The sequence below is a fragment of the Stegostoma tigrinum genome, unplaced genomic scaffold (genome assembly GCF_030684315.1).
Source record: "Stegostoma tigrinum isolate sSteTig4 unplaced genomic scaffold, sSteTig4.hap1 scaffold_50, whole genome shotgun sequence".
Lineage (NCBI taxonomy): Eukaryota > Metazoa > Chordata > Chondrichthyes > Orectolobiformes > Stegostomatidae > Stegostoma > Stegostoma tigrinum.
In genome coordinates this window covers 4,307,668-4,379,756 of record NW_026728430.1, presented here as the reverse complement: position 1 = coordinate 4,379,756, position 72,089 = coordinate 4,307,668, and the positions used below count along the sequence as shown (strand labels likewise).

The window sequence follows — 72,089 nt, the reverse complement described above, 5'->3', positions numbered from 1 at the left end:
TTTGGGTTTCTAAATTAATTCCCTCAATGTGTCAAATGTCTTAAATGCTTGCTCACAAGGTCTTCGTATCTGCTATTTAAATAGTGCACTGTGAACACTTCAATCATCCATTTTATATGAAACAAGCACACAGTAACTGAACCGTCTTCACGCAAAAATACAAAAATGTATTTCCTTTCTCATCTTTTAAGCCCGTTTGGTTTTTTGTACCATTTAATATGAAGTCTTACAACTGCACCAGAAACCTCTGGTTAAAAAGATTCTGAAAATGTAGTCCGTAACATGAGAATTGGCAAAAGTTGTTGACACACAGAAGAAAGAAAATGTTGTGTGAGATTCAGCAAATAAAGGAACATTTCTTAGACTGTAGCTGAAAAAAATTGGTTTATTGAAACAGACTTTTTCACCATTCGACCGAGTGACTGGAGTTATACAGGGCACTTAAAGATGAGGGCAACAACATCACGAAATTAATTTTGAATGTTAAATCCTGGAGCAAGTACTGAAAATGGATTGCAATGTGAATGAGAAGAATACATTGGAACCTTGGGATTTTCTAAAGCAGTTACCTTTTACTTCCTTGGACTGCAGCGGCGTCAGTGAAAAACCCATTTGTCACCTTATAAAGCAGGATTTGAACATTGACTGTGGAAGGCCAAGTTAACTCAGTTGTTGGAACATACGCTGTTTAAGTGCAGAGTTGTGAGTATGAGCCCAACACTGGGCACCACCTGTTTATTTAGTATTTTCCCTTTGCAAATTCCCTTCCTCCAGCTATTCTTGATGACCCTTACATCCCATGAATCAGCTTAGCGAATCTCTTTTGCACCGCATTCAACGCCAGCATATCCTTTCTTAAATACGAGTAGCTAAACCAATATGCTTCACCAACATCCAATACAGTTGTTACAAGATGTCCCGATCCTCAAAACACTAACACCTCGCAGTTAAGGCCAAAATTCCATTTACTTTCTTCATAACTTCAGCATCAGTTTAGGACTTTAGACCCATCCTTGTCCTTTTCCATACAAATCCTGAATCGAATAGTTATAATAACTACCTGCAAAATGCTATCCCACTGAAACTTCAACCACTTGCTCAACTTTGTAACCTAAAGTCAAGTCCAGGGCCTTCCCCTTCCTTGTTGGGACTTCTACTTAGTGGCTGAAAAAATGCTCTCCTGGATGTATTTTAAAAATTCTGATAAATCCTTCACATTATGACGACTCCATTAATGTTGAGGAAGTTGAAAGTCTCTGCTACCATAATCCTGCTACTTCTACACTTTCTCAAAATCTGTCTCCTTATTTATTTAAAGGGGTTTTCAAAAATGTCACCTGTCCTTATTGCTATATAGATTCCCGAAGCAAAATAACAATATTTCCTCCTCCTTTACCACCTCCACTGCCTTGCATGAAGGCCCTGTATCCTGGAATACTGAGCTGCTAACCATGTCCAAGTGACAGCAATGGCTTTATGACCCCACTAATTTGTATCCTCAAATCATCTGCCTTATTCATCTGACTCCAAGCATTAAATACCATTCACCCGTGGCAAACTCGCTTATATCTTAATTGCCCAATGACAATGCCTTCCAGACTCTCTTGTTTCTTCTCTTTTTGGCCATTATTATTTTTGAACATTCTCTGGATTTCAGCCCACTGCTAAACTTTTTACATGACCCCCAACAGTACTGGAAACCCATCCCCAGCTCCCACAAGGATGCAGTTCCCATTCCAGTTTAGGTGTAACCGCTGTGTGTAATTCTACTCTTCCTGCTGAAGGACGGATGTTGTAAAACTTCAAAAGGTTCAGAAAAGAATTGTAATGGTTATTATTGTAATAGTGTACCATTAGTACACTAAGTTTCAAGCATTTTGGGATGACTCGGTTCCCAGTTGCTCATATGAAATGTACTGACTGTCATTGAGTGAAAAATAAAAACCACAGGTTCCTCGCACTTGTTGGAGGTGAGGATAGAGGAGATAGGCTCTCCATCTCCCCTTTCAAAATAAATTAGTCTGCTTTTGAGATAAAGATCCAATGCACAGTAGTTTTAATAAAATTTATATCATTTTTTCTCCCAACAAGGTAACCAGACATGTGGTGTTTTCAAACATCATGAGAAACAAGCCCAGATAACATGACTTGAATACAGATAATACGAGCAACAAAAATTCCTACAGATTCTTGGGAACTCATTGGTGTTTAACCACAGTGGCTCAGCGGTTAGCACTGCTGCCTCACAGTGCCAGGGACCTGGATTTGATTCCACCCTTGGGCAACCGAGTGTGTGGTTGTTGGCATATTCTCCCTGTGGCTGCGTGGGTTTCCTCTAGGTGCTCTGGTTTCCTCCCACGTGCTGGTTAGTGGATTCGCCAAGCTAAATTGCCCAGAGTGTTCAGTGATGCGTACATTAGGTGGGCTACGGGGAGATGTGTCTGGGTGGGATGCTCTGAGGTTTTGTGTGGAATTCTTGGGCCGAAGGGCCTGTTTCCATACTGTAGGAATACTCCGAATTCTATGAAAACCCGTCCTAATGAACTAGGGAATCCCTTTTCACACACTGCGGGTGGATTGTCTTTACCCAGTGTGAATGTGTTGATCTACAGCAATAAAACGTTATCATTTTCAAAACCTACTCTACAGTTACGTATTTGTTATTGAGATTAATGCGAAAGGACTAATAAATTAAACGCCATTTATTTCAATGCCAGAGGCCTAACAGCTAAGGCAGAGGAACTCAGGGCAAGATTGGAAACATGAAACTGGGTTATCATTGCAATTACAGAGGCAAGGCTCAGAGGTGGACAGGGCTGCCAGCTTAATGTTCTAAGATATAGTTCCTATAGAAAGGATAGAAAGTCGAAGGGGGAGGGGGAAGCAAAGCAAGAGAGGAGGGAAAAGTGGCATTTTTGAGCAAGGATAACATTACGGCGTTACTTAGGCAGGATATATCTGAGAATACATCCAGGGAAGTTATTTGGGTGGAACTGAGAAATAAGAAAGGGATGATCACCTTATTGGGATTATACTATAGCCACCCCCATTAGTCAGCAGGAATCTGACAAATAATTTTGAAAGAAGTTATCTGGAAGAATAACAGGGTGGTGATGGAAGGGATTTTAACTTTCCAAACAGACTGGGAATTCCATGGTCTAAAAGGCTTGGATGGAGCGGAGTTTGCTGAGAGTGTAGAGGAAAATGTTCTGATTCAGTATGTGATGTACCGACTACAGAAGGTGCAAAACTTGACCTGCTGTTGGCAAATAAAGCAGGACAGGTGACTAGGGTATCAGCAGGGGAGGACTTTGGGGCCAGTGACCATAATTCTATTAGTTTTAAAATAGTGATGGAAAAGAGTAGACCGGATCTGAAAGTTAAAGCTCTATATTGGAGGAAGGCCAATTTTAATGGTATTACACAAGAGCTTTCAAAAGTTGATTGGGGCAGATGTTCGCAGGTAAAACAGAAAGTTAGAAAGTGGGAAGCCTTCAAAAAAAAGAGATAACGAGAGTTCAGGGACAGTATACTCCTGTTCGGGTGAAGGACAATGCTGGTAGGTATAGGGAATTCTGGATGACTAGAGAAATCAAGGTTTTGGTCAAGAAAAACGAGGAAGGACATGTCAGGTATAGACAGCAGAGATCGAGTGAATGCTTACAAGAGTATAATGACAATAGTATACTTAAGAGGGAAATTAGTAGGGCAAAAAGGGAACATGAGGTAACTTAGGCAAATAGTATTAAGGAAAATCCAGTGGGATTCTACAAATAGATTAAGAACAAAAAGGATAACGATGGAGAGATAGGGCCCCTTAAAAAGCAGCAATGCCTCCTATGTGTGGAATTGCAAGAAATGGGGAATATAATAAAACAAGTATTATGCATCAGTATTTACTACAGAAAAGGATATGGAAGATATGGACTGTGGGGAAATAAATAGCAACATCTTGAAAATTATCCATATTACAGAGGTAGTGATGCTTAAAACGTATAAAAGTGGATAAATTCCTGGGACCTGATCAGGTGTATCCGAGAACTCGGAGGGAAGCTAGGCAAGTGATTGCTGGGCCCCTTGCTGAGATATTTGTATCATCGATAGTCACAGGTGAGGGACCAGAAGTTGGCTAATGTGGTGCCACTATTTAAGAAAGGTGGTAAGGAAAAGCCAGGGAACTATAGGCCAGTGAGCCTGATATTAGTGGTGGGAAAGTCGTTCTAGGAATCCTGAGGGATAGTACTTGAAATATTTGGAAAGGGAAGGACTGATTAGGGATAATCAACATGGCTGTGTGTGTGGGAAATCATGTCTCACTGACTTGATTTTTTTTGATGGAGGAACAAAGAGGATTGAGTAGCGCAAAGAGGTGGATGTGTTCTATATGGATGTCACTAAGGCGTTTGACAAGGTTCCTCATAGTAGACTGATTAGCAAGGTCAGATCAGATGGAATACAGAGAGAACCAGTCATTTGGAAACAGATCTGACTTGAAGGTAGAAGACGGAGTGCTGGTGGAGGGTTGCTTTGTCGACTGGAGGCCTGTGACCAGTGGTGTGTCATTTATAAAGATGATTTGGATGTGAATGTAGGAGTTATAGTTACTAAGTACCAATCCTTGCAGCATACTGCAGGTCAAAGGCCTTTCCAAATGGCCAGCTCTCCCTGGATTCCATGTGATCTAACCTTGTTAATCAGTCGACCATGAGGAATATCGAAAACATCCACCGCTCTGCCATCAATCTTGTTTCTAACTTCTTCAAAAAAACTCAATCAAGTTAGTAAGGCATAATTTCCTATGGACAAAGCCATGTCAACTATTCCCCATTCAGTCCACGCTTTCCAAATATATGTAAATCCTATCCCTCAGAATTCCCTCCAACAACTTACCCACAACTGACATCAGGCTCACTAAAAATTTATTGTTCCCTGGTTTTATGTTACCACCTTTCTTAAACAATGGCACCAGATTAGCCAACCTCCAGTGTAACAGCTCACCTATGACTGTCAATGGTGCAAATATCTGAGCAAGGGGCCCAATCGCAAGCCTAGCTTCCCGCAAAGTTCGAGAATACACCTGAAGAGGTCCTGGGGATTTATCCACCTTTATGCTCTGTATGGCATCCAGCACCACCTCCTCTACAACATGGAACTTTTCAAGATACACATTCATTTCTCTAAGTTCTTTAGCTTTTGTATCCTTTATCACAGTAAATACTGATGTAAAATACTTTTTTGTATCTCACCCATCTCGTGCATTCCCACACATAGGCGGTCTTACTGTGCTTTTAAGAAGCATAGTAGTGTCAAAATTGGCCTCATTTAAAACTTTGACTCTTCGACCAAAGTCTATCCTTTTCCATAATTATTTTAAAACTAATAGAGATATAATCATAGGCCCCAAAATATTGTTCCCCCTGCTGACCCCTCAGTCACCTGCCCTACCTTATTTCCCAAGAGAAGATCAAGTTTTGAGCAGGGACTAATGACACCAGTACAAACAGCCCAAAGATCAAAGTTCATTCCTTGATTTAAGGGCAAAATCCTTCAAATGTGGTTGTGGTGAACTTGCTGGTGTGTTAACAGTTGGGATGATTGAGTGAATCCCTTTCCACACATAGAACAAGTGAATGGTCTGTCCCCAGAGTGAACTCGCTGGTGTCTCAGCAGGTTGGTTGAGTGAGCAAATCCCTTCCCATACTCGGAACATGTGAACAGTCTGTCCCCACTGTGAACTCGTTGGTGTTTCAGCAGGTTGCTTGACTGAGTGAATCCCAGCCCACAATCAGAGCAAATGAACAGTTTCTCCCCAGTGTGACTGCGTTGGTGCATTTCCAGCTGGGATGGGTAAATAAATCCCTTCCCACAATCCCCACATTACCACAGTCTCTCCCCAGTGTGACCGTGCTGGTGTTTGGGCATTTCAGATGAATCTTCACAGAATCTTCGACACACAGACAATACGCATTTCTCCCTGGTGTGAACAGTGCTTCTTCCTTTAATGTTCAAAATCCTGAGATAATTAGGTTACGACAAACAGATTGAGTGTCAGATCTGGATGTGGTTTTGTTTGATTTCTCTGAATGCAATCACAATTTCAAACTGAAGAAAAAAAAAAGTAGAGAGAGAGAGAGAGAAACCAGAAGAACACACACAAAGATTGTCAAACTCAGAAATTAATCTGATCAATTGTGGATGCAACACTGAGGGGCACTGCTGGATTATCAGTAAAACTGAACTGGTTCATTAAATGTCCTTCAGGGAAGGGAAACAGTCAGCGTTTGTCCAAAACTACAAAAAGAGATAGAGTTTGGACAGACATGAAGGGCAGGCATTTTATTCATCTGAAAATGAATCCAATTCCTGTTTTCTCTCCATACCCTCTGATCCTTCTGAAGGACTAAGATGCAGAAAAATACCTGAAATCTGAAATAAAAACAGAAAATGATAGAGATACTCAGCAGATCTGGCAGCATCTGAAATGGTGATAGATGCAGGAACCATTGCAATCTTGAAGAAGTGTTGAGATGATCATCCACTGCACCAAAATACAGGTTACACACCGAGTGCCAGAAAACGGGCCTAGCTTCAATAGGTGCTTGATGGCCAGCACCGCTACAATGGGGACATTGTTGAACACAATGTTACCCGAGTGTCTGACCCCATTTAGTTCCGTGTTTCTCTCCTATTCTCTTTTAGGAAACAGGCAGCAGCAAGTAGTGAAGAATGCAAATGATATTTCGGCCTTCATTGTGAGAGGATTCGAGTACAGGAAGAGGGATATCTTTCTATAAGGGCCTTGGTGAGACCACACCTGGAGTCGTGTGCACCTTTGTTCTCCTTTCCAGAGGAAGGATGGCCTGGCTACTGAATGATCGTAAAGAAGGTTCACCAGACCAATTCCTGGGATCACAGGACTGATGTATGAAAAGAGATTTGATCTTGATTAATCCTTCTTTCTATTAATCTTTCAGCCACCGACAACATCATGAACTAATTTCAAATCCCATTTGCTGATTTGAGTCTTTTACTGCTAAAGCTATACTTTGGTTCCCATTCCCCTGTCATACGAGTTTAAATCCTCACCAGTGGAACTAGCAAAAGCATCAACAAGAATATCTGTCCCAGCTCTGCCCTGGACAATTGTTCAAGCTTGTGCATGTCCCACCTTCCCCAGAAACAAACAAACAGTCTCAATGCCTCAGGAATCCAAACCTTTTAAGTTATAGCTCCAGCCATGCACTCATCTCATCTGTCCTCTTATGCTTTTACTAGCACGTGCATTGTAGCAGCTCACACTGTTACGGGATTAGATCACAAAAGGTCCTGTGGGGGGTATAAAAGAGTCCTGTTGAGAAGGAACATTAGGGAATTTACTTGGGTTTCTGTAAACAGACAGTTCAAAACACATAAGCATTTTAACAAGAGGCAGTTTTTAAAGGCCTGGTTCAGCCACAATCACAAGTTTGTTACTTAATAAAAAGTAGAAGCAAAAGTCTGATCCTACAGCATTCTGAACTGTTTAGGTAATTGTAACCAGAAATGCAAACAACCAATTAACGTGAAAGGGTTAGCTGAATTCCTAGAGCAAATGTTTGTCAGCAATAAAAGCAGCTCACTGTATCATTATGGAAGGAAAAGCAATAAATGGTGTAAACACAACCTCGAAAAGACCAACAACATAGGAAGGGGCAAAGGAAGATTATAAAGAGAGAAGTCAGGGCTGCAGAGAGATAAAACAATTGAAATGTAGATACGGATAATTTGAATAAATTCTTACATCCAAAGATCAAGGGAAGAGTGACAAAGATAGATTACAAAATCCGAAATGAAGATATGGTTAGTGCCTTAGTTATTTGTGAAATCTGAACAAATTTTGTTTCATGGCTTGGTAAAGCTCTAAAGTGACTGAATTTCACACTCAGTGGAACTGGAATAGATGCTTTTTATTAAAACAAGAAAGTAATAATGGAAAGCGCTTAGAGTAGAAAATGAAACTTCAGTTTAAAAATCATTTACAGAATGCAAATCGTTGGGATTGTAAACTGCAGCAGCAAGTCAGAAACACTGTTTGATCTTTTAAGCTGAAGTAAGAGAGGGATTTTTCCACAATTTGTCAACTGTATTACAAATTGTAGTCACTTTATATCAGAGTTGAGTTTAAAAGACTTAATCACAATTCCTAACAATCCACACTACAGTTAGTAGAGAATTTGGAAAAGTTCTTAGTGATAAGATACCATTTTGGTTTTTGGCAAAAAAATGTGGTGCAGCTGGCAAATGTCTGAGGAGGAATATAACTGTCAAAAGCATTGTAAGGTCCCAAAGACAGACGAAGTAGTTTTCGAGCTAACCTCAGGAGATTATAGAAGGGTTTAGGACTGAACATAGTGTTGTCCACGATTGTTTGAACATACGACATAGAACATTACAGCACAGTACAGGCCCTTCGGCCCTTGATGTTGTGCCGACCTGTCATACCGATCTCAAGCCCGTCTAACCTACACTATTCCATGTACGTCCATATGCTTGTCCAATGACACCCTAAATGTACCTAAAGTTGGCAAATCTACTACCGTTGCAGGCAAAGCGTTCCATTCCCTTACTACTCTCTGAGTAAAGAAACTACCTCTGGCATCTGTCCTATATCTTTCACCCCTCAATTTAAAGCTATGCCCCCTCGTACTCGCCGTCACCATCCTAGGAAAATGGTTTGCTTACTGGATTGGGTATATTGATTTGGGGTGTGTGGCTAACAATGACAACAATATTGCATGTAAATAACACCTAGCGAATGGAATAAAAATATCACAATCAGCCAGGGAAAGTTTGAGTGTCACTGTCCACTCTTCCAATCTGAGCTGTATTTAAGAGGGGAATTAGGCCTCATGTGAAAGCCAGGTTTGGAGTGGACTCTGGCCTCTCCCACACATGCGGTAACAGAGCTCTGAATAAAGGTCACTTGTACAACTGAACACAACACAAACTTCTCCCGACAACAATGTGGCACTGGGTGTAAGCTTGACAATGCTACATTTGAGATCTCGTATTTTAGTGTATCTCTTAACTTCCTATCTTCAGCTTTCAGGTCCTCCTCCCTTGGTTTTCCTATGTCACTGGTACAATCGGATGTTCACCCTCCCACTCCAGAATGTCCTGAAGCTGCTCCGTGTCATCGCTAATCCTGGCACCAGGGAGGCAACATACCATCCTGGATTCATGTCTCTCTCTATCCCTTACTATTGAATCCCCTGTCTCTACAGTCATATTTATCGTTTCCCTCCCCTTCTATGCAGCGGAGTTACTCCGAGTGCCATGAACCCGACTGATGCTGCTTCCCGAGTGGCCACCCCAACATCCCCCACCTCTCTCCCCCACCCCCGACCCCCCAACTGAACAGTACCCAAAACAGTATATCTATTTGAGGGAGATGACTCCAGCACTTCCTTTCTGAGCCTTTTACTTGTCTGATAGTCACCCATTCCCTTGCTGTCTGTGTAATCTTCACCTGCTGCGTGACCAGTCTGTTGAGAATGCGACCACAACCTTCTCAGTTACCATGGATGCTCCATACTGACTGCACCCACAGCTCAAGCTCTGAAAAGCAGTTAACCAGTAGCTGCAGATGGACACACTTCCTGCACAAATAGCCAATAGGGACACTGGTAATGTCCCAGAGTTTAATGCGGAAAACTGTGAGGTGATTCACATTGGAAGGAGTAACAGGAATACAGAGTACTGGGCTAATGGTAAGATTCTTGATAGTGTGGATGAGCAAAGAGATCTCGGTGTCCATGTACATAGATCCCTGAAAGTTTCCACAAGTTGATAGGGTTGTTAAGAAGGTGTACAATGTGTTCGTTTTTACTGATAGAGGGATTGCGTTTCAGAACCATGAGGTCATATTGCAGCGGTACGAAACTCTGGTGCGGCCGCACTCGGAGTTCTGGTCACCGCATTGCACGAAGGATATGCAAGCATTGGAAAGGGTGCACAGGAGATTTACCAGAATGTTGCCTGGTATCGAGGGAAGGTCTTATGAGGAAAGGTTGAGGGACTTTAGGCTGTTTTCGTCAGAGAGAAGAAGGTTCAGAGGTGACCTAATAGAGACATACAAGATGATATGAGGATTAGATAGGGTGGACACTGAGGTCCTTTTTCCTCAGATGGAGCTGGCTAGCACGAGGGGATATAGCTTTAGATTGACGGGTCATAGATATCGGACAGATGTCAGAGGTAGGTTCTTTACTCAGGGTAATAAGGGCGTGCAATGCCCTGCCTGCAACAGTAGTAGACTCGCCAAGTTTAAGGGCATTTAAGTGGTCTTTGGATAAACATATGGATGATAATGGAATAGTGTGGGTTAAATGGGCTTCAGTGTGGTTTCACAGGTCGACACAACATCAAGAGCCTATGTTCTATTGTGCAAGAGGAGCACATCACAGGTGTGATGTCTTCTGTTTTGACTTCTCTCCAGATTAAGCCAGTTTCTGCCTTAAAAAGAATTTAATTAAGCTAGGTCCTCCCCCTTCATTTCAAACATTACTATTATAAACCTAAAGCCCCTAACTTTATTTAAGCTAATATATACTTTAAAAACTGTAAGAAAATTCTTTACAGTATCAAATATCAATTGGCTGTTTCCATTAGGACTGAGAGACTTTCTGAACTGCCCAAACTGAGACTGAGCATCACACTCAATCTTTCAGTTTCACTTTCTGTTTCACCCAACTCCAAAGCACTCTCATTTAGCCAAGCAGCACTCACAGTGCAGCCTTTTCATTTTCATTGTATGCTCACACCCACTCTGATCTCAGCCTCCCATACTGTTTCAATGCAGCTCAATGGAAGCTCAGGGAACAGCATCTTCACGTTAAATGCAGTAATTTATAAACCTCAGGAATCAACACAGACTTCAGCAGTTTCAGGATCAATGGAGTTGTCAGGAAATGGAAGATTCCACCTGGAGGGGTGCTGGAATTTGTGCCCATCAGGAATTTTAAAAGGAAGTTTGCAGGTATTCAAGAATGAAAAATGTATAGACTAAAATCATGAAGTGGGCGATTGGGACTAAATATGACAGTTCTTTCAAAGAGACGAGGTGTTGTTTGGACAAATCTACCCCTCTCAGGCCAATATCTCCTTTCTCAGCTGCAGGGTATAGAACTGAACACTTATCCCAGAGGTGATCAAACCAAAAATTTGAATATCCTGCTTTCAAGTTACAAACTTACCAGGAGTATTCTCCCATGCATAGAATGGTTAAACCTCTTTCCTTTCACTGTTAAGTGTCAATGATACTCAGATCCTGATCACTCCGCTTAATGGAGAACTTGCATTGGGATCCTGGTTTGCAAATTATTCTCAATAAATATCCTGTAAAGCAAATCCACAAGAGACAAATAACGGTCAGGCCTGGACAGAAATCCAGAAAACACAAGATTGTCTGGAAAAGGCAAACATTTCTCTTGGTTTCTGTTAGTTATGTATAAATCCTCCTCTTAAAAGCACCCTGCTCCCCCACACAGAAAGATGCAGAGGTAAAATACACCCATTATTACAGACTGAGGAAGTCAGACATTAATAAATTTGACGAGGGAGCACAAGGGGACTCAGAGCACTTTCAGTGATTTGATCCCAATCATATGAATACTGGGCAAACGGATATGCTTTAATAGATCATAATATTTAAAGCAGGACTTCCTACAGTGAGAGTGCAACAGGTAACATGAAGTTCTAAGCAAGGATTAGCGGATCCGAAACGTTATTTTTTTTCCTTTCACAGATGCTACCAAACCTACTGAGCTTTTCCAGCAACTTTGTTTTTGAACATGCAGTTCTGAACACGTTTTCGGCATTTCTCCTCCATTAAATATCTAACGGATAACTTGCAGCAATTTATACTGCCTGAAGCCAGTACTCCGCCAGCGTCAAAGGTCCTTCCCAGGAAATACACGCCGTGTCTCACAGTCTGGGAAAGAAGTCCAGAAAAACAAAAACAAAAACAAACATTTCTCTTGTCTTAATCTCCCCTCCCAAGCAAGAAAGGCTGCGCTTGCGTTCCACTGCAGGTTGCCACCTATAAATATGGCGATCCGGCATGAGTCCCGAAGATCACTGCCCCTAATAAAGATGGTGGCAATTACCTCTGCCTATCGCAGCCTCAGGTCCGTAGCAGTTTTTCCGTTTGCTGCAAAACACGGGACCGGCATGTTAAAATTTGTTTTCTGACATGCATCAACGGCTAATAAAGCCTCTCAGTCAATACCGAAAGTATTTCCCTCCCGTTTTTTTGCAGCTTTCCTTTTTATCCCGTGTACTGTACCTTCCGAAAGCAGCTAACCCTCATTCGCAGAGATATTGCGCCCGCGGACAGAGGCGATCACATGATTTTCACACAGACAAACATCTCACTCGCTCTGATTGGCTGGAGGGTAGGCCGCTTCCATTGGCCCCGCCCCGTGCTCCGATTGAACCAAAGCTGACATCGCTCACAGGGAGATAGCAATAGCTGCAGGTGTTGGAGTCACAGATGACACAGTGTGGAGCTGGAGGAACACAGCGAGCCAGGCACCATCAGAGGAGCAGGAAAGTTGATGGTTCAGGACCCTTCTTCAGAAATGGGGGAGGGGACGGGAACTGAAACATAAACAGAGTGGGGGCTGGGGAAGGTAGGTGGGAAGGTGATAGGTGAGTGCAGGTCGTCAGTGGTGAAGATTTTTCCTGCTGTTCATTAGCTCTGTGAGTGATGGTGAGGGTTCATCCCGAGATGGGGAAAAAAAGGGCCATTCCTGATTCTCCTAATGTACGGCAAAACAGCTTGTATTTTATGGAAACTTTTACTCTGTCATTTTCCTCGATGTTTTGGCTGTTTCAGAGACTTGGATAGAGCAGGGTCAGGAATGGATGTTGCAAGTTCCAGGGTTTAGATCTTTCATTAAGGTCAGGGAAGATGGTAAAAGAGGGTGAGGTGTGGCTTTGTTAGCCAAGGACAGTACAACGGTGGCTGAAAGAACTTTTGATGAGGTGGTATGGGCTGAGAGCAGAAACAGGAGAGGAGAGGTCGCACTGCTGGGAGTTTTTTATAGGCCCCTGCAAAGTTCCAGGGATGTGGAAGAGTGGATTGGCAAAATGATTCTGGGCAGGAGTGAAAAGAACAGGGTGGTCATTATGGCAGCTATTAACTTCCCTAACATTGAATGGAAATGCTATAACTCTAGTATGTCGGATGCATCAGTTTTTGTCCAATGTGTGCAGGAGGGTTTCCTGACTCGGTATGTCGAAGGGCCGACGAGAGGGGAGGCCACACTGGATCTGGTACTTGGTAATGAACCAGGCCAGGTGTTTGATTTAGTGGTAGGTGAGCACTTTGGACAGAGTGACCATAATTTGGTTATGTTTACTGTAGCAATGGAAAGGGTTAGGAATATGCCACAGGGCAAGAGTTATAGATGGGGGAAGGGCAATTATAATGTGATTAGGCAAGATTTAGGAGGCATAGAATGGGTTAGCAAAATGCAAGGGATGGGGACAATCAAAATGTGGAGCTGGTTTATGGAACAGATATTGCTGTCCTTAATAAGTATGTCCCTGTCAGGCAGGGAGGGAGCGATAAGGTAAGGGAACTGTGGTTTACAAAAGAAATTGTATCTCTTGTTAAGCAGAAGAGGGAGGCATATGTGACGATGAGACAAGATGATTCAGATGAGGCGATGGAGAGTTACAGATGAGCTCGTAAGGATTTAAAGAGAGAGTTAAGAAGAGCAAGGAAGGGACATGAGCAGACATTGGCAGGTAGAATAAAGGAGAACCCTAAAGCGTTCTATAGGTATGTGAAGAATAATACGATGTCTCGGGTAGGAATAGGGCCAGTCAAAGACAGAAGTGGGAAGTTGTGTGTGGACCCTGTGGAGATTGGAGAGGTGCTAAATGCTTATTTCTCATCTGTTTTCACTGAGGAACAGGAGAATATTGTAGAGGAGGTGACTGAGTTACGGGCTACTAGAATTGAAAGGATTAAGGTTAGTAAGGAGGAGGTGTGATCAATTCTAGAAGGTGTGAAGTTCGTAAATCCCCTGGGCCAGATGGGATTTTTCCGAGGATTGTCTGGGAAGCCAGATAGGAGGTGGCAGAGTCTTTGGCCTTGATCTTTGAGTCCTCATTATCTACAGGTTCAGTACCAGAGGTCTGGAGGATTGCAAATGTTGTGCCCTTGTTCAAGAAGGGCAGTGGGGCTGACCCAGGTAATTATAGACGTGTGAGCCTTACATCTGTTGTAGGAAACATTTTGGGAAGGATTATAAGAGATAGGATTTATTATCATCTAGCAAGCAACAATTTGATTGGAGATAGTCAGCATGGATTCGTCAAGGGCAGGTTGTGACTCCCAAAACTCATTGAGTTTTTTGAGAAGGTGACCAAGCATGTGGCTGAGGGAAGGGCAGTTGACGTGGTGTACATGGACTTCAGTAAAGCCTTTGATAAGGTTCCACATGGTAGGCTATTGAAGAGAATACAGAGACACGGGATTGAGGGAGAATTAGCAGTTTGGATTAGAAACTGGCGTTCCGTAAGAAGGCAACGAGTGGTGGTTGATGGAAAATATTCAGCCTGGAGTCCAGTTACTAGTGGTGTGCCTCAAGGATTTGTTTTGGGACCACTGCTGTTTGTCATTTTTATAGATGACTTGGACGCAGGCATAGGTGGATGGGTTAGTAAATTTGCAGATGACACTAAAGTCAGTGGAGTGGTGGACAGTGTGGAAGAATGTTGCAGGTTGCAGGGAGACTTGGATAAACTGCAGAATTGGGCTGGAAGGTGGCAAATGGAGTTTAATATGGATTAAATGTGAGGTGATTCACTTTGGCAAGAATAATAGGAAGGCAGAATACCGGGTCAATGGAAAGATTCTTGGTAGTGTGGCTGTGCAGAAGGATCTTGGTGCCCATGTACTAAGATCCCTGAAAGTTGCCACCCAGGTTGATAGTGCTGTTAAGAAGGCTTACGGTGTGTTAGGTTTTATTGGTAGAGGGACTGAGGTCCGGAGCCATGATGTCATGCTGCAACTGTAGAAAATGCTAGTGTGGCCTCGTTTTGAATATTGCGTGCAATTCTGGTCGCCCCATTACAGGAAGAATGTGGAAGCATTGGAAAAGGTGCAGAGGAGATTTACCAGGATGTTGCCTGGTCTGGAGCGTAGGCCCTATGAAGAAAGGCTGAGGGACTTGGGTCTGTTCTCTCATTGGAGAGAAGGAGGCTAAGAGGGGATTTAATAGAGACATACAAGATGTTCAGAGGATTAAATAGGGTGGACAGTGAGAGCCTTTTTCCAAGGATGATGACTTCAGCTTGTACAAGGGGACATAGCTACAAATTGAGGGGTGTTAGATTTAAGACAGATGTCAGAGGCAGGTTCTTTACTCAGAGAGTGGTAAGGGCATGGAACACCCTGCCTGCCAGTGTAGTTAACTCAGCCACATTAGGGACATTCAAACAGTCCTTGGATAAGCATATGGATAATGATGGGGTAGTATAGGGCAAGGGGCTTAGATTAGTTCACAAGTCGGCGCAACATCGAGGGCCGAAAGGTCTGTTCTGTGCTGCATTGTTCTACGTTCTATGTTCGAGGTGCTTCACAGATGAGCAAAACATCGATTAAAGATATCAATTTTACGATGTATCATAAAGAATAAGAGAGAGGTTCAGGGAGGAAATTCCATAGTTTGGGTTGTCAGCAGCTCTAACCCTGGAGTGTTGTAAGTGGGGTGGGTCAGAAAAATATCTGGAAAGGGGAATTGCAGGAGTGCAAAAAACACATATGGCCTTCATGACGGCAAAGGTTTCAGAGACTGTCATTAGAGAGTACGGATGTCGCATGGAGCTTAAGGCATTACTCTGCACTCAATCCATTACAAGTCATGACCACAAAGGTACAGAAGATTTCTGATGCCTTAATCAGGCTGATCAATATTTGTATCGATGGGCTTGCAAAATGTCAGTAATCGCCTCTACCTCAGAGTCATGGTATTGTTGGGATGCTGCTACAGAAGAGGAGACAGGGAGCAAGGAATGTCACATAAAACGCTCTCCTCTTCTCACTATTTTCACTGCAAAACCAAGGGAGCACCTAACATACCACCTCTATCTCCCATCACAACACTTTGCCCCACAATAACTCTGTCTGCCCCTGCACAAGGAGAAGTGGGATTCTTTTCCAGGACCATGTGGTGCCCTGAAACTCTGAGTGAAGACCAAAAGCATCTGAGCGATGAGAGCAAAGATTTGAGAAGACTGTCTGCACCTTTGCTGAAACTTACAGGAGCACCAGGTCAAAGCAATAGGCAGCATGTGGAGTACAAACTGGAATTGAGTAAGTGTGCGTCTGTACAAATTTGGACAGGCCGGGGGTTTGGGACACTTGACAAAATTTTCAGTTTACTTTTTGAATAGTCACCTGAAATGCCTTTTTAGAACCACTTCTAACCCTTATCCATGCTCAGATCTGGAGGGCCAGGTCACTCTTGCACTGGTTTCATCCTGCAATTTTATGAAGTCAGCAACAAGATGAGTTTCAACATTGACTTTGAAGATTATTGAAAGCTATCATCGATTGCCATTAGAATGTTTTGATTTTGATTTATGTTGTCTCGTGTACTGAAGTACAGTGAAGTGTTTTTGAGAGTGGTGCAGGCAGATCATAGCAAACAATGATTTACAGATCAAAGTGTGTGCTTAGACAGAGCAAGGCATGCAAGGTTATGCCTGCATAGGAGGTGTGCAAAGCAAGATCAACACTATTTGGAGTTACAGAGTCCATTCATCAGTCGAATAATGGCAGAGAAGAAGCTGTTCTTGAACCCCTTGATGGGTGTGTTCAATCTTCTGCCCAATGGAAGAAGTTGGATGAGAGCATTACCGAGATGGGACGGGTCATTGATGATGTTGGCAGCCTTTCTGCGGCAAAGAGAAGTGTAAATGAAGTCCATGGATAGGAGGCTGTTGCCGTTGTGGCCTCCTCTACATTGGGGAAACCAAGCGGAGGCTTAGGGACTGTTTTGCAGAACACTTACGCTTGGTTCGCACTTTACAACTGCACCTTCCAGTTGCAAACCATTTTAACTCCCCCTCCCATTCCTCAGACGACATGTCCATCCTGGGCCTCCCGCAGTGCCACAACGATGCCACCCGAAGGTTGCAGGAACAGCAACTCATATTCCGCTTGGGAACCCTGCAGCCCAAAACGTATCAATGTGGACTTCACCAGCTTCAAAATCTCCCCACCCTCCACTGCATCCCAAAACCAGCCCAGCTCGTCCCTGCCTCCCTAACCTGTCCTTCCTCCCACCTATCCCCTCCTCCCACCTCAAGCCCCACCCCCATCTCCTCCATACTAACCTCATCCTGCCCCCTTGCCCTGTCCATCCTCCCTGGACTGACTTATCTCCTCCCTATCTCCCCACCTATACTCACCTTTACAGGCTCCATCCCCACCTCTTTGACCTGTCTCCTCTCCACCTATCATCTCCTCTATCCATCTTCAATCCGCCTCCCCCTCTCTCCCTATTTATTTCAGAACGCCCTTTCCCTCCCCCATTTCTGAAGAAGGGTCTAGACCCGAAATGTCAGCTTTCCTGCTCGTATGATGCTGCTTGGCCTGCTGTGTTCATCCAGCTCTACACCTTGTATTCTCTGGATAAGAGTTTGGCTTCTGTGATGATTCGTGCTGTGCACACAACTTTCTGCAGTTTCTTATGGCCTTGGGCTGAGCAGTCGTTGCACCAGGCCATTATGCACCCAGATAGGATGCTTTCTATGGTGCATCTGTAAAGGTTGGTGAGGTCTTCATGGACATGCAGTACAGTAGATAAACAAAACATAAAAAGTAAAAGTTCAAAAAGATGCCAAGTTAGACATGCTGAGACTTTGTCAGATTTGAAACTGTTTTGTGTAGGTAACAGTTAAAGAAAGCTCTTGCAGTTCTTTTGTCAGTGAGTACAGAAGTGCTGGTGAAATAAAGGATTATAGATGTAGCAGCCCTGAGTTAAGAGGAAAACAGCACAGGCATAAATATGCAGAAGATCACGAGGTTGACTAAGGTCAGTGTTGCTTATATGAACTGTGACTGGGCACAGTGGGGAGTTAATCAGATAAGAACAAGGATAAAATAGATCTGTGTCTGTGCAGTGGAGACCAACCAGAGTCAGAAGATGAAGGCCCAAGACAGACACTTTGAAGATCAAGGCTGCAAAAACTATCAGAAGTCCTTTTAACACTGTTGTTTAGCCACTGACAGGAACAGTACAACTGTTTGAGTGTAAGTTGTTGTCTGCATTTATCACTGCAGTTTGCCTGACAGCAGATCACCTTCTACTGACTCTGTCTCAATAAAGTTGATTGTTGCTTCACAGCCCAGCTCTGCTGCCAAGCCTGCTCCTGCCTGACAAGTGTAATCACAAAAGAAGATAATGCTTATTGCCAGTCCAGGCAGGCTGTGATTGTGGATGAGTGGGGAGGATGTTCGACAGAATGGGAAATGTTCATTCTGAAGAGATTGACCTGAAACAGTGACCATTAGTCTACTACTTTGCTGCTATGCCATTTCCCATTTTAATATGCCAATTCAAACTGTGCTGGTTTTGCTGAGTGTTCAGATCACAAGACCATAATGCATCCGAACAGAATTGTGCCATTCTGTCATGACTGAATGGTGTGCAGTTCTGGTCTCACTGCAAGAGGAAGGATGTAGTGAAAGGGCTGAGGATTGACAAGGATGTTGCCAGAGTTGGAGGGTTAGTGACTCGCTTGTCAAATTGACTTTATTTCTGTGTATTACAATTGTTGTTCTGCTCCAGTTCTTATTTTAATCAGATGTTGATAATAATGCCCAGACATACAAGGCAGAAAATGATCTATCTCCATCAGCAGGGTATCAACCCCCTAATATTTTGAATAATTTTTTTTATCTCATCTGCTGTCTGGTTGCATATCTCTTTCTGTTTTCTTTTTGTTTTCTTTTTCGCCACTTTGTCACTTTACAGCCTGGAGGAACATTGAAATCTATAACTAAACTGACCACATGATATCTGTTCTCCTTCTGTCTTCCACCTTCCACGCACCTTCCTTCCATTGATAATAAAATGTGAGGCTGGATGAACACAGCAGGCCAAGCAGCATCTCAGGAGCACAAAAGCTGATGTTTCGGGCCTAGACCCTTCATCAGAGAGGGGGATGGGGTGAGGGTTCTGGAATAAATAGGGAGAGAGGGGGAGGCGGACCAAAGATGGAAAGAAAAGAAGATAGGTGGAGAGGAGAGTATAGGTGGGGAGGTGGGGAGGGGATAGGTCAGTCCAGGGAAGACGGACAGGTCAAGGAGGTGGGATGAGGTTAGTAGGTAGAAAGGGGTGCGGCTTGGGGTGGGAGGAAGGGATGGGTGAGAGGAAGAACAGGTTAGGGAGGCAGAGACAGGTTGGACTGGTTTTGGGATGCAGTGGGTGGAGGGGAAGAGCTGGGCTGGTTGTGTGGTGCAGTGGGGGGAGGGGACGAACTGGGCTGGTTTAGGGATGCGGTGGGGGAAGGGGAGATTTTGAAACTGGTGAAGTCCACATTGATACCATTAGGGTTCCCAGGCTGAATATGAGTTGCTGTTCCTGCAATCTTCAGGTGGCATCATTGTGGCACTGCAGGAGGCCCATGATGGACATGTCATCTGAAGAATGGGAGGGGGAGTGGAAATGGTTTGCGACTGGGAGGTGCAGTTGTTTGTTGCGAACTGAGCGGAGGTATTCTGCAAAGCGGTCCCCAAGCCTCCGCTTGGTTTCCCCAATGTAGAGGTAGCCACACCGGGTACAGTGGATGCAGTATACCACATTGGCAGATGTACAGTGGATGCAGTCCTTCCATTGATGTTTTGTGAGGATTTCATCAGTGCCAGCAGCCGTGATCGAATCGGAGGAACAGGTTACATTGCAATTACATTTAAATCCTCCCCCAACTGAAAAATCCCTCGAAAATTGAACACAATTTCAAGGAAGCTATAAAACACATATGGAGCAACGAATTGAATTGTTAATAATGTTTAATCCGTGTGATAGGATTATAGAACGAAAAAACACTGCTGATGGTTCGAAGCTGAAAGACTAACAGTGAAATGCAAGAGACACTCAGCAAGGCGGGACACAGTCTGACACACACACTACAAGATAACCAGGGGAATGGGGAGGGAATTTGTTGGTTATCCCGGGATACAGGGTCAACAGCGAAAAGTGGGAGACACTGGATTGGGAATCGCGGGATAAAGACACGTAACTGGGTCAGAGAATGGGGACAGCACAGCGAGGCTCCCTGTGGTACTCGCCTTGGACCGCCCCGCTTTTGGGCAGGTCTGAGTTCAGTTTCCGGAAACTGCAAGTTCTGTGAAGTGGGCGGGACTAAATTTGTGATTGACAGGTAGGGGGTGTTTTTCAGTCCAGAAACAGCCTCTGCTCCGCCTTTTCTTGGTGAATGTTTCCCTGCAGTCGAGTTGGTGAGTGTTTAGAACTCTGTCGGTTTCCCGGTAATGTAGGTGAACTGGAGCTCACTGTGTGTTAGATCATATCGCCAACCCTCTCTCATCCCCTTTCTCCCAATCCCCAGTTACACGCTGCTGGCTCAGGGAGTTCTGGCGGATGCGGGGCTGTGGTCAATCTCGGCGCTGGTTTCGGTTCACAGAAGACGGTTTAGTTTTTCAGGTAATGACAGATCATTCTGCCCAGCAGGACAGATTCTAATGTTGTCAGCAGGGACCATACAGCCCTCACAGACTGGGGTTAGTTTCTTTCCAGCAGAACAGACCGAGGAAGGGTCATCGGACCCGAAACGCTATCTCTTCTTCCCAGATGCTGCCAGACCTGCTGAACTTTTCCAGCAACTTCCGTTTTGTTGTCGACTAAGGGGGGGACATGACTGACATGTATAAATTTATGAGGGAAATAGAGAAAACAAGAACAAATCTTTCTGCTTAGTGGTGGAATCAGTATCGGGCGACATGGATTGATGGTAAGCGGCGGGAAGTTTTGATGAGTTGAGCGGATTTTTTTCACTCAGATAATGGGGGGAAACTGAAACTCACTGCCTGGCAGCCTAGTCGAGCTACAAATGTTCATAACACTTCCGGAACTATTGAGATGTATAAAATAAACACGGAAAGAACTGGGATGCTGTAAATCAGAAACAAAAAAGAAATTGTTGACAACATTCTGCAGATCTGGCAGCATCTTGGAGAGAAATCAGAGCTCAAGTTTCGGATCGAGTTTTTGAAGCCAGGATGTAGAACCCCCCAATGAGGAAAGAGGGGACCTAACTTCAGACAACCAACGCGGACAAGTGCTTGAAGTATTAGCGGGGAGAATTTTGCAGGCAGTTATCAGAACTCTTTTGAAAAGATTTGGGATTGTTATGGAAAAGGACAAGGATGGACCTGTAATCAAAGTTCTAACTTGGTTGATTTTAATAAGATATGATTTGGCCATAGTGCACAGGAAGCAGATACTTTCAGGTACATGTGCAAGAGGGAACATAAATGGAGAGATAAGGAGAGCGCTAAGGGAAATATGAATTGATACTGCCAAGTGAAATGAAGCAAAATGCTCTGTTGATTTACAGGTAGACATATGGTTAAAGGATAAGGGGGAATGTGTAAGGCCCATTAAGGACCACAGAGGTATCTGTGCGTAGAACTAGAGAGTGTTGGCCTGGGTCGAAATGAATACTTTGTGTCAGTGCTCACTAGTGAAATAGATGAATCAGGGAGAAGGTCTGTGATAGAATGTAAAGAAACTATCACAGAGAGAGAAAGGAAGTACTAAGTAGTCTGGAAGGTTTAAATGCAGATCAGTATCCAAGGTCAAGTGAAATGTCTCCTGTGATGTTAGGATGAAATAGCAGGGTGCTTGCAAGGTTCTTAATTCCCCACTAACCACAAAGGGACCCTTCTGAAGGGCCACCGGACTCAAAATGTTAACTCTGTTTTCTCCTTCGCGGTTGCTGCCAGAAGTGCTGAGCTTTTCCAGCAACTTTGTTTTTGTTCCCAATACTTTTATTTAATCTCTTTGACATCATCAAGACTTTTGGGAGACTGAAAGCAAAGCTAAGTGCGCATAGAATCCATTGAAATTTGGCAAATTGGATCCACAATTGGCTGAGGTTCAGGAAGCAGAGAGGTGGGTTTTGTTTTGTTTCTAACCGCAAATCTGTGCACATTGGTGTGGCAGAGTGGCCAATGTTGGGCCCTTATTTTTGTTTTAGGTAAATGCCTTAGATTTGAATGTATGAAGGTTGATCAGTTAGTTCAGATGATGCAAAAGTAATAGATGGTAAATAATGAGATGGATAGCCTTAGTTTACAGACCGGCTGATCAGTGGTAAATGGAATTTGATCTAGATTAGTGAATAGCAATACATGGACGAGTTATCCAGTCCTTGAATTCATTTGTTAATCAAACAGTTTGTGATTAGTTGACTAGCCAGGGGAGGAAGGCTATTTCCTTTTCCCATGAACATACACCATGACATAGTCCTGGATTGTAAATGGGGATTTTGGCTGTAAGACAATTTTGCTACATGTTGCTCACTCCATAGTCAGACCTCAAATGAGAGTCTCTAATGTATGGTGCTGCAAATTGTGAGGAACGAAAATCACATTTTGGCTTTTATTGCTAATCAATTTGCTGTCCCCTAAATCTTGATCATCTCTAACAGAAATCATGCAAACATGAACATGAGGAAAGAGGCCACCATTTTAGCAGGAAAACAAATGTGTAAAGCTAAGAGAGCAAATGATGACAGTAAATTTAAGAGACGTACCAGAACCAACATTTGCAGAGTAGGCACCCTCCCTGGATTCAATCCCTCTCCCTTCCTTTGCTGCAAGTGAACAGTTTCCCGACCCTACCACCCAGAAAGACTAAAGAAATGGAAAGGGAGGAGACATTGCTTTGCTCCCAGATGTTGCACAGAGGAGGAGGTTTCACTGGAAAGACAACATCTGCATTGTGAGCCCAGGACTGAAGCAGCCAATAGGAATTGCTGTGCTCCGTGGTGATGCCTCAGGTTTCAGGCACGTGGACACGGGAGCGCCGCCCCCACCTATTGTTCCCCTCCTGCTGCCAGGGTTGCCGGGGCAACCAGCGGGCGGCTCGAATCAGAGCGAGAAGCTGCTCGGGATCTGCCCCTCCCCCTCCCTCCGGCGGCAATTGCTGAATCAGAAGGTGACCATGATCAGCCTCTGACTGTTCTGTCTGTTTATGGTTTGCCTGTTCTGTCTGTGGGGAAAGGTATGGACCATGTGGAAACAAAAAGGAAAGACCATGGAGGAATTTGAAAATAAGGATGGGTCTGAACAGCGGGCCTTAGATTGTTTGTTATGAAATGTTTGTTGGTGAGATGTGGCCAGTGCTGCCTGGAGCAGCATTTATTGCCCATCTCAGGTGCTGTGGAGAACGAGCTGCCATGGGCCATGTCTATAATCTTTGACTGCCTATTATGCTGGGGACCAGGCAAGTCAGCGTTTCGACTGGACCTGAAGCCTGTCAATTTCGGATGGGTAAATCATGTTAGACAAATCTACAAAAGTTTTTTTTTGAAAATGTAACTGATAGAACCCGGTGGATGGGGTCATTTGGATTTTCTCAAAGCTGCTGATCAAGTTCCGCTTAAGAGGTTAGTGTGCAAAATCAAAGTTCATAAGATTGTTGGGAATTTACTGGTGTAGATTGTGAATTGGTTGGCAGACAGGAAACAGTAGAAATAAATGATCTTTTTTCAGTGTCTAAGGCTTTGACAATTGGGACGCCACAAAGACCCTTGGACCTCATGTGTTCAAAGTGTACATCAATGATTTGTATGTGCGAATCCAATGTACTATTTCTAGGTTTGTTGACACAAAAGAAGAGGGATTGTGAGTGAACGGGACATAAAGAGACTTCAGAGTAATTTAGATGATTTGAGTGAGTAGCAAATGCATAGCAGATGCAGTATCAGTGTGAAGTTATCCACTTTGGTACCAAATTCAGAATGGCAGAGTATAATTCAAGTGGTGGTCGATTTGGAAATGTTCATGTACAAAGGGACCTGGGTGTGCTTGTACACCAGTCATTCAATACAAGCTTGTAGGTGCAGCAAGCAGTTAGGAAGGCAAATGGAACTTTCTCCTTCATTTCAAAAAGGTTTGAGTATGGCAGCAAGGTGCTCTTACAGCAGCTGTGTTGGGTTTTGTGAGGCCGCATTGAAATCTATGAGCAAGTTTGGTCTCCAAAACAAAGAAACATTATTCTTGCTGCAGGCAAACAGCAATTTCTTGTGTTGCTGAGTGAGGGACAAAAGTTATCACTGACCATGAATCAAGAAGAAGCTCCAGTTGTTGTCTTGGTTTCAAGTCAGATTTGGAGATGATGTCACTTGTTGACAACACTTTAAAGCATTTCCCAAAGCGGGAAGTGGGTGATGTTCCCTCACTTTTGCTTCATTTCCCTCTTGCAAAACAAGACAGAGTCTGAGGCACTGTTTGGTTTAGGCATACCCACTGCAGGGCCCTGCTCCCCACACCACCACCTCCCCCTGCTACACACACTAAGAAAGGAATGATGTGGATAAAGTAATCCAAAAGGTGTGGTGGGAAATACAAGACAAAATAGAGAGAGGTAGTGTTAGAGGAGCTGGAATCATTGAAAGTGGATGAGTCACCAGGCCCAGATAGATAGTTCCCTGGCGTGTTGAAGGAAATAGCAGATGTTGTGAGGATTAATTTTCAATCTTCACTTGACTCAGGTGAGGTGCCAAGGGGCTGGAGGAATGCAAATGTGCTGTTGTTGTTTAAAACAAGTACAAAGGAAATGCCATACAACTATAGGCCAGTCAATCTTACTTTGGTGGTGGGCAAACTGTAAGAATCAATCCTGAGAGATCAGAGAAAATGTCAATTAGAAATGCATGAACTTGTCCGGGATAGTCAGCATTGCTTTGATGAGGGAAGGTCATACTTAAGCAATTTGACTGAATTCTTTGAGAAATTGGTAAGGAGTCTCAGTGTGGGTAGTGAAGTGGATATTGTTTTCATAGATTTTGTTAGGATATTTGACAAAATCCCACACGGCAAACTGGTCAAAAGTAAAAACCCATGGATAACAGGGTAATGTGTTGAATTAGATCCTCTGTTTACAGTGCTCTGACATATTTCCAGTCGCAAGTTCCAGCAGGAGACTGTAATATAGGAAGCAGTGAAATTGTTTCAGAGCTGAGCATTATGGACTATTCAGCAAATTTTGAGCTGGTACTGCTGTGTTCTGTTATCTGTGAGAGATTGCATGGTCCAGGGCTGATGTGACTCCTTTAATCTGGCTCTGAATTCATGTTCACCATTGCTGTATTTCATCTCTACCCTCCTAGATCTTCTCTCTGCGATTGTATAACTTCTGTCCCTGCATTTTAGCTCTGTTTTGTGTTTTACTGTTACATCTGCTAATTGTGCCTAAATTAGACTTCCACCACTGCCTATCCCCTGACCGTGTGCTTTTGCTTTACCAACTTGATATTCTCACAGAATTGTTAACAGTCAGAAATTGTTTTTAGTGCTCTGCTATCAACTTCTACTCTGCAAATTACAAGATTCATCCAGTTCACATTTTATAACCTACCATTTTGATTTTTTGGTTTCTGTCTCACTCTCCTTGTTTCGTCCAAATCAGCTGAACACGGTTTTCAGAAGAGGAGATTTTGCAGTTAACAAACTGAAACCAACCGTCACTCAGGATCTGAGAGAGTTACCAAACGTATCACAACCTGAATACAACAGAATATTGGACATGGAAGGAGAAAGCACTGTTCCCAGTGGGGAGAAACTGGTTCTGTTTTTGGGTAAGGCTTCAATCAATCAGCTGGCTTATCAGAATGTAAACACACTCATAATGATTAGAAGCCATGGAGATGAGGGGATTGTGGTAAAGACTTCTTTCATCCATCAATACTGAAAAATCATCAGTGTAGTTACACCAGGAAGAGGCCATTCACCTGTTCTGAGTGTGGAGAGAGACTCACTCAAATCATCCACCCTGCTGACACACCAGAGTGTGGCAAGAGGCTGTTCACCCCCACAGAGTGTGGAAAGAGATTTATCAATTCTTCAAACCTGGTGACACACCGGCAAGTTCACACTGATGAGTGACCTTTTAAATGCCCAGTCTGCAGGAAGTGCTATGAAAGGTCTGGGGAACTAATGCTCCATCAATGTGCTCACACTGAAAGAGACTGTTTGGGTGTTCTGACTGTGGGACAGCATTTCAGTGATCATCTCGGCTCACTGTATACCATTATGTTCACATTAGGGAGAAGCCCTTTACCTGCTCTGACCGTGGGAGGGAAGTCAGTCAGTCACCCCATCTGCTGAGGCACCAGCACATTCACACTGTGCAGTGACCATTCACCTGCCCCAGCTGTGGGAAGGGAATCACACAGGTGTCATATCTGCTGAGTGACCAGAGAGTTCACAAGAAACTGCAGTGATTGGGCTTTACTATTAACCGCGTTCAGGAATTAACCAGGTTCATTGTGATCTGTTTCTGCTGATATTAATAACCACCTGTTCAGGTATATGTTAATGTAGATACGTATCAAATAAACCAGTTTTGTGTAAAACACAGTGTTTCATCTTCTTATTGTCTCTAACACAGGGGATTCCCTTTCAATTGCTGTCCCACTCCCCTCCATCCTCACCTTTAACAAGAAGTATGAAAGCTCCATTGTCACTGAGATGAAGACCATCTGATCAGTTGCCTCTGCCCAGACTGGGAAAATTGCTCTGGAAAATGGGTCTGATTTTCGGCCAATGTATTTACTCACAGAGGAAAGACCATTCAGGTGCTCTTATTGCAGGACTGGCCTCAGGCAATCGTCTGTCTCACTGTGCATCAGTGTGTTCACAGAATAGGGAAGCTGTTCACTTGGTCTGAGCATGAGAAGATTCACTCAGACCTTCCACCTTCTGAGGCGCCAGTGAGTTCATTAGTGACTACAGGAGTTGGATTTCCTGTTAATCAGATGCTAGACACGTTCATTTTCTCATTTTGTCTTTTTTCTACTGGTGTTAATAAATTCCAGAAGTTTTAAATGCAAATATTCAGAATAAAAACACACATGAATTAGCTTAGTGTTAAACCCAGTGTGTTGAGTCTTTTTCGTAGCTCAAACACAAGTGAGTCCCTTTTGAAGGCTCTCCCTCTTTCTCCTCATGACGCGGGTAAGATGTTCAAGGAGCTGAGACCCCAGTACATTTGAGACAATCTGATTGCTGCCTCTGCTGCTCCCCTCCCTTCCACGAGCTCATTGGATCAAACTGCTTGTCGAGTGCTTCTAGCTTGACCCCGGATTCCCAGCTTTCTCCAGTTTCTCTCCTGTCAGAGCTTGTCTTGCCCACAAGGCCCATGTTTGTTCCACTGACCTATTCTCACTAAATATATTTGCTAATAATGTTAAAGTTCACTGTCCCTTAAAATTTCATCTTCCCAATTTTTTTTTTGAAAAGCCTGGATTTCATGGTATTTGCAAAGACTTGAACTTGGTGTTCACCAAAGAGCTGTTCTTGGTCCCTCCTATTTCTCACCTACACGCTGCTACTTTTTAACATCATCCAGAAGCATTTTGTTAGTTTTCACATGGTCACTGACAACTACCCGTTCTAACTCATCACCAGCCCTGTCCATTCCTCTATTGTTATTCAATGATCCCATACCTGATACTGGAAAAGCTGAAATGTCCTCCAGGGAAACATTTGGAAGAACAATCCATTGTCTTCAGTTACTGCTACACATTCCATTCTCAAAATCTGAACCTGTAACTCTTTCCTGAGAGTAAGGCTGAACTACACTGCTCATAGTCTCAGTCACAGATTTGACATGAAGATGAATTTTCAATCACAAAACCATCCTTTCACTCACATCAGATATTCTAATTTCCATAAAGTCAGCCATCTCCACCTCAGCCCAGCTCATCTGATCCTGAAATCCTTGTCTGTGCCCATGTTAAACTTGATAATTGCAATGCATTCCTGATCACCTTCTCACGTTCACCCCAGACCCGTGTGGAAATGTGAGGTCTCCCAAAATCTGTGTTCTGCAATTCCTGTTGACATTCCCACTAAACTGTGTGAGTGCAGTCACTCCAACCTTAAGTGGTCTGACTGAGGCATTGACTTCCAGTTTTGGAAGTCATGAGCGTGCACCATCCCTGGAGGCCTGCACAACCAGAATGAAAATGAGAGGGAATTCTGGTCCTGTTCACCCAACGCCCTCTTTGTTCCCTGAGAGTGTTGCTGCTCATTTCCCTTGCTGTGTTGAACTCTCAGGTCTGCATGCAGCAGCAGCAGTGTTTGCTTGTGGGACCTTGGTGCTCTGCTGGATCTTTTTTAAACCTGTTCTTGTAGTGAATCTGTTAATCTTGGCCCTCGTTGGCTGAAATCTAAATATTAGAGCATTTATACAATTTCATTTCTCCACTCCAGTCTCTTCCTTCCCTCTCCCTTGTCTACTTTGAATTCTCCACACATTGTGTGCAGGAACAGACTGAAATCAATGAGATAATGTTTTTAGTGGGGTTATGGGAACTATGAAGAATGTCGAAGAATTAACTGAATTACTGTTCATTTTCAACCTATTTAAAATAACCTTTCTTCAGTTTAAATGTGTTGAATATGGAAGGAACGCTTTAAAGTTTCAAAATTTGTACATGTGAAGGAAGAAAAATTGAATAAGTCCTTTTGCACTCTTGAAATGTCAGAACTGTCTGTCTCCTTGTTTGTTTGTGGTGCTGTGTGACCAAGTTAATCCCATTCTACAATTATTTGGTGGATTTCCTCCCCTGGTTTAATTACACCCATAATAAATAAGAAGAACATAAGTAGATGCAGTAAATTTTACTTATTTTAAATAAAATAATTAGTTTTTAAAGCCCAATCAGGTGGTAGGGAAGGTGATGAGTTGTGACTTCAGGATGTGGGAACTCCTGGAGACTGGTGTGATCCCAGACTGATATATCTTCAATAAGTGTCTGTGGCTAGAGGAACCTCAGCCCATAATCATTGAATTAGATGTTATAATACAAACGCTGCAAAATATCAGGGAGAAAGTTACCTGGACAGTTTGTTCCAGGTGATAGTCACAGCTCATAGGTATTCTCATCTTATTTGGTCCATGGTTAGAGGCATGAAAATACATAAGGCAGGTTTGGGGATTTTCTTACATTTCTAAGAACAGCATTTGAAATCTAAATACAGGTAACTGTGACACTATGGAGAAACTGGGTTTGACTGTAGCAGTATACTGGCAGACCTTCAAGAAGACATTTACCAAATCTTAGCAACAATGTATCCCAGTCAGAAAGTGACTAAATAATGAAGTTAAGAATACTTCCAAATTTAAAGAAACACTGCACCCATTTACAAAGGTCAGTGGTAGGTCAGAAGATTGTACAAATTTGAGTGAACAAAGAATGATACTAAAGAACAGGAAGAAAGAGTGTTATTAAACTAGGGAGGGTTCAGAAGAGATTTACCAGGATGTTGCTAGCATGGAATGTCAGTTACAGAGGAAGACTGGATACGCTGGGACTGCTTTCTCTGGCGCATTGGATGTTGAGGGGTGACCTTATTGGCTTTATAAAATCAGGATTAATGGTAGGTGCCATTTTCCAAGGATGGGGGTTTCAAGACAAGCGGGCATATTTTTAAGGTGAGAGGAGACAAATTTTAAAAAAACACGTTTTCTAACATATGGAATGAACTTTCTGAGGAAGTAGTGGATGTCAGCACAGTTACACTGTTTAAAAGACACTTAGAAATGTATTTCCACAGGATGAGGGTGTCACTGACTAGGCAGCATTTATTGTCCATTCCGAAACAGTTCAGAGTCAACCACATTGCTGTGGGTTTGGAGTCATATGTAGGCCAGACCAGGAAGGATGGCAGTTTCCTTCCTAAAAGGACAGTAGTGAACCAGATGGGTTTTCCTGACAGTTGGCTATGGATTCACTGTCATCATTCGCTTTTTAATTTCAGATATTTATTGAATTCAAATTCCACCATGGGCCACAGTGGGAATCAAACCCAGGCCCCAGAACATTCTCAGAGTCACTGGGTTAACAGTCCAGCGATAATACCACTAGGCCATCACCTCCCCATTTGGGTGGTAGCGCACTGACTCTCAATCCCCAGGATTCCCTGGGTCACCACCGTCTAATCAGAGCACACAATATGCCTGATAGCAAAGTGTGGAGCTGGATGAACACAGCAGGCAAGCAGCATCTCAGGAGCACAAAAGCTGACATTTCGGGCCGAGACCCTTCATCAGACAATATGCCTGACTTTGCAGTCTGTTGAATGTAATTAACAGAAAATACAACCAAGTTCTGTCCTTAACAAGCTCTCCTGTATATTACAAATACGAGAACAGAGTTAGTTCTCATATCAGTTTTCTCACTATGCTCAAGCGAAGGTGAGATTTGAATTCCTGATATGCAGAAACAAGAATCCTTTCAATGTCTCAGATAAGTAAATATCATCAAGAATGCCAGAGTCAACGTCCCAGCAGCCTCAGAGAAAGGGAAGGTGAAATCAACTCATAAGCTGCTCATGTGCAACTTGCAATTCCCAACACCCAACTTCAGGACTCTGATGTTCTCAGTGGCATTTCCTGATGGGAAACCTGCAAACTGCACACAAGTCAGGTAGGTGTTGAACCTACAAACCTAAGATCTGCAGTCAGATGTGTTACTCATTACACCATTGACCTGCTAGTGTTCACATGCTGCAGAGTTGTGGTGTTAACAGGAACATCACCATCACTGCTGCTCTTCAGTGGCCCCCACTTTGAGATTAGGTGAATTTCACCGGCAAAAAAGAAACACATTTGTTCTCAGGTAGTTGCTTCAGTATGCCCTTCTATCTGTGCTGGAACTTTCTGTTATTTTACTCACGGTCAGCCACTCCAGTGAAATGTATTTTCAGGCTTTGAGTCATGGTTTACTCAAATAGATTATGGATGATCTGGTAATTCTCAACACCACTCTCCTGACTTTCCCCACTAGAGTCCCTTACTGATTAGAAATCTGACTTAATGTGCCAGTCTCGACAGCTCTCTGCAGTCAAGAATTCCACAGATTCATAACTCTCAGAGAGAAGAAATTCCTCCTCAGCTCTGTCTTAAGTGTGTGAACCTAGTTCTGAAATTCTATTTTCTGTTCTAAGATTGTCCCAGAAGGGGAAACAACTTTGACAAGAAGCTGTCAAGCTCCTAAGAGAAGCTTTCTAGTTATTAGTCTATTAGTCTTATTGTTTCAATAAGGAGCAGGGCTTATGTAGTCCTGTGGCCAGTATTTAGGAGCAGCTAAATACTCAGGAGTGGACAAATATGTGATTTGTTCCCGGTGTAGTGTGTTGATTTCATCTCTGAAGTAAAACCCGCAGTGATTCAGATAGAGTTACACTGTTTATGCTGTTGTCACTGTGAACAATTCCTGGGGTTTATCAGTTTGTACAAGAACAACAATTCTCTGAATGAGGACTGAGCCTGGGAAAGGCTGTGAGAGCACCAAATCCTAACCACTAGACGAGCAGGGAACACAACATTAATTCGCCTCTCAAGGCCATGGGGAATGGAATTGGGGCTGTGAAGGAAACAAAGAAACAAAATATGTGGCTGGGACAGGTATACAGCTGACAAAGAAACAAGTTGAAACAAACAAAGAGAACAGAATAGGGGGCAGCATTCACACACTGATTGTTAGTCTCGATGGTGAATCCAAAAAACTGTAAAGTGCTGAATTGAAAGGTGTGCTGCTTTCTTGGAGCTGACATTTAGCATCATTGGAAGAGTGCATTGAGCCGAAGACAGAAATATCAGTGTGACAGCAATATGGAGCATTAAAACGTAAAACTTTCTCCAACAGTTTATGGATACTAAGGACCAACTATACATTTTAAAACTGCAGTGTTAGATTTTTGTTAAAGTCTTCGAGCAATTTGGAATAAGCATCAGTCCTCTTTGCATTGAATGGTGGAGGGGTCGAAAGGGATTAAGTTCACTCTTTTTGCTGATGGAGATTCCAGTGAAAGGAAAGTTTAGGTAAGACTAATAACTAGAAAGCTTCTCTTGTAGATTTTTGTATCTTTTTCTATGAATATTTCAATAAAACTGCATTTGATAGCCTGGCCACTGCTTGAGGTATTGGGGCTAATAGGGGAAATAAGCAAATATCTTCAGATACCAATAAGATGGCTTGGGTAATGAATTTCAATCGAACTTGATCAAGAGCAGGGATGTGTTGTCACAGTTATACAGGCATTGGTGAGGCTACAGCTAGAATGTTCAGTGCAGTTTTGGTCTCCTTTTCTGAGGACGGGTGCTCTTGCTCTCAAGGGAGTGAAATGAAGGTTTACCAGGCCAATTCAAGTGATGGGAGGACTGACATATGAGGAGATATTGACTGGGTTAGGATTGTTTTCGCTGAAGCTTAGTTTGTTTGAGGGGCAATTTCATGGAGACTTATAAAATTCTAACAGGACGAGACAGGATAATTGCAGGGAGGGTGTTCCTGATGGTAGGTGTGTTCAATCAGGGGTCACAGCATGAGGATTCGGGGTAGATGATTTAGGATGGAGATGAGGAGACATTTCTGCACCCAAAGAGTGGTGAGTCTGCGGAATTCATTGCCACGGGAAGTAACTGATGCTAAAACAATGAATGTATTTAAGAGGCAGCTAGATATAGCACTTGGGGGAAATGAGATCAAAGGTTATGGGGAGAAAGCAAGTTTAGGCTATTGATTTGAATGATCAGCCATGATGTGATGAATGGTGGAGCAAGCTCAACGGGCCAAATGCCCTCCTGATCCTTCTATCTTCTCTGCTTCTATCTTCTGAACAGTTAAACTTATTTTGACTGAAGTAAGGTAATAAAATTAATTATGCACCTAACATTTAATTGAAGAGGACATCCTGCACTTCATCAAACATGTTAGTTACTCTCCAGTTAGAAACAGATGATTGAACAATGAGGCTTGCAAATTTGGCCTAAAACAGTCAAAGAACATGATGCATTTCCAAGTCAGGACAGTGTGTGGCTTGGAGGGGAAGTTGTAGACACCATTATTTCCCAAGTATCTGGTGCCCTTGACTTTCTGGGTGATCAAGTTATCATTTTGGAATGTGCTGTCTCAGGAGCCCTGGTCAGTTGCTTAAGCTGATAGTGTTTGTACTGCTGCTTCTGGGTACCAGGTGACAAAGTCATTCCTGCCAACCTGCAAATATACATACTGGGAAAAGTAGGCCATTCAGCCCCTTGAGCCTGCTCTGCCATTCAATCAGATCATGTCTGCTCCTGTATACTCCAAACAACCTTTGATTCCATTCACAAAAATCTCTGATCCCTGCATTTGACAATTCTAAGGTGACCTCAGATTACTTCTGCTTCACAGAGATGACAGTGATCAACATGGGATGATCAATGACATGGCTAAGGTTGTTTGTGGCCAGGAATGGAATCACACACTGTTGATCGCTGCATGGGTTTCACATACAGGACACATGATTACAGATTTCTTTAACCCAGTCTCTGAGTGTCTGATTAGTGTAGTTTGACCCCAGAAGGCTCTCACATTACTCACTGAGCCTGTGTCCTCAGACACGAACAGCCACTTACTCTGCCCACTCCAAGTTTGGTAGAAACTGTTTCCTCAATTGCAGTTTGAGCCATATCTCAGCCCTTTAATCAAGATGATTCTCCCAAACCTTCATTCCATTTTGTTTCTTGTGATACTGTCGACCCTATCAGTTCTGAGCTTCCACACATTCCCACCCAGTTCTTTCTGTATGCTCCATATTGAAGTGGTGAACTGTTCTCTAAGTGAACCAGGGATGTGCCAGGAGATGATGGGAGGCTCGTGCATTTCCAATGTCAACCTCAGAAGAAGGAAGATGCAGGAAATCACTGCACATGGAGCATGAACCCTGAAATGTTGGGGAACGCTGCCGAGATGGAGGATGCAGAAGCAGGCAAGAGTGACTGATTACCTGGTCAGACTTCCATGCTGGAAATCATCAGCACCAAGTTTCTCACTGCCACACGGGAGAATATCAAATTGCAAATAAATCAGGTGGGAATAGATAATAATGAGGTGTAAGTGCATGCAAACAGGAGTCTCACTACTTACCACCAAGCTCTTTGTCTCTGTTAAAATCTTGGGTGGAAAATTTGACTTTTCAGTCTTTGACATTGAGAATTTCATTTTTGAAGTCGCACCATATTTTCCCAACAGCTTTACATAATGTTTGCTGAGGGACACATATTAGATCTTGATGCTGAAAGTGACAGAAAGATTGGGTTTTGTTTTTAAGTGATCACAGGACCTTTGCTGGATACCAAGATGAAGGGAGACACTCTCTTGTCCATAGGAGTAACCGAAGTTTGGGAACAGAAAGAATCCCGAGTTAGAAAAGAGAAGGGCCCTAAACATGCAGCAGTCATCAACAGGACATCACTTATTCTCATCGTATCTTCCAGAAACTGAGGATACACTGTTTCAAATTACATTCATACATTTTGATTCAATAGAGTACGTAAGTTCCAGTCCAGATTTGGGATTAACAACATCAACAGAAATAAAACACAACTTTCAGCATGAACTCTGTTGTAATTAACAGCAGCAACAACACAATCCATCCCCTAAGGTCGCTTGTGAACTCACTGATATGTCTATAAGTGACATGACTGAGTGAGTTGCTTCCCACTCATGAAGCAAATGAACACTCTCTTCCCCGATGTGTCTTCACTGGTGTCTCAGCAGTGTCCTCTGCTTTTACATTCAGAATATATTCAGAACATTCAAAATGGCTGTTAGCCATATGAACAGGCTGATAGGAATTTAGGTCAGATTGGCGAGTGAATGCTTTCGTACGCAGGGAGCATGGAAGCGGCCTCTCCCCGGTGTGAATCTAATGATATTTAATGAGGATCCATGAGTGTCTAAATGACCTTTAGCAGTGAGAGCATGAAGCTGTTCCTCAGTGTGAACAAGCTGGTGTTTGACCCAGCTTATCTTTTAAAGCTGTTCTCACAATCAGAGCAGTTAAACAGCCTCTCGTCTATGTGAGACCTAAACCCCATCTCTTCTTCCGCGACATTGATGACTGTAACGGCACTGCCTTGTGCTCCCACGAGGAGCTCAAACAGTTCATCCACTTCACCAGCACCTTACACCCCAAACTTAAGCTCATCTGGACCATCTCTGACACCTTTCTCTCCTTCCTGGACCTCTTTGTTTTCATCTCTGGCAACCACCTGGAAACTGATTTCCATTTCAAGCCCACTGACTCCCACAGCTACCTAGAATATTCCTCCTCCCACCCACCCTCCCACAAAAACACCATCCCTAATTCCCAATTCCTTCGGCTCCAATGCTTCTGCTCCCAGGATGAGGCATTCCAGTCCCATACATCTCAGATGTCCTTGTTTTTCAAAGACCTCAACTTCCATCCTTCAGGGGTGGAGAATGCCCTCGACCGTGTCGCCCTCATTTCCCACAACTCATTCCTCACATCCCCTCCTGGCAATAGCAATCAAAAAAGAATCCCCCTCGTCCTCATGTACCACCCCACCAACCTCCAATCCAACGCATTATCCTCCGACACTTCTGCCATCTGCAATCTAACCCCACCACCGAAGACATATTTCCCTCCTCACCCTAATCTGCTTTCCGGAGGCACCACTCACTCCAGGACCCCCCTGTCCACTCCACACTACCCTCCAGCCCCACCACACCCAGCACTTTTCCCTGCAACAGCAGGAAGTGCTACCCCTGTCCTTACACTTCCCCCATCACCTCCATCCCAGGCCCAAAGAAGACTTTCCACCTCAGTCAGATGTTCACCTGCACATCTGCTAATGTGGTATACTGTATTCGCTGTTCCCGTTGTGGCCTCCTCTGCATCGGGGAAACCAAGCGGAGGCTTGGGGACCGCTTTGCAGAACACCTATGCTCGGTTCACACTAAACAACTGCACCTCCCAGTCGCGAACCATTTCAACTCCCCCTCCCGTTCCTCAGATGACACGTCCATCCTGGGCCTCCTGCAGTGCCAGAACGATGCCACTTGAAGGTTGCAGGAACAGCACTTCATATTCTGCTTGGGAACCCAGCAACCCAATGGTGTTAATTTGGATTTCACAAGCTTCAAAACCTCCCTTCCCCCTACTGCATCCCAAAACCAGCCCAGCTCTCTAACCTGTCCTTCCTCCCACCTGTCCCCTCCTCCCACCTCAAGCCGCACCTCCATTTCCTACCTACTAACCTCATCCTGCCCCCTTGACCTGTCTGTCCTCCCCGGACTGACCTATCTCCTCCCTACCTCCCCACCTACATTCACCGGCTCCATCCCGGCCTCTTTAACTATTTATTTCAGATCCCCCTTCCCCTCTTCCATTTCTGAAGAAGGGTCTAGGCCTGAAACATTAACCTTCCTGCTCCTCTGATGCTGCTTGGCCTGCTGTGTTCATCCAGCTCTTTGCCTTGTTATCTCTCATCAATGTGAACCAGCTCGTGCCCCAGCAGCTGAGACAGAGAATTAATCCCTTTCCCACTCACAGAGCAGGGTAATGGCATCACTCAGGGTTGAGGGAGGGCGAGTGGGGGCATTCGAATGGCAGCGGCAGAACTTCAGCCAGGACACATCCTTCAGGGTCTCACTGAGGGGGTCAGATGGCACCTTACTCTTTCACGTCTCTCTTCACTGACAGCCAAGCCACGGTATGGGTTAATCCTGCTGTGTCTAAGAAATGTGTCCCAGCTACTGTCTTCCATGGCTCACAGCTCCCAGACACGGAACAGAATTTCATTCGAACTGGGTTTAGAGTCAGAGGAAGAGTAAGGCCTTTGATGGGAATGTAACGTTGAATGTAATGTAAATCCCTTCCCAAACATGGGGCAGTGGAACAGCTTCTCCCTGGTGTGACTGAATGAGTGAATCTCCAATTGAGATGGGTAATTAAGTCCCTTCCCACATTTCCCACAATTCCAATGTTTCTCCAAGGTGACCATGTCCTTGTCTTTCTCCACGTTGAGCAATCACTTTACACCTTGTCTACACACAGAACACATCTGAGTTCACCGACTGCAGCACTGTCATTCAGGCACAGTGACTGCATAAAGCTCTTTTCATCATCAGTTTACTGTCTCCCATTCATGTTGCATCTGTCCTAGTGCTTTCTCAGTTATTTCGTTTTCCACATTCCACAGCTGATACGCAGGCCCTGATAAATTGAGAAATCCTTTCAGATTTTGAAGCGATGATTGGCTTGATTTGCCATTCAGAAATTTTCCTCAAAAAGTCTTCTTCAGAAAGAAAAGCCTTCCTGCAGCCAGCATAAACTCCTGTTACACCCCTTCCTGACCAATAAATGTTGCACATGGTTATTGAAAATGAAAATTAACATTTTTGAACCCTTCCTGTATACTCACTGTCGGTGAAGTATAATTTCTAACCCAGGCCCTTCTCTCACGTCACCCTGGCGCATTCTGTGTGGTTACAACAGAGGCAGTGACAGGCTGCTCATACCCCTGCTCCCATTGCTCATGTACTTTTGATCTCCATGTTATACATTTACCAAATACTGTTTTATCTTTACCAGTGCAGCAGAATTACAAACCTGCAGATTCACTTCCAGTCAGGAACAGGTCATTGATTTACGCTAACCTCTGATTTGAAGCACATTTCCAGCATTCACCGTTGTTCTTCCTCTGACTCTAAACCCAGTTGGAATGAAATTCTGTTCCGTGACTGGGAGCTGTGAGCCATGGAAGACAGTAGCTGGGACACATTTCTTAGACACAGCAGGATTAACCCATACCGTGGCTTGGCTGTCAGTGAATAGAGACGTGAAAGAGTAAAGTGCCATCTGACCCCCTCAGTGAGACCCTGAAGGATGTGTCCTGGCTGAAGTTCTGTCGCTGCCATTCGAATGCCCCCACTCGCCACCCACCTCCCCCCCAACCCTGAGATTGTCCTTTCTGAGCTCCGGGTGCTGTTCAACCCTCAGGACAAATACAACAAGCTACAGTGATGTGTTTGAAACAAAGCTGATTTATTTTACATTTCCCTAGAATGTTAAACTTTAGCCCAATTTGAGAGGTTATAAACATCGTCAGAAACAAACTCCAAATTTCAAAACAAAAGTATCAGAACATTCCAGCACAGACCAAGACCATTTTTAAAAATTTATTTGTGAGATGTGGGTGTCGCTGGCTGGCCAGTATTATTTGGCCCATCATGTTTGTGTTGGTTGAGATTGAAACACACAGGTTTGCAGCTTTCTGGATTCACCATTGAGAAGAGCAATTTCAGGCTGTGAACTCTGCCCCTATTTGTTTGCATTTCTCGTTTCAATTTGTTTCTGTGTCTTCTACACACCCAGCACAGGCACATCTTTTGTTGTTTTTTTTTGAGGCCTAACTCCAATCTTTGTGGCCATGAAAAACTAATAACATTTCTGCAATTTAATCTCTCCTGCCTTCCCCCGTGACAGACTGCCTTTTTGCCCCTCTCTCACCCCTACCTTGCTCAATACCTTTTACATTTCTGATGGGTGCCAGCCCTCTGTGACCTCACTGTGCCCCCGCGTCAGTGGCACGAGTTTTGAATTCTCTTCCTCCAGAGAAAATCTGAAATCTTTGTGGCGCAGCTTTCCCTAGATTTTATTTTTAAAACAAAAACTGTGAAATTGTTTCAACATTGAGTTTTTTTTATTCTTCATTCAAAAATTTGCGTCATTATAGCTAAGCTGTGATCCTTTCAGAGTCCAAAAATGTGCAGGTTAGGTGGACAAGCCATGCTAGGTTGCCCCCTAGTGTGCAGGTTAAGTGGTTGGGTTAACCCTGGTAAATGCTGAGTTATGGGAGTAGAGGGTCAGTATAGTGATGGGCCGAATGACCTCTTTCTGCACTGTAGGGATGTGATTCTAACCAGTTGTGCTCATGGTCATGTTTTCCTCATGACAGCTCACACATCACCAGGTTCATTCAGCTCAGGCTGTCATGCTGCCTTCGTGTTTTTGTGGGTTTGTGCTCAGACCTTTTATGGTTTACACAGTCTATTTGAGGATAAGAGTGAATTTGTAAATAGAGATTTCCCAACCAAAATCACTTGCAGATTAGGAAATATTTCTGCTGCTGGCATCACTCACAAGGATTGGGAAAATAAAGGGTCATTCACAAATCTTACACAATGCAGGTTGTAATTGCCAGTAAAGACTGAATAGCATCAAACTCTTTTCTAAAGAAAAGAGTAGGCCAGAGTTAACCTGGTACAAATTGGAAGCTTTGTCCCTGTGGAATGAAGTCATTGGATCTGAAACAAAAAATGGGAATCAGTCCTGAGGAAGAGCAACATGACCTGAAACATTAAACATTAATTAATGTGCTGAAATATCCCTTTACCCAAATTCAATCAAATTCACTCATTAATCAATCCATCCAGGATTTTCCCATTTCAGCAAATTTACAGAAATGTGAACCTTAGGTCAGTAGTTGGGAAATTATTGGAGAATGTTCTTTGGGACAGAATTTACTTATTTTTGGAAAACATATTCTGTAATTGTTGGACTAAAAAAGAACAAAACGTGAACAGTTTTTGGTATCACTTATGAATTACTTGACATTCATTTTACATATGTATAGAGCTAAAAAGTGTAATGTAATTACATCAGTGAAATTAATGTGATCATACAGTGAAAAAAAACATTAGAAACTAACTACAATTAATGAGCTGAATAATATGCGATTATTTGTACCAGTTTTTGCATTGACAATTCAATCTTAATTGATGCCTGTAATATTTTATGCTATTAAGCGTAACTCAACAACAAAGTAATGAAAGGATATCAGAAAAAGAGCTTTAGTTTCAGCTTTATGGACCTAAGGGATACTTGTACACAGAGTTGGATGATGGCACTGGAAACTGTTAAATACACAATGTCAGTGCGGACATGAAAAATAATTTCCTTTGCAAGGTGTTCCTCGCTCAGAATAATTAGAAATTTATTGTGATTATGAATCTACCATTTAAAAGATAGTTACTGTGATTGACTGAAAAAGGTTATATTTTACTTAGAAAATTAGACTAAGCAATATCCAGGTTGTAAATGTGTTTATTCAACAGAATATCTAGATTGTCCCAGGAGCTAATTATACATACACAACTCATAATAGCTTGAAAAATACATAGAAACAGTGATTATTGAATTGAGAAAGACATGACAGTTGTATTGGGCAGTTCAAATGTCTCACTACATTGGCAACATGTTTATGTTGTTCAAACAGGCAGCATGCTTGTCAAAGCAGCAGATTTTCATTTTGGTATGTACGTCTGTTTAACTAGAATCCGTTCTGTTCTCAGTGTAAGAAACTCTTGTTGTTGTGTGCGATGGACTGTCACTAACAGTGTAATTTACCCGATCAGCTTTCCTTTGTCTGTCAATCAGGTGGCCAGTAAACTATACACCTGCTTTTCATAGATGATGCACAGAATCATTTCTGAGCAAATAAGTGGCAGATCACGAAGTTATTTCACTGAGAAAAATTTCTAGCACACATCGTCATCAGCATGTTCTGGTAAGATTTTCTGTACAATTCTGATCTCTACCTGTAAAGCTGATAATACCTGTGTTGCTTGTCAGTGAGGATTCAGTGCCTTTGTCATGAGCTGTTTTTATTCAGGCGGTTGTTTCAATATGAATCTGCCAAGTTCACAATCTCCTTTGACTGTAATTCTGTGAGATTACTGATTCACAGAATATTTTAATCTGCAGAAAGTAATGTTCAGTCACATGCCTCTCCATAATCCCGAAATGCAATTGTGAATCTTTCTCGATCTCACTTGAAATGTGTGATGATCTCTCTCTATTCTTGTCTATCTGTGACTCTGTCTCTGTCACTGTGTCTATCTGTCTCTCTTTGTCTGTCTGTCCCTGTGACGATCTGCATCTCTCTCTTTCTCTGTCACAGAGTCACAGATAGACAAGGACAGAGAGAGAGATCATCACATATGTAAAGTGAGATCGAGAAAGATTCACAACTGCATTTAGGGATTATGGAGACGCATACACAGGAACACACGGCGACAGAGAGCACGGGCGGGTGCACAGAGAATACAGAAGGACAGCGCAAGAACAAGAGATAGAGACAGTGTCACAAATGTAGGATGAACACAATGACAGCCTTAGACAGGGAGAAATGGAGAATAAGACTAACACTGTGTGTAACACCTTTATAACTCCACCCCTCCACCATCTGTTCAGAGGGACAGAGCCGTGCATTGTTTCCAATATTCCCATCAGAGATCACTCAGCACTGTTTTCATAGAATTCAGAGTATTCCTACAGTATGGAAACAGGGCCTTCGGCCCAAGAACGCCACTCCGACCCTCAGAGCACCTCACCCAGACACATCTCCCTGCAACCCACCTAATCTACACATCCCTGAACACTATGGGCAACTTATCTTGTCCCATCCACCCAGCCAGCACATGGGAGGAAACAAGAGCACCCGGAGGAAACCCACGCAGCCACAGGGAGAACATGCCAACTCCACACAGACAGTGTCTGTCTCTTTCTCTCTCTGTCTCTATGTGTATCTGTCTCTATCTTGATTGTTGTGTCCATCTGAGACTCTATCTCTCTCTGTTTCTGTACCTGTGTTTATCTGTCACTCTTTGCCTGTCTCCATGTGACGATATCTCCCCCCACACTCCCGGCCCTGTGTCTGTGTTGGTCCTGATGTTAATCTGTGACTGTCTGTCTCTGTCCCTGTGCCTATGTGTGTCTCTGTCTCTCTTTGTCTACTTGTGATTCTGCATGTGTCTGTCTGTCTGACTATCTGCCTCTCTCTCTCTCTGTGTTTCTCCCATTTGCTATGTGTGTATCTCTATCTCTATCCCTGGGTCTGAGTCTTCCTCTCACCCTGTGACTATCTGTGTGTGTCTCTCCCTCCGTCACTACATAAACGGCCTCATTGATGTGACATTTACAAGTGTAATCATCCTCTCTTTCTCTCTCTCTTCCTTCAGAGCAGAGGGTCAGACATGTGTCCCACAGCAACAACAATGGAAGCCACTCTACAAAACTCATTCCCAGCAACAATGTGACCCTGCCCTGCCCGCCCTACACACCCCGAGAATGACCAGGGCAACAGGAGCGCAGAGATCGGACCCACCTCACAACTAAATGTGCCCCGCAAGAGGCACAACATGCTACCTGTGAGCAAGATGGATCGCTCCTTTCCTGGCACTGTGACCCTTCCAGGAACTACCTCCTAAATCACACTGTGGCATTCCCTCAAATAGATGGACTGCACTGGCTCAGCAAAGCAGAGTGTCATCACCTTCTCGAGGGCAGGTGGGAAAGGGAAATGATAGCTGGCTCATCGAGTGTCTCTTAGATCCCATGGAGCAACTTCAGACCCATTCTGTCCTTCGCTCCCTCGCTCGCGCTCTCCGTCTCTGTGTGTATCTTTGAACCTCCCCTTGACTTTGTGTATTTGTCTCTCCCTCTCTATGTCTCTCTCCCCCTCTTCCAGTGTCTAATATTCTTCCAGTTCCTTCATGGGATGTGAGTGGCCATAAGCCAGTGATTGAACCCTTTGCAGCCCATGCAGTGTAGCTCACCCACAGCATTTAGAGGGTGGCACTTCCTGGACTCAGACAAGTGACAGTGTCAGAATGGGAATATTATTCGGGCCAGTGTGCACTGTGTCTGGGAGCAGAGATTGGAGATGGTCATGTTCCAGGCATGGACTGCTCTTGTCCACTCAGGAATAGTGGGTGCTGTTTTGGAGGACCATTTCTGGAAGGGGATGCTGAATAATCCAAAGTGATCTCTGTAGGTCCTTGGAAATGAAGCACAGCTCTGTCCCTCTGAATTGATGGTGAAGGGTATTGCTCTCATTCTCCATTTGTCCCTGTGTAAATCTGTCATTCTCTTCATCTTACATTTGTGACTCTTGCTTTCTACCTTGTGCTCTCTTTCTCTGTCCCTCTGTGTTCTCTGTGAATCTTTTTGGTCTCTCTCTGTCCCTGTGTGTTCCTGTACATTTCTCTCCATATCCCTGAATGCAGCTGTGAATCTGTCTCTGTCTCAGTTCATGTGTGATGATCTCTCTCTGTCACTGTGTCTATCAATATCTCTCTGTCTCTCACTCAATCGTTTTGCGTATGTGTGTGTGTGTGTGTGTGTGTGTGTGTGTGTGTGTGTGTGTGTTTCTCTCTTTCTGTCCCTATCTCTCTCTCTCACCACACCCCCCCCCCCCAAACATCTACAACTATCTCTCCCTCCTTCACTACATAAACTCTCTAACTGATGTGACATTTACAAGTATATTCATCCTCTCTCTCTCTCCTTCAATGCAGAGGGTCAGGCATGTGTCCCACAGCAACAACAATGGAAGCAACATTCCAACACTCGTTCACAGCAACTATATGACCCCTCACCACTGAGAATGACCAGGGTGACAGAAGCACTTGGAGTTCATCTGCCACCCACCTGCATGTGTCCCTGCAAGAGGCACAATGTCCTGGCTGTGATCAAGATGGTTGCTCCTTCCCTGGCACTGTGTCTCACCCAGGAACTCCCTCCTAAATCACACTCTGGCCTTCCCTAAACCAGATGGATTGCTTTGGGTCAGCGAAACCAATCACCATCACCTTTGTGAGGGCAGGTAGTGAAGGGGAATTACAGCTGGCCCATCGAGTATCCCTCAGATCCCACAGAGCAACTTCAGACCAAATCTGTGCTAATTTCCCTGCTCTGTCTCTGGGTGTATCTTTGAGCCTCCCTTTGTTCCTGCATGCTTCTATTTCTCTCCTTCTTCCAGTTTCTTCATAGGATATGAGTGTCTATCGGTCGGTGAGTGATCCCTCTGCAATCCATGCGGTGTAGCTCACACACAGTGTTGTGAAGATGGGATTCGAGCCCAGTGACAGGGTCAGAATGGGGATATCATTTGAGTTCATTGCGCTCTGTGCCTGGAAGCAGAGATTGGACATGGGGATGTTCCAGGCATGGATTGCTGTTGTCCATTTGGGGATAGTGGTTGCTGTTTGGGGAGGTCATTTTTGGAAGGAGGTGCTGAATAACCCTGAATGATACTTGCAGAGGCTGTTGCAAATGATGCATAGGTCTGTCCGTCTGAACTGATGGTAAAGGGCTAGAGTAATTAAGGTTTTACATACTCTCTCTCTTATTCTCCATCTTCCCCTGAGTAGAGCTGTCATTGTCTTCATCTTACGTTTGTGAGCCCCTATTTGTTTCTTGTGCTCTCTCTCTCTGTCACTCCGTGTTCTTTGTGAATCTCTCCGTAACTCTCTGTCCCTGTGTATTCCTGTAAATCTCTCTCTGTGGCCCAGAATGTAGCTGTGTCTCATTTCATATCCGTAATAATTTCTCAGCCCCGTGTCTATCTGTCACACTCTGTCTCCCCCGTGTCTAAATGTGAGTCTCTCTCACTGTGCCAGTCTCTCTCTCCCTCTCTCTCCCTCTCTCTCTCTCTCGCTGTGTGTCATGGTGTCTATCTATGACTATCTCTGTCATCCCTGTGTTGATCTATTTGTGTCTCTTTCTCTCTGCCTGTGTCTACCTCTAGGTCTCTCTCATCCCTGTGTTGATCTCTGTGTGCCTTTCTATGTGTGCATGTCCATCTCTAGCTCTCTCTCTCTCTTCCTAAGTAGAGCTGTGTCTCTCTCTGTCCTTGTGTGCATTTGTGATCCTCAGTTTCTGACATGGCCTGTACTGTGTTTCTCTCTTTCTATCCCCATGTATATATTTCTCTTGTCTCTCTCACTACCGTGTCTCTGATTCTCTCTGCCCCGGTGTTTATTTATTTTAATCACATCTGGGATGGAAACATTTCTGGCCAGGCCTGCATTTCTTGCCCATCACTGACTGTGCAGAGAGCTGTGGGCCTGGACTCCATGACAGGCCAAACCAGACAACGAGCATTACTGAATCAAGTGTTTTCTTTTTCCCAAACAGTGACAATGGGTTCAACATCATTGTTGCATTCTCAGCTCTGAATTCTTTATTGAACTTAAATTCCACCCTCAGTCGTAGCTGGATTTGAACCTGGGTGCCCCTGGACTTGGGCTGAGTTTGTGTGTTAGTGGCATTGATAATACGATGAGGCCTATTTCTCTGTCCTTTCGGATTTCATGGTTTGCCTCTTATGTACCTGTGTGTTTCTGTGACTGTCTCTGTCCCTGTGATTATAATGTTGTGATTGTGTTGAAGGATCTGCTGGAGACTGGGTGCTGAGAGTTCCCCTACGATTATCCAGGATTGCAGTAAATGAGCTCTTTCACTGGAATGAGGCTGCACTTGCTATTCTGACTATTCCCCAGCATTCCTGAAAAGTGGGAACTGGGCACAGTGAGACTGTGGGGGAGATGCACTCAGATGGCGTAGCAGTGAGTCATTGGTAAGGTTTCGGCATCTGTGTCTCCTTGTCTTTGTGTCTAAATAAGGGGTCGGCCATTTAGAACAGAGTTGAGGAGAAACTTCTTCACCCAGAGAGTGGTGGATATATGGAATGGTCTGCCCCAGAAGGCAGTGGAGGCCAACTCTCTGGATACTTTCAAGAAAGAGATGCACAGAGCTCTTAAAGATAGTGGAATCAAAGGTTATGGGGAGAAGGCAGGAACAGGATACTGATTGTGGATGCTCAGCCATGATCATAATGAATGGTGGTGCTGGCTTGAAGGGCCGAATGGCCTACTCCAGCACCTGTTGTCAATTGTCTATTGTCTATTGTCCTTCTCCAGCTTCCAATGTTCTTCTACTTCCTTCATGGGATATGAGTGACAATCAGTCAGGGTGTGAATGCTTCACAGTCCATGAGATGTAGCTCACCCACAGTGTTGTGAGGGTGGCACTTCATGGATTCAGACCCACTGACAGCATTGCAATGGGAATATCGTTCGGAGTCAGTGTGCACTGTGTCTGGGAGCAGAGAATGGGGATGGGGATGTTCCCAAAAGGATGAAAGCAGTCAATCCTGGAATAGTGGGTGCTGTTGTGGAAGATCATTTTTGCTGAATAATCCTGAGTGATCCCTGCAGGGACCTTTAGATGATGTACAACTCTGTGCCACTGTACTCATAGTAAAGGGGAGAGAGTGTCTGTCTCATTCTCCATTTCTCCTTGTGATAACAGTGTCATCGTTTTCATCTTAGCTTTGTCTCTTTCTCTATCTGTCTCATGCCATTTCTTTGTGAATCTGTTTGTCTGTCTCTGTTTCTGTGAATCTCACTCCATGTTGCTGAATGTAGCTGCGATGTCTCTGTGATCAGTTCATAAGTGTGATAATCTCTCTCTGCTCCATGTGTCTATCTGTGGTTCTGTTTGTGTCCCTATATATATCAGCAATCTCTCTATGTCCCTGTGAATATCTGTTTCTTTCATTCATGGATTCCCTACAGTGTGGAAACAGGCCATTCGGCCCAATAAGGCTATACTATCCTTCAGAGCCTCCCACCACAACCCCATAACCCACTTGTTATACACATTGCTGAACAAGTTAGCATGGTCAATCCACTTAGCCTGTACACCTTTGGACCGTGGAAGGAAAACTGAGCACCCGGAGGAAAGTCACACAGACTTGGAGACCATGTGCAAACTTCACACAGTCACTCAAGGATGGGAGACAACTTGGGTCCCTGGTGCTGTGAGGCAGCAGTGCTAGCCACTGAGCCATGGTGCCTATCTATCTATCTCTCTGACCCTGTCTCTATCTGTTTCTCTCGCTCTTTCTGAGTCTGTGTCTGTCGATGGTTCTCTCCCCTCTCTCTCTTTCTCTTTCTGTCTTTCTTTCTCTCTCTCTCTCCCTCTCTCCATGCGTCTATCAGTTATTCTCTCTGCCCTGTCACTGTGTCTATTTGTGATTCTCTCTGTCATTGCACCTATCTGTGTCATCCTCTCTCTCTGTCTCCCTCAAAACCTGTGAAAATCTGTGTCTCTCCCAACCTCACTGTATAAATTGTCGAATTGCTGATACACTTACAAGTGTAATCATTCTCTCTCTCTCCATCTCTGTGTCTTTCTGTGTGTGTCTCTCTCTTTCTTTTTGTCCCTGTGAATAAATGTGAGTGTGTGTATGTACAAGACTGTATGTGAGAGCGTCTGCACACACGAGAGAGTGTGTGATTGAGAGTAAGGGACTGAGTATGTTTGAGACCCTTTACTGGGGCAGGGGAAGAAACACATGATTTATAGACAGCCACATAATGAAATTACAGGATGGAATCATTGACACAAACTTTGCAGTCCAATGGACACACTCACATGCATGGTCTTTCTTTCTGATGCACGCACACACACAGAGCCTCTCTTTGGGTCTCTCTCTCTCTCTCACATGCGCAAACACACGGAGACACGTGCGTGCAGACACACAGATGCACAGAGACACACACGCGCGCAGGTACACAGAGACACACACAGACACACACGCGCAGACACACGCGTGCGCATACACACGGAGACACACATGCACATGCACATGCTCTTTACCTGGATGTTGCTGATTATGGTCGATTTGAGATACAAAGAAAGGCCGGATATATTGGAATATTTTTCACTGAAGCGTAGGAGGTTTAAAGGTGACCTGATAAGGAGTTTATAAAATAATGAGGGGTATAGATAGAGGTAATGGTAGCTGTCATTTCCCTAGGATGGGACATTTCAAGACTAGGGTACACAATTTTAAAGGTGAAAGGAGAAAGATTCAGAGAAGGCATAAGGGGCAAAGTATTTACACAGAGGGTGGTAAGTGTGTGGAATAAATATCCTGAGTAAGAGGTGTGTGTGAGTACAATTACATCACTTAAAATACATTTGGGCCAGGAGCAGGCAGGTCAGACTAGTTTAGTTTGGGATTATGTTCGGCATGCACTAGTTGGACCGAAGAATCTGTTGTTGTGCTGTCGGACTGTATGACATGCAGATACGCACATGCACATGCACACACTCACACACACACACACACACACACACACACACACACACACATGCTCACACACACACACACGCTCACACACACACACTCACACACACACACACACACACACTCACACATACACACGCTGACACAAACGCACATGCTCACACATGCAAACACTCACACACATGCACATGCACATACTCACATACACACACACACATACATGCACTCACACACACACACATGCACGCGCACTCACACACATATGTGCGCTCACACACACACAAATGTGCATGCTCACACACACACTTACACACACACACACATGTGCTCATACACAAATGCGTGCGCTCTCAAACACATGCACACACACACGCACCCACATGCGCGCTCACACATGCACACAAACACACACATGCACATGCACACAGGTACATGCACATACGTGCACACTCACACAAACACACACTCACACGTACATGCACATACTTGCATGCTCACACACACATACACACACACACACACACACACACACACACATACACACACACACACACACACGCTGACCCCTTGAGCTCAGAGCCTCACTGATTACAGCCCCTGATAAAACCTGTATAAAGTGCTCCCATGTTCTCCACAGTCCTGTGCTGGGAGCAAAGTGGGAGCGGAGATGGGGAAATGTGGGTGTTTGAGGGGCAGTGATATGATCAATGCTTTAAATTCTCAAACTCTACTGACATTTTCAGGAGGAGGAGAAGAAACAAAGTTTTGAATGTCAAGTTTGAAATGGCTGTATGTTGTGCAGACCAGGTAGAGACAGGGGCAGAAGAGAGAGAGAGAGAGAGTGAGAAAGAGATAACAAAGTGTGAAGCTGGATGAGCACAGCAGGCCAAGCAGCATCTCAGGAGTTTGATTCTGGGAGCCACACTGACAGCAGGAAAATCCCGACAGATCCTCAGCAAATATCCCCATTATCTTTCTATTCCTGTCTCTTGGGGCATCTGCAGTCCGGCTCTTAGGTGCTATTATGAGACCAATGTTAAATATTTTCAAGCTGCACTGACAGAGATAACATGGCTTTAAAAAGGTTTCAAAGAACAAGGAATGGTAAATCTTTGCTGCGAGAGAATTAACATTTCAATGGCCAGGAAAATCCAACAAAAGACTCCAATCCTGGGAATTACCATCTCTATCACACAGAGGCCTCCTTAATGAGCAGACTGAGGGACATTGCAATGTGTCAGAGGTGGAGTCTGCAAACCACTCACTGAGAAATGTGTCAGATTTATCCTGACATAATGCGTAGTGAGCAGCTCTCCCTGTTTGATTGAGATGGTGTGTGAGTATGTGTGTTTATTATTATTTTAAACCTCTGTTATATTGCCAGCTTATGATTTATTTGGTAGTTTGATGTTGCTATGATGTTTTGTAATGCTGTGGAGGTGGTGTAGTGCACATAAGACTGACCTCTTGTTGTGTAATTTTGCTGCAAAATGCTGTAGCTCCCCCTTTCAAGTAATCTTTTCTGTTTTATCCCCTGAAATTTCTGGTTTGGAAAGTGACAATGTGAAGATCCAAAATGTCTGGGGCCAGGAAAGCTTTGAAAAAAAAACTTCCAGAGGGGGACAATATTGGCCTGATGCCTGTTCCCACTGCATACCATGAGGGGCCCATATGAGTCCTCTCTCTTTCTGACCCTGAAGTTTATATGGGTTATGGAGGAGGGCAGTGTGATTAGATGTGACAGTGAGAGAAAGATTTGAAGAACTGAGAGAGCAGGACAAACAGGAGAGCCAGAGAGAGTATTTGAGATTGTGAATTAACTGTAATGTCAGATTCTGGGGTCACAGGAAATAATTAAACTGAGCCAGCATCACAGATGGGGAAAAAAATCAGATTATCTGGCTGCTGGGACACTGCTGCATGTGGGATCTTGCTGTGTATTAATTGTCCCAGTGCCATTGTTACAGGCTGTGACTGTTTTAATCAGCTCACCCATCATTTCAAAGCTTTACGAAGGGACTGGCATGGAAACTAAACGCACCACCCGATATGTTTGTGTTCAGATGTTGCCAAGAGATTGTCCATGTGACAGAGAGGAAATCCCAGGATCTTGCTGCACTGTCTCTGCTTTGCCTTTCAACTAATGCTGTCTCTTTTTTTTCTCCAAAGGGATCAGTTATTTTTTGAAGAACCAAAGGGGAGGTTTTTGGGGCCCACAACGCATAGAACAACGGCTTTCTCCGAAGGGGGATATCATCCTGAGACTTATTGGACAGGCTGCACCCCAGGGTTTGAAGCTTGGGGTTAAAGTAATCGGGGCCATGGGATTTGGCACAAACATGTGTCAGGACTCCCCAAGGAGGAAATCAAAATTGTAAATGTGAAATCTCACAAAAGACATGTTCTGAAGTCAGAGTAATAATGTGAGAATGTGAAGTCGACATTGGGATTGAGAGACAGACTTGCAACATGGAGAGAGGCAGAAGAAAATGGAGAGGGACGGAGTGAGAGGCATTTGAGATTCTTAAGTATCTGTCACGATAGTGCCTGGGGAATACAGAAAATATTTACCATTTAACCAACATTGGGTTTATCTTGTTCCTGACACATTGCTGGCAGTGGGATCTTGCTGTGCCTCATTGTCCTGCAGCAATGCGACTGTCTCGATAATCTCCTCCTTTTAACCTTGCCTGATGGGTCTGGGATTGAAATTTCCCAAAGTTTTCCCCAATTCAATCAGAGCCTGGCATTGATGAGGGATGGCTTGTGTGAAGGGGAGACATCAAACCCTAGCCTCTTGCTGGGCGATTTCTTTAACAATGTCCTTCCTTTCCAGTTCCAATAACTTTCCTCCCTTTCTCTGTCTATTTATTTTGAAACTACAAGGGGATAAGAAATCCTTCCCTTGGACACAAGTTTCCTTCAGAGCGAGGAGGGGTGGGGTTCAGGCATTGGCCTGAGGCCTGTTCAAAAGGCTGCAGACTGCGGGGCCCATGTCAGTTGTATTTGATTATTACCTCAAGATTTGAATTCCTCTGGTGTACCCTGGTTTTCTTTTAGGAGCCTCCAGGTAACTTTTAAGAACAGGTTTGAAGTCTGGGGTTAAAGTAACCAGGGCTTTGGGATTTGACACAAACATGTTAATTCTCCTCCCAGTGAGTGTCTGACAGACAGGACTCCCCACGGAGGAAATTAAAACCATAAATGTGAAACTCTCTTCAAAGACTCATTCTCACTTCAGTGTAATGTGTGACATGTGCAGGCCAGGATGAAAAAAAATTGATAATCACATAAATAAAATATTTTTTGGCCATTTTACTTCAATCCCCTGAGTAACTGCGAGGGCATCTCTGTCTTTCTCACTCTGTCTCCTCTCCTGAACCCTCTCCAGCTTCCTTTCACTTTTTTTTTCAAACAGAAACAGAGGGGGAGTTAGAAATAGTTTGCAATACAAAGTTTTTTTACCAAAAAAAAACAGATGTAGACAAAAAGTGTGAGTGGGAGGGTGTGAGGGATAAAGGGACAAGATATGTCTTTGTATCTGTGCTGGGAAAGGGAGACAGGATCTGGGGGAGGTGGCATATTGTTGGTGAGAGAACTGGGGTCTCCAATATCTCTTCACTGCCCAACTCCAATCACTTTGTTCTAGAAAGTGCCACCCACCAACTCAAATCCTGGGATGGAGGGGGTGTTTTTTGTCCCAAAGAAACTGATAGCCTCTTCCCTGAATGGAAATTGTGATTTCAACACATTTTGGAGCAGGAAGGGGCGACCTGTAGGATCGCAATGTGTATCAATGACCTGCAGCATTACTGGCACAGAATGCTGGGAAACAGTGCCCTGGCTTATCAAACAGAATATCCTCCAACATCAATGTCACAGTCTTTTTAAATGATAACGATTACAATGCACAGGATTTAATCTGGGAGAGAGAGAGAAAAAAAATCAGAAATGGGGAGGTGGGGAGGGAACAAGTGAGAGAGGAAGAAAGATCGAAAGATTAGAGATTTAGAAGGGAAAGAGAGAGAGCCTGGAAAAGAGAGAGTGACATATCAGAGGTGAAGGGGAGAGAAGGAAGTATTTTGAATTTCGCAAGCAGCAGGATTGGTCCCTCTCTGTCAGCCTGGAGCCAGAATTGAGCCCTTAACCAGCATCAGTGAAACCCACAATCTATCTGCAGTCACACTGTTGCTTGTGGGATCTTGCTGTGTGTCAAATTACCTGCAGTGTGGCCTACATTGCAACAAGATGCCCAGTGTCCAAATGTTGTTTACAGAGCCTTTGATATTACATTTTCTTTGTCTCTCTGTCTCACTCTGTCCATCTCCTTCTCCACGCACCTTCCTCAGACTGGGATCTTCCTCACTTTCTCTCTGACCATACTCTGGCTCTTTCTTTCTCTCTTACTTTATCTCTTCCCCATTTCCCTCTCTCCATTGCCATTCCTCAGTTTAGGCCTTCCCCACTCCCACCACTCTCTCCAGACCGTCCCACCGTTTTAGACAGTCAATGCCGCAGTGTGACAGGTCAGGGTTACTAAATGGCAGGGGTGACAACATTTCAGTCACAGAGGTATAATTCAGAGACAGTGTTGGGGGGAAAGGGAGATGGAGACAGAGAGGAAAAGCTTAGAAAGGCGGGGATGGGAGTGAGATCGGAGGGCTGTGGGAGTGGGGAGGTGGGGATGTATGGGAGGCGGGGAATAGATACAAGGGCTGTGGTGGGGGATCAGTAGTCATTGGGATCTTGCTGTGCAGTTGTTTGTTTATTCAAAATTTAGCCCCTTCTGGGTGTTGTATATGGGACGGGGAGAGGGGAGAGTTGGGGGAGATCAGGAATCCTAACCATATGTGAAGCTTTGGAAGTCATATCTGTGTTTCAGATGGGGCCACATGGCAGCAAGCAATCAATGGAAGATGCAGGTGTCAGGTTCGTTTTCGGAGACCCTCATGGACTTGCTGCAATAACAAGACACTGACCTGTTTAGAAAAACACAAATCCTTTTATAACCAAGCAAGTACAAGCTGTGGAGAATTATTGTACTCAACACGGCACAGAGCGCAGAGTCTCACAAGTAATTCTCCCCGAGCAGTGGACAGTCCCCGCTTTTTATACTTTACAAAGACATGATACATAAAACAGATGTAATGGGAGCTGCTTGGCCTGCTGTGTTCATCCAGCTTCACACTTTGTTACCCTGATACATAAAACAGTTTCACATTTTACAATGACATGATACATGAAACAATTACTACAACAGACAAAAACAGGATACCAAACAATGATTACATCAACAACATAAAAGACCAGGATATAGTATCGATTGCCAGTGAAGTAGCTGCTAATGGCAGGAGGCGATTTCGAGTTGTTGTCCAGGACAGATTCTGATTTCAAGTTGCCAGTGTTTCTGGCTGGAACAAAGTCAGTGCCCTGGCCCCTTTGTCAGCGACAGAAGTTACATGCTTCAGAGGTCTCACACCTTTACAAATGTTCCTTACTTAACCTTATTTGAAACAGTTTGATTCTTGTTTTATTCAGTCAGGAAGCTGAAGACAGTGTTTGCATAATGATGAGTGGGAAGATAAGGAGTTACAAAAGTTTTACACTGAATTCCTAGCTGGGCAGGAAGCTTCAGGGTAGTGCCTGCATACCGATGTGTAGGTAAATAAAAGACTTTAATTTATAGAAGTATAGACATCAATGGGATGTTATCCCAATAACATCTCACATGCACCACCCGAATGAAGTGTATTGGCGAGCTGAAGGCCATAGGAGATTGGAAGGGAGGGGTGAGCTGGATACTCCTGTCGATCCATCAAACTGTTTTCTCTCCTGCATTTCATCTTGGAATATCTGGGAGAAATTCCGCTGGGACTTATTGTCATTTTAATGGAGAGGTAGGTGGGTAGGATGGGTTGCCAGGATCTGGGAAAGGAAGACTACAATCCCTCCTCCTCCCCCCACCACCCCATGTCCCAATGCCACCTCTTGGCCCCTCTTGGCCTGTCTGTGAGGTTTTGGGGTGAATGGAGGGAATTGTTCCCATTGACTGGGACCTTATTCTGATCTCTGGGAGGGCTGTGGGTGAGGGAGTGGGGGTGTCAGTGCAGGATCTGGAACGGGGAGGGGCTCAGTATTACAAAGGGGCAGAAACTGCAGGGACTGACATCACACCCACCCCCCACTCCCTCTACGCCAGTGTTCAGGATGAGTTAAGATTCTCCATCAACGTGTGGCCATTTTCACATTTTGCTGTTTATGCAACCACACACAGCGCGGAGAGTGGAGGTGGGGTTGGGGTGAAGATGGGAGTGTTGGGGGGAAAAGGAATACAGCTGAAACAGGTAGAGGTGGACACGTTTAGCGAGGCTAGGTACAGAATCTTGGGAGGTGGTGGTGAGAGGCTAACTCACGTGTTCAGTCCGACTCTGCTCAAAAGTTGAAATGGGGGAGTGTAATATTTGCAGGCGGGTTCAGTGGGGGAGAGGCCTGTTTTCACATTGCAGCCTGTAGAGGGGGTGGGCCAGGCTCCGACAAGGTGTTGAGGGAATCCCTCAGCAGTACCGCACACAGCTGCCGGTGGGATCTTACTGTGCACCAATGCAGCCTGCAGGTCACCCTCACGTCGACATGAGGCTGTCTGCAGGGCCCTGGGCTGAGACTGCTGATGGCCTGATAGTGCGTGCACTGAGTTGTATGTCACCCCTTCTTTCCCCAACCCTACCGCAGCCCAGAACCACCCCACATTCCCTCACCCCTGCAACCTCCAAAATGCGACAATGATGTTGCAAATGTCCACGAGACACAGCGGGGAGATGGGAACACATGGCAAACGTGAGGCAGAAGAGGGCATTGCTATTGAAACTTGAAGGAAATGGAGAGAGTGAGGGACATTGATCGATTCTCGAGCAGGAGAAAGTCAACAGAGATCGATCCATGGATAGGGGCAGAGACAGAGATGGGGAGGGAGAGAGACAGGCGACTGGACACTTTGAAAGGTTCATCATTAATATTTCATGTAGAAACAGCACCAATCCCAGGTGGAGTGGGCAAGAGGTTTGTGCCTGGTGAATGGGAGTGGGCAGAGGGGAACATTGGTCATTTCTTTGTGTTTTTTTAACCGCATCGCCAGAGTGACAGAGAACAAGCTGTGGGGGGGACAGGTTAAACACTGAGTGGGGAGATGGAGAGGGACAGAGACACAGGCCCTGTTGGGTGACTCTCCACCACTGAGTCACTGCCCAGCCTCTCAGGAAATAAACCTTTTTTGAGTGCGAGCAGCAGCGGAGGCAAGACGGACCCGGAAGACCGCAGCTAAGGTAAAGCAGTTTATTTTTAAAATTACTTACCAGTAGCGGGCAGCGGTGTTTTTCCTCTTTCAGAGAAGGAGCGGGAGCAGCGGAGGAAGTGACGAGGACCAGAGGGGCAGCCGGGAAGGAAAGCAGTGAGTATAAATACTCACCCTTCGACGCCAACGGCCATTTTGAGTGCGAGCAGCAGCGGAGGCAAGACGGACCCGGAAGACTGCAGCTAAGGTAAAGCAGTTTATTTTTAAAATTACTTACCGGTAGCGGGCAGCAGTGTTTTTCCTCTTTCAGAGAAGGAGCGGGAGCAGCGGAGGAAGTGACGAGGACCAGAGGGGCAGCCGGGAAGGAAAGCAGTGACCATATATATCAGCAAGGCGGCTAAACCCGAGACTCTACAACTGTAGAGTCTCCCACCCGCCCTCCTCCTCTAACCTAGTTAGTAAGGTAAGGTTCATTCTAAACTTTCTCTATTGAATATAAGTTTGTTATTAATTTGTTATTATTATTTGACGTAAGCTTTCTACTTTAGTATTGAGTGGGTGTTCAGATAAGTGGGGTATGGACGCTAGGGCAGTTGCTTGTTCCTCCTGCAGAATGTGGCAGTTGGGAGATGTGGCACACGTCTCCACTGGCTACATCTGCGGGAAGTGCACCCAGCTACAGCTCCTTGAAAACCGTGTTAGGGAAATGGAGCTGGAGCTGGATGAACTACGGATCATTCGGGAGGCAGAGGGGGTAATTGAGAGGAGTTATCGGGAGTTGGTCACTCCTAAGGCTCAGGGCGAGGATAGATGGGTTACAGTTAGGGGGAGGAAAGGGGACAGACAGACAGTGCAGAGATCCCCTGTGGGCATTCCCCTCAGCAATAAGTATACCGTTTTGGATACTGCTGGGGGGGATGACCTACCAGAGGAAAGCCATAGTAGTCAGTTCTCTGGCACTGAGCCTGACACTGTGGCAAAGAAGGGAAGGGGGCAGAATAGAAAAGTACTCGTGGTAGGGGACTCGATAGTTAGGGGAATCGACAGGAGATTTTGTGGGCAAGATCGGGATTCCCGGAAGGTAAGTTGCCTCCCTGGTGCCAGGGTCCGGGACGTCTCCGATCGGGTGTATAAAGTGCTAAAAGGGGAGGGCGACCAGCCAGAAATCGTGTTACATATTGGCACAAATGATATAGCCAGAAATAGGTTTGAGGGTATAAAAAGTGATTTCGGGGAGTTAGGATGGAAGCTGCAGAGCAGGACGAACAGAGTAGTGTTCTCTGGTTTACTACCGGTGCCACGAGATAGCGAGGTGAGGAACAGGGAGCGGGCGCAGCTGAACACGTGGCTACGCAGCTGGTGTAGGAGGGAGGGCTTCAGATATGTTGATAATTGGGATGCCTTCTGGGGAAGGTGGGACCTGTACAAGAAGGACGGGTTGCATCTGAACTGGAAGGGGTCCAATGTCCTGGGTAGAAGGTTTGCTCGAGTAGTTCGAGAGGGTTTAAACTAGTATGGCAGGGGGGTGGGAACCTGAGCTGTATACCAGAGGTGAGCGTTGATGCAGGTGAGGCAGTAGCAAGAGGTAGACCAGCTAGTGGGAAGGATTTTCCTGGGAAGGAACCAAGGGATCGGTTAAAGTGTGTTTGCTTTAATGCAAGGAGTATCAGGAATAAAAGTGATGAACTTCGAGCATGGATCAGTACCTGGTGCTATGATGTTGTGGCCATAACAGAGACATGGGTTTCTCAGGGGCAGGAATGGTTGCTGGATGTTCCAGGGTTTAGAACATTTAAAAAGAATAGGGAAGGGGAAAAAGAGGAGGGGGTGTAGCACTACTAATCAGAGAGGGTATCACAGCTACAGAAGCTTCCATTGTCGAGGAAGATCCGCCTACCGAGTCAGTATGGGTGGAAATTAGGAACAGCAAGGGAGTAGTCACCTCGTTAGGGGTTTACTACAGGCCCCCCAATAGCAGCAGGGAGATTGAAGAAAGCATAGGTCGACAGATTTTGGAAAAGTGTGCACGCAGTAGGGTTGTTGTAATGGGTGACTTTAACTTTCCTAATATTGATTGGAACCTCCTTCGAGCAGAAGATTTGAATGCAGCTGTTTTTGTAAGGTGTGTTCAGGAGGGTTTCCTAACGCAGTACATTGACAGGCCGACGAAGGGAGAGGCCATTCTTGACTTGGTGCTCGGAAACGAGCCGGGGCAGGTATCAGATCTTGTGGTGGGAGAGCATTTTGGTGATAGTGACCATAACTGCCTCACATTCCACATAGCTATGGAGAAGGAGAGGATTAGGCAATATGGGAGGATATTTAATTGGGGAAGAGGAAACTATGATGCGATTAGACATGAGTTAGGAAGCATGGACTGGGAGCAGTTGTTCCATGGTAAGGGAACTATAGACATGTGGAGACGGTTTAAGGAACAGTTGTTGGGAGTGATGAGTAAATATGTCCCTCTGAGACAGGCAAGAAGGGATAAGATTAAGGAACCTTGGATGACGAGAGCGGTGGAGCTTCTTGTGAAAAGGAAGAAGGTAGCTTACATAAGGTGGAGGAAGCTAGGGTCAAGTTCAGCTAGAGAGGATTACATGCAGGCAAGGAAGGAGCTCAAAAATGGTCTGAGGAGAGCCAGGAGGGGGCACGAGAAAGGCTTGGCAGAAGGAATCGGGGAAAACGCAAAGGCATTTTACACTTACGTGAGGAATAAGAGAATGGTCAAAGAAAGAGTAGGGCCGATCAGGGATAGCATAGGGAACTTGTGTGTGGAGCCTGAGGAGGTAGGGGAAGCCCTAAATGAGTTTTTTGCTTCTGTCTTTACGAAAGAAACCAACTTTGTAGTGAATGAAACCTTTGAAGAGCAGGTGTGCATGCTGGAATGGATAGAGATAGACGAAGCTGATGTGCTGAAAATTTTGTCAAACATTAAGATTGACAAGTCGCCAGGCCCGGATCAGATTTGTCCTCGGCTGCTTTGGGAAGCGAGAAATGCAATTGCTTCGCCACTTGCGAAGATCTTTGCATCCTCGCTCTCCACTGGAGTCGTACTTGAGGACTGGAGAGAGGCAAATGTAATTCCTCTCTTCAAGAAAGGAAATAGGGAAATCCCTGGCAATTATAGACCGGTAAGTCTCACGTCTGTCGTCTGCAAGGTGTTAGAAAGGATTCTGAGGGATAAGATTTATGACCATCTGGAAGAGCATGGCTTGATCAAATACAGTCAACACGGCTTTGTGAGGGGTAGGTCATGCCTTACAAACCTTATCGAGTTTTTTGAGGATGTGACTAGAAAAGTTGATGAGGGTCGAGCTGTGGATGTGGTGTATATGGACTTCAGTAAGGCATTTGATAAGGTTCCCCATGGTAGGCTCATTCAGAAGGTCAGGAGGAATGGGATACAGGGGAACTTAGCTGCTTGGATACAGAATTGGCTGGCCAACAGAAGACAGCGAGTGGTAGTAGAAGGAAAATATTCTGCCTGGAAGTCAGTGGTGAGTGGAGTTCCACAGGGCTCTGTCCTTGGGCCTCCACTGTTTGTAATTTTTATTAATGACTTGGACGAGGGAATTGAAAGATGGGTCAGCAAGTTTGCAGACGACACAAAGGTCGGAGGTGTCGTTGACAGTGTAGAGGGCTGTTGTAGGCTGCAGCGGGACATTGACAGGATGCAGAGATGGGCTGAGAGGTGGCAGATGGAGTTCAACCTGGATAAATGCGAGGTGATGCATTTTGGAAGGTTGAATTTGAAAGCTGAGTACAGGATTAAGGATAAGATTCTTGGCAGCGTGGAGGAACAGAGGGATCTTGGTGTGCAGATACATAGATCCCTTAAAATGGCCACCCAAGTGGACAGGGTTGTTAAGAAAGCATATGGTGTTTTGGCTTTCATTAACAGGGGGATTGAGTTGAAGAGTTGTGAGATCTTGTTGCAGCTCTATAAAACTTTGGTTAGACCGCACTTGGAATACTGCGTCCAGTTCTGGGCGCCCTATTATAGGAAAGATGTGGATGCTTTGGAGAGAGTTCAGAGGAGGTTTACCAGGATGCTGCCTGGACTGGAGGGCTTATCTTATGAAGAGAGGTTGACTGAGCTTGGTCTCTTTTCATTGTAGAAAAGGAGGAGGAGAGGGGACCTAATTGAGGTATACAAGATAATGAGAGGCATAGATAGAGTTGATAGCCAGAGACTATTTCCCAGGGCAGAAATGGCTAGCACGAGGGGTCATAGTTTTAAGCTCGTTGGTGGAAAGTATAGAGGGGATGTCAGAGGCAGGTTCTTTACGCAGAGAGTTGTGAGAGCATGGAATGCATTGCCAGCAGCAGTTGTGGAAGCAAGGTCATTGGGGTCATTTAAGAGACTGCTGGACATGTATATGGTCACAGAAATTTGAGGGTGCATACATGAGGATCAATGGTCGGCACAACATTGTGCGCTGAAGGGCCTGTTCTGTGCTGTACTGTTCTATGTTCTATGTTCTAAACCCTGGGGACAGTCAGAAAGCATCTGCCCCTTGATCCCTGTTGAAATCTCTTCCATTTCTCTGGGTTCAAAACCAGGGGAAAGTGCTGATAAAATGGGGAAATGTTGGAGGTCAGTCAGTGGCAGGATTGCCTTTGTTTCTGTTTATTTTTTCTTCAAAATATCCTGGCTTTGATTTGGTCAATTTCTGTCTGTTTATTTTCTCTCTCTTTCTCTCTCTCTCTCTCTCTCTGTTTCCCCCGCTCACCCCTCACCCCACCATCTCATTCTCTGTCTCTCTCTCTCTGTGCTGGGGCAGGGGGGGAGATATCTGACACTGAAGCTTGTAGACAGTGAGACACACAGATTCTGGGAGTGGGGGTGTGGGATGTGTGAGGGGGGTGTGAATCCCAGCTCTGGAGTAAATATCTCTCCTGCCCTTCCCCTCAAACAGAAACACTGGGACAGTGAGGCAGTTTGAGATATCTTCCTGTTCCCCACTCTCTGTGTTTAAAATCAGGAGCTGTGCTGGTGTTTGGGTGGAGGGCGGGGTGGGGTGGGGTGAGGAGAGTGTGAGATTGTGGATACTCAGGCATGTTCAGCAGTGGGATCTTGCTGTGCTGGGTGGGGAATGTCTCAGATTGCTGAAGGCAGCAAGCGGTGAGATTTTGCTGAGCTTTCGGTGCTTTTTAAAAAAAAAATCCATTTTCATTTCTCTCTGTCTTACCTCCACCCCCAAGGAGATTTTATTCGGGAGCTGAAACTCGGGATGATGCAGAGTCAGAGAGAATCAAATCATTCTGCAGTGAGGAATCGTCAGACAGGAGCTGGGACCAGAGAGAGCGAGACAGAGAGAATCACAATAAACCATCCAGTGTCCTTGTCGTTCAATTCCACACTCACATGCTCACAGGAAAAATGAATTATGGGGCTCAGGCAGTCTCTGGAGTTTGGACCACAAGGGCGTGAGACCTGGGCTGGGGCTTGGGGGAGACGAAGGGGAAAAATGGGGCTGCTGCACAGTCTGATCCCACAGATTTCACTGCCTTCCTCTGACTCCATATTCCCAGCTTCTTGTCTCTCTCACAGCTTTCCATAAGTCTCCATCTCCCCCACATCCCCAAATCTCCCCCATCCACTCTCCCCTGATCCTCTGATATCCTTCCTTCGAATCACTTGGCTCCCTTCCTGGGATTTTCAGGAACTGTTCCAGCGTACAATCTTTCTGAAATCTGGCCTTCCCCATTCACCTCTCTCTGCACTTTCACTCTCTCACTGTCCTGTGGGATCTTGCTGTTCCTGCCTGACAGTCATTCTATCTGCATGCTCCCTCACTGTCTCCCTATTCCCTACTCTCGATGGTATCTCTCTGTCTGCTCTTCTTTCACTCGATTTCTCTCTGTCTCTCTCTCTCTCTATCCTTTCCTATTTTCTCCCTGGGATTTCTCTCTCTCTCTCTCTCTGTCCTTTCGTGTTCTCTCCCTCGGATTTCTCCCTCTCTACCTGTCCTTTTCCATTCTATCCCTGGGTTTGCTCTCACTCTAAGTTGCTTTCTGTTTCTCTACCTGAGTTTATAGCGGGTTTTGAGAAAATTTGTAGCTCAGGTTGAGTTTCTGGATGTAAGTTTGCTCGCTGAGCTGGAAGGTTCATTTTCAGACGTTTCATCACCATTCTAGGTAACACCATCAGTGAGCCTCCGACGAAGCGCTGGTGTTATGTCCTGCTGAGTTTACATTAACCTCAGTTTATTTTCCCCCTCTTTCCCACTCTTTCTATCTGCCCTTTTTCTTGTTCTCAATGGGATTTCTCTCTGCCCTGTCTGTCTGCCCTTCTGACTCTCCCAGTGGTACTCTTTTGCTCCGCCTCTGCCTCTGGGTTTCCTCATTATGTCTCTCTTGCTGAGATCATTCTCTCTCCCCTCCCTCTGCCTCTCTCCCTTTCTGTTTCTCTGTCTCTCTCCTCAATCTTTCTCTGTCTATCGTCTGTTTTCCAGCCTCAAGTTTCACACTCTCTCGGTCCGTGTGTCTCTCTCGCTTGTCTATCCTTCTATCGCTCTCTGGGGTCTTTCTGTCCCTTTCTATCTGACCCTCTGTTTCTCTCTCCCTATCTTTTCATCTCCCTCTGTCTCTGTCCTACACCTTTTCACTCCCTGGGATCTTTCTCTGTCTCTCTCTCCTTCCCCCTCTCCCCCCTCTCACTTTCCCTCCCTCCCTGGGATTATCTGCCTGCCTGCCCATTGCTCTCTCTCCCTCCCTGGGGCTGTGTCACTCTGTCTGCCTGTATCTCTCTGTCTCTCTCCCTAGAGTGGGTTTGGGCTTTGTGCCAGAGTGGAGAGGGGTGTATATTTATTGGAGTGAGATCGCCCCTGTTTTCTTCTCTCCCTCTCTTTCTTTGTCTGTCCCTCTCTCTTTATCTGTTCCCCTCTCCACATCACTTCACTATTCTTCTGTCTCTCTATACCTCTTTTCTCCTGTTGGATTTTCTTTCTCTCTCTCTCTCACCCCTCTCCCTCCTTCTGTGTGTTTCCACTTCTTACTCCCCATAGCTTGTCTATCCCTTGGCATGTCTGTGCCTCTTTTCTCCTCGTGGGTTCTCTCCCTCCCTCTCTGTCTATGACTCTCTCTCCCCATTGCTTGCCTCACCCTCCCTGAGCCCCTGCCCCACCTGAGTTTCACCCTTGCCTGCTCTCTCTAAACTGAAAGGGGGGTGGGGGGTTACCTGTCTCATTGAGGGGGGCAGGGTCTGCCTGGGGACCAGGGTCTTGCTGTTATGTCAGGCAGTCAGTGAAAAGACCTCTGAGTCTCTCGCCCTATGCCCTGTGACCTCTGCCCCCAGGGTGAGGCAATGACTTGGTGAGGTGGAGGGGGGATTGTCCACAGAAGGAAATGCAGAGGGCCATTTATATACAGTGGAGTTGCGGTCACGGAGGAACTGGGAGGGGAGAGGAGCTCTATGTGGGGGGGGTGGTAATTATAAACTGAGAGTTGAAACTTTTTGTGAGGGACAAAATATTTGTGTGGTAAAACTCAAGTTGGGGAATTTTGAAAGGTGTTGCAAACATTTATTGAGGGGGCAATATCAGGGGAAATGCAAAGTGGGGGAGTCCCAAAATGGGGAAGGAGGGCAAGCTTTGGGGGCAATATTGTGGAGAGTAACTGAAATTGGGGAAGCAGCAATATAAGGGAAAAATATTTGACAGGGAGGGTCAAATTACTTATGGGGGGGTGCAATATTGTTTTGGGGAGGCACAGGATTTGGAGATGGGGTACAATATTGTGATGGTCGGGAAAAAGTGGAGGACACATTTCTGGGGAGGTAAAAAGGGGCAAAACGTGGAGACAGTGAAACATGCTGGACAGAAGATTTGGGCAGGAGGCAGAAAATGGCTCAAAATTGCATGCCACAAAATTCTAGGGCTCATTTTGGCAGGGGTCATTTCAGGGGAGCACATTGGGAAGCATACATTTAAGGAAGGCATTTGATAAGGTTCCCCATGGTAGTCTCATGCCGAAAGTAAGGGGACATGGGATGGGGGGAAATGTTGCAGATTGGATTCAGAATTGGCTGACTCTTAGAAGACAAAGGGTGGTAGTGGATGGAAAATATTCAACATGGTGCTCAGTTACAAGTGGTGTACCTCAAGGATCTGTTCTGGGTCCTCTTCTATTTGTGATTGTTGTGAATGGTTTGGATGAAGGAGTGGAAGGGTGGATTATTAAGTTCGCAGGCGATATGAAGGTGGGTCGAGTTGTGGATAGTGTGGAGGGCTGTTCTAGGTTACAAAGGGATGCAGAGCTGGGCAGAGAAATGGCAGATGGAGTATAATCCTGAAAAGTGTGAGGTGATTTATTTTGGAAGGACAAATTTGAAAGCAGAGTACAGGGTTAACGGAAAGATACTTGGCAGTGTGGAGGAGCAGAGGGATCTTGGGGTGCATGTCCACAGTTCCCTGAGAGCTGCCACCCAGGTGGATAGAGTTGTTAAGAAGGCACTTGGTGTGTTAGCTTTCATTAATAGAGGGATTGCGTTCAAGAGCTGTGAATTTATGCTCCAGCTGTACAAAAGCATGGTTCGGCCACATCTGGAGTATTGTGTCCAGTTTTGCTTGCCTCATTACAGGAAAGATGTGGAATCATTGGAAAAGATTTAGAGGAGATTTACCAGGATGTTGCCTGGAACAGAAGGAAGGTCTTGCGAGCAAAGGTTGAGAGAGCCAGGGCTTTTCTCTTTAGAACGAAGGAGAATGAGAGGTGACTTGATAGAGGTGTACAAAATGATGAGCGATATAGATAGAGTGGACAGCCAGAGACTTGTTCCTAGGGAGGAGGTAGCTATTATAACGGGGCATAGTTTTAAAGTGAGTGGCAGTAGATATAGGGGAGACGTCAGAGGTAGGTTCTTTACTCAGAGAGTGGTTGGGGAGTGGAATGCATTGCTGGAGCAGATAGTGGAGTCGGCCTCATTAGGGGCATTTGAGTGGCTATTAGATCGGCATGTGGATGACAATCTCAGGTGGGGGTGGAGGTTAGATAGGCCTTGGATTTAGGGTAAACGTTTGGCACAACATCATGGGCCGAAGGGCCTGGACTGTGCTATGTTCTATGTATATGTGATGGGAGCTACTTGTGGGATCTCACCGAGCTGAGTAGGGTAAGGGGTGGATGGTGATGCAGGAGGGAAAAAGGGAGACAGCTGAAAGAGGGAGAGGTGGGTGTGGTGGGGGGGGGGGTGATAGGTACAGGATCTGGGGTGGGGGGGATAGGGGAGAGGAGGTTACTCCAGTGTTCAGGCCGAGCCCAGCTCCAAGTTGAAATGGGAGAGTTCAGTGTTTGCTGGTGGGGAGGCCCCTTTTTGCAATTTGCAGCCTGTGGGATCTTGCTGTGTGGGGACAGCCTGTAGCCGTTCCCTTTACAGTAGCGAGGCTACACTTTCCAAATTCAGATGTGGTGGGGCGGGTGAGGAGGGAGGGCTTCCGAAAGTGGGTGGAAATGATGCAGAAACGTTCAGGCTTCTTCAGTGTGGGGTAAGGGCATTGCAGGGGACAGCAGGTGGGATCCTGCTGTGCAGAATGTCCTTCATTCCTATGTCAGCTCCTCTCCTTGTGGGGGCGCTGTGGGGGTGGGAGGATGGGCTCCAACAGGTCGTTAAGGGAATCCATTGGAGGTCCTGCATACTGTAGTCTGTGGGATCTCGCTGTGTATCCCCTTTGGCAGCATGTCACCCTCAGGCTGTCTGAAGGGACCCAGGCTGAGTTTTCTGACAGTCTGATAGTGGGTGGGGTGTAAAATCCCTCCCTTTTGCTGTGCGCCCCCCCACCCCAGTCAGACACGCCCCTCTCCACCACCTCTCGTCACCCCCTCACCCACCAAAATGTGACAGTGTCATGCCTCCCAGACACAGTGGGGAGAAGGGAACACGTGGCAAATGTGAGGCAGGAGAGGGCACTGCTGTCAAATGGAGAGGGAAGAGAGAGAGAGAGTGAGGCATTGAGCCATTATCGGGCAAGAGAAAGCTCAACAGAGATGAAGACATTGATAGGGACAGAGAGAGAGGGAGAAAGGGGAAGGGGTGGAAAGGAAAGAAAGAGAGAGAGAGGTGACTGCACCAGTGGAAGATCCACGTCTAATATTTAATGTAGAATCAGAACCAATCCCAGACAGAATGGACACGGGGGCTGAGCCCGGTGAATGGGAGTGGACCGGGGGGAGGAGGGCACTGGTTTTGTTTTTCAACATCCCCCACCCCATAATGTCAGAGAACCAGCTTGAGGGGGCAGGTTAAACACGGAGGGAGGGAGAGACACAGGCCCTGTGGTGTCACTCCTACCACTGAGTCATTGCCCAGCCTGTCAGAAATTAAACCCTGGGGGCAGTCAGAAAGCATTTGCCCCTCGAATCCAGATGAAATCTGTTCCCATTCTCTGGATTTAAAAGTCAGGGGAAAGTGCTGAGAAATTGGGTTGATTTTGGAAGTCAGTCAGTGATGGGACCTCGTTTTGATCCTCGTTATTTTGTTTCAAAATATATTGGCTTTGATGTGATCAATTTCCATCTCTCTCTCTCCCTGGGGGATTTCTGAGAGACTGAAACTTGGGCACAGACAGAGGGAGACAAACAGAGTCTGGGAGTGGGGATGGGTGTGTGAATCCCAGCCTCTGGAGTAAACATTTCTCCTGCCCCCCTCCCCTCAAACAGAAACACTGGGACAGGCCTGAGACAGGTTGAGACACCTTCCTGTTTGGCGTTCTCTCAGTTTAACATCAGGGGCTCTGCTGGGGGAATGGGAAGCTGTCAGGTTGTGAAGTCCAAGCAGCAATGGGATCTTGCTGTGCTTTAGATGCTATAATTTATTTATTCAATTTTCATTTCTCTGTCTTTCCACACCTGCCCCCGAGGAGATTTGACTTGGGAGCTGAAACCCCAGATGATGTGGGGCTGCTGCACAGTCTGATCCCACAGATTTCACTGCCTCCCTCTCTCTCTGCCTCCAAATCTCAGCTTCCTGTACCTCCCACTGCTTTCTATAAATCTCTGTCTCCCCCACATCCTTCACATCTCCCCGTTCACCAATACCCCACCTCAAGTCTCTCCCGCAACTCTCTCACCCCTTTCCCCAGATTTTGCAGGAACTGTTTTAACGTCCAGCTTTTCCCATTTCTGAACTTCCCAGTCCACCTCTCTCGACACCTTTCTCTCCGCCTGATGGTCATCCTATCTGTGACCACCCCACTCTGTATCTCCATCACTCACTCTCCATGGTATCTATTTGCTCTCCTCTCCTTTGATTTCTCTCTGTACCTGTCCTTTCTCGTTCTCTCCCTGGGATTTCTCTCCCTCTCTCTGTCAGTCCTTCTCTCTGTATGCTGGATTTATTCCCCACTCCCACCTCTCTGCCCTTTTCCTTGCTCTGAATGGCATTTCTCTCTCTTCTCTCTCTCACCCCGTGGCTTTATTGTTCTCTCTCTGCTCCTTTCCTTGGGTTTTGTCTTGTCTCTCTCGCTGGTTTCTTTTGCTCTCTACTCCCTCTCTGTCTCTGTCCCAGGCCCGTGCCTCAATCCCTTCTGTCCTCCCAGATCCCAGTTCTTCCAGTCAGTTCCCAGCTCTCCCTACCTGACATACACCTCCCTCAGGTACAGAGCAGAGTAAGAGGCTTCTTTGTGAGATTAAAGCAGGATGTGAGGTGGTGTGAGAAAAAGCAACAACTCAAAAGTTCTGTCCAGTGGCTCCTGTCTGTCTCTCCCTTCTCCCCCTTAAACAGTCACTCCCTTTCTCTCACACTCCTTCACACTCTCTCTCTCTCTCTCTCTCTCTTTCTCTCTCACACACACACACACACACACACACACACACACACACACACACACACACACACACACACACACCAGGCCTGAAATCCACACAGATACAAAACTGCAGTTTAAAACTAGCTACAACACCCTTTCATTCTGAAAAGGGAACAGAGTTTTCTGCAGCCAGGGAACCCACATTTATCCCACAGGGGAACACAATACTTTCACTCAAACACAAGATGTGAGTGGGATTGAACTGAACCAGTACAGTTGGCGAGTTTACTTTTAATGATTTTCTGAGAATGAACATCAATCAGTTTCACAGATGGACATCAAGTGATGCCATGGATCTGTTGCACCATTGGGCGTATGTACATTGCACAAATGATCATGTGTTTCTTAAACACATTCACCTTCTCCCTGACAGTAGCCAAGGGGCATCACAGCACTGTCCCACTTTCTCATCGGCATTTCATTTGTAAAAGCTGGGAATTACCTGATTGACAAGAACTGTCTTAAAGCTGGTTAATGTCAGGGCTGTGCCTGCGACTGCACATGGAATCTGTATGTGTCATTTTGTTTCTTTGTGTCTGTGTTTCTGTGTGTTTGTGGTGTGTGCTTCTGCGTTTGTGTGTGGCTGTGTCTATCTGTGTGCTTCTGTCTTTGCATGACTGGGTCTGCATGTACATATGTGTGTAAAAATGTATCTGTGTGTCTCCATGTCTGTGCCTATATGTGTGTGTGTTTGTGTCTCTGTGTGTGTGTGTGTGTGTGTGTGTGTGTGTGTGTGTCTGTGCCTGTGTGTATTGACGCTGCTGTGTGCTGCTCTCTCTCTCTTTGACTGAGCCCCTGCTGGCTTTCACCATCGATCATCCTTGTGCAGTGGCGTGAGGAGGCCAGCAGAGGGGGATATTGTTTCACTTTAAACACAAGGGAGCAATCGGGATCGGAGATAACAAAGTGTGGAGCTGGATGGACACAGCAGGACAAGCAGCATCTCAGGAGCACAAAAGCTGACGTTTCGGGCCTAGACCCTTCATCAGAAAAGTGGGATGGGGAGAGGGTTCTGGAATAAATAGGGAGAGGGGGGAGGCGGACCGAAGATGGTTTGCAGTGGGAGAGAGATCACCTGAGGTTGGTCCGGAGGGAGGAGGGTAACTTCTTCAGGTTAGAAAAGGCTTCACAGTGAGGTTAACATTGTATCAGAGATCATGGGAACTGCAGATTCTGGAGCAATCGGGAGTGAGACATAGATCCCTCTCTCTCTCTCTCTCTCTCTATATATATATATATATATATCCCCCACCTCATTCTGTCTTTGCCCCCCCTCTCTCTGCCTCTCCTGCTCTCTCACTCCATCTCTCTCCTCCCTCCCTTTCTCTCTGCCTCTCTCTCTCTCTGTCTGATCCTTCGAGTTTGGCCCACCATGAGGAAAGCTCATGTTTGATGTGATGGTGAGTGAACGGAAGGAAGGTGATAAATCTCATGTGAGAAGCAAAATGGGACGATGGACAAACTAAGACAGCGAACATTAGAAGATATTGAGTGTCTGTGAGCAGCTTATTGTTGAGAATGTGATGCCTGAGAGCCCTGTCCGCTTCCCTTCCATCACTTCACTGAACATTGAAGATAACTCACTCAGAGGCAGTAGGAACTGCTGATGCTGGAGTCTGAGATAACACAGTGTGGAGCAAGAGGGACACAGCTGGCCGGCAGCATCAGAGGAGCAGGAAAGCTGATGCTTCGGGTCAGGAGCCTTCTCCAGAAATGGGGGAGGGGGAATTAGGCTGAAAAATAAATAGAGGGGCGGCGGTGATAGAAGGTACATAGTGGAGGGATACGGTGGGAGAGAAGACGGACAGGTCAAAGAGGCGTGGATGAAGCCGGGGAGGTGAGTGTGGTTGGTGGGGATGGTCAGTGAGGTGGAGGGAGTGGATAGCTGTGAGGAGCGGGTAGGTGGGAGGAGCGGATATGTGGGAGGGAAGATGGACCGGTCAAGGAGACAGGGATTGGGGGTTGATGCTGGTCTTGGGATGAGATCTGGTGAGGAGTGTGGAGGATATGAGGGTTATACTTCCCTCTCCACCCCATCTGCCTTTTGAGGAACTGCTGTCTCCGCGATTCCTTCGTGCGCTCCACACCCCCCATTAACCCCACCAACTCCGGCATCTTTCCCTGCAACCGCAGGAGGTGCTAAATCTGCCCCTGCACCTCCCTCCTCACCCCCATCCCAGGCCCCAAAATACCGTCCACGTTAAACAGATGTTCACCTGCACATCCCCAAATGTGGTCGATTTTATCCGCTGTTCCCAATGTTTGCTCCTCAATGTCAGGGAAACCAAACGGAGGCCCAGAGACCGCTTTTTGTGAAACACCCACGCTCGGTTTGTGACAAACGACTGCACGTCCCAGTAGCGAACGAGTTCAACATTCCCTCCCACTCCTCAGACGACATGCCTATCCTGGGCCTCCTCCAGAGCCACATCGATGGCACCTGGAAACTGGAGGAACAGCAACAATAATACAGTTCACTCTGCTGCTTGGCTCTCTTTAATGTACATATTTATCAATTACAAATTGAAGTGATAGGTACAGTCAGTGGAATGGTGCCTTTTCTCACTGGCCCACTGAGTTGAGACAATCATTGAAATGTTTCCCTGTAACCCCCTGCAAGATGAGTTTGGACCAGCGCTACCTCCAGTCTGTTACCGTAGCGACAGGCTGCTTCATTGCTGAAACATTGAACTGAAATGAGAAAATCCTGGATGGATTGATTAATGAGTGAATTTGATTGATTGATGAATTTGGGTAAAGGGATATTTCAGCACATTCTTCAGCTGCTGCCTGAACTGAGTCTGGGTCACGGCATAAATCGCGGTGTTTGTGCAGCAGCTGAGGAGCTGCAGCATGAAGCCCAATTCCTGCACAAAGTAATCCAGATACACAGACCGATACCCAATCCACCACATCCGGAACCATATAGAATACACCATGAACATTGACCATAACAGGATGAAATTGGCCGAGATCACAAACAGTAAAATGATGGATTTTTTTCGATTTCTCATTTCTGTGTCACACTGACCGTCCCCATTGGTGTGAGCCTGGAGTCTCCTGCGGGCTCTGCTGGTCACTAAAATGTGTCTGACGGTGAAAACATTGAGCAGCAGAATCAGGAGAAATGGGAGAGTCGGGGTTAGAATGTGGTGGAGGAACTCGATTGTGGTCCAGGCGCGAGAGGAATAAACAGTCATTGTTCCCACACAAAACCAGGGGGCGTTCACCAGCCAATAGCGAGCTGTGAGCATAAAATACCAGAAAATGTTCTTTAAACAGCTCAGCACAGTCACTGTTCCCAGAACCACAGCCGCCGTTTTCTCACTGCAATATTTACTTTTCAGCTTCTGGCAACAAATGGCCACAAATCGATCAAAGGTGAAAGTGACGGTGAACCAGACAGAACAGTCAGTGGCTGCATAAAGCAGGACGGCGTGGATATTACACACGGGGATGTACCACAGGCAATAAAACTGTTCCTCATAAGCAATGGGAGTGTGTCTCAATATCAGATCGAGGATAATGACCAGTAGATCCGCCACTGCCATAGCCCCCAGGTAACGTCTGACACATGGAGACAATCCACAATCTTTATAAAGCAGGACGTAGATTGTCACTACGTTAACTGTGAGGAAGGAAAACAAACAAATCATAAACCAGCCTGGAAGCAAAGTTACCAGTTTGATTGAGGACCGAGTGACATTTTCAAATGTGTCGCTGATTTATTGCGGGGAAAAAAAGCTGATATAACAAATAGTAATTTCTCAATTTTGTTTGTGAAAAACGCAACATGAAACACAAGAAGCACTCCCACCCGAAACACACAGACACACATCCATAAGAACGGATGTTTTCTGGAACATTCCCACCTGCGCAGTCACAGGTCACTTCTTCACAGTTCCTGATACAGAGGGTGAAGACATTGCATTCCTGAAGGATTCTTTCCCAGTTCCTTGAAGACAAACAGAGTATAAAAAATTCTGTCTGTTTGTCTAAATTGTGGTCAATTTTCAGATGTGAAGAAACATGAACACAGGGAAAATGTATTCACCCCTTTAACTCCCTGAGGAAATTTTGAAACAGTATCTCCTTCTCCCTGGAAAGGGATCATTTCCCTCAGGATCTTATCTTTTGTTCAATTAACTGACATCCAAACATTCACAAATAAATTCGGTTACAGAATGTTCCGGGGAAAGTCGGTGACAGAATGTTCCGGGGAATGTCGGTTACAGAATGTGATGGAGTCATAAAGATCCACATCACAAAGGCCCTTCTGTCCATCAGTTTTGTTGAGAAACACAGCCTCGCGGTGGAAATCTCTCCCCAAACTCAACACAACTGGCAAACACAAACTGAAGGCATTGCCAGATCAGCTGAAGTGGTCAGTTATCTCACATTCTCAATTCACCTCACGGAACCAGCCCAGACACCACAAACCCAGATGGAATATCTGTTCAGCATGGAGCACTGTGCAGACCAGGCTAGTGTCCTGCTCAATGCAACCCGGCAATTTGCCCAGAGTGGGACACTGTGCAGGCCTCACCAGTCACATAGATATCAGTCCAGCACGGGGAGCTGTGCAGACCACACCAGTGCATCGATCTATAACCCTGGATCAGGTACCTCTGCAGCACGGGGGGCTGTGAAGTGAACACCACTGAACTGATCTCTAAACCCGGAGCAGTTACCCTCCCAGCGTGTAGATCTGTACAGACCACTCCAGTGCGGTGCTCGGTTAACGCTGCGTTAAATCGCTGCCCAGTTTGGGGAAACTTGCAGCCCATGCTGGAAGTGACAGGATGTGCTGCTCCCATCCATTTACAGCTCCATATCTCCAATGTGCCATGACAAGGGGTGCCATGGGTGTGAAAATCACTGCCAGAGAGAGATGGTGGGGAATCAGTTTAAATACGAACAAATGGGATGGATTGGATTTCT

The 72,089-nt window shown here is 45.3% G+C and overlaps 2 long non-coding RNA genes across 6 annotated transcripts; both read right to left on the bottom strand.

The window, feature by feature from the left end:
- Nucleotides 1-369: 369 nt before the first annotated feature.
- On the bottom strand, nucleotides 370-12,439 carry LOC132208680 (uncharacterized). 5 transcript variants are annotated; one of them, XR_009444816.1, is made up of 4 exons: nucleotides 12,326-12,431; nucleotides 12,147-12,190; nucleotides 11,235-11,376; nucleotides 370-7,326 (listed from the first exon to the last, which is right to left on the bottom strand). It is a non-coding gene; the product is annotated as an uncharacterized LOC132208680 (long non-coding RNA). The 5 variants fall into 5 exon arrangements; XR_009444813.1 differs by having other exon boundaries at nucleotides 11,235-12,190; nucleotides 12,326-12,439; XR_009444815.1 differs by having other exon boundaries at nucleotides 11,802-12,377.
- A 25,694-nt stretch (nucleotides 12,440-38,133) lies between these two features.
- LOC132208670 (uncharacterized) lies at nucleotides 38,134-69,517 on the bottom strand. Its single transcript, XR_009444802.1, has 3 exons — nucleotides 69,365-69,517; nucleotides 55,400-55,580; nucleotides 38,134-39,414 (listed from the first exon to the last, which is right to left on the bottom strand). It is a non-coding gene; the product is annotated as an uncharacterized LOC132208670 (long non-coding RNA).
- Between the last annotated feature and the right edge of the window lie 2,572 nt (nucleotides 69,518-72,089).